This window comes from Pollicipes pollicipes, unplaced genomic scaffold (assembly GCF_011947565.3).
Source record: "Pollicipes pollicipes isolate AB1234 unplaced genomic scaffold, Ppol_2.1 Scaffold_4740;HRSCAF=5597_pilon_pilon_pilon, whole genome shotgun sequence".
In the NCBI taxonomy this organism is placed as follows: domain Eukaryota; kingdom Metazoa; phylum Arthropoda; class Thecostraca; order Pollicipedomorpha; family Pollicipedidae; genus Pollicipes; species Pollicipes pollicipes.
This window is the reverse complement of record NW_023596545.1, coordinates 15,946,906-16,017,505: the sequence shown is the minus strand read 5'-3', so window position 1 is coordinate 16,017,505 and position 70,600 is coordinate 15,946,906. Positions and strand designations below refer to the sequence as shown.

The following is a 70,600-nucleotide window of genomic DNA, read 5'->3' as shown; positions in this document are numbered from 1 at the left end:
CATGTTTTACATCCCAATTAGTAGCAGTGATGATCCAGAAATGTGCAACAAAGCAGCCAAACCGTCAGTCCGCGGTCAGTCATTCGGAGACAGCCGGGCCAGGACAGTGGTGGTCGACGGCGGACGGGAGCAGGACTCAGACAAGGAATATATGACAAAAGGTCTTTCATTCTGTGGCTTGTTTTCCAAAAGAGAATCTCCATGTGGCTTTTGTCACATGGTTTTTGGCAGTTTTAAGCTCCGGAATTTGTTTCCGCCTAAAATGTCGCGACAAGTCTTATCTCTTGAAAAGCAGCCAACAAAATGAAGGTGCATGCAAAATCTGTTGCATTGCGAGCCATGGATTCACTTTAAAAATTCTAACCAGCCTATGCTCGGGCCATATTTTGGCATCTACCCTGTGGAGACAGATACTCCCTCAATGACCCAAAATGCCTACCCGCTCGTGGAATTTCGCCTCCCCAGGAAAGACAACGTTGACATCGACGAATAATCTTGGGAAGCTGGATAGCCCTATTTGCCGAATGACATAGATGAGTCGGGCAGGCAAGAGCGCGCACCAGTGAGAAACAGCTCTAGATGTATATTTAGAATAGCAGTCGTTACATTTCAACAAAGAGCGATAACCTCCACGTTTACCCTCTCCCCTCCGCCAATCGGGCTTGTTTTCCAAAAAATCCTAAACTATGCCCTCAGCTTAGCCCCCCCCACACTTTTGAAACGTTCCTACGCCTATAGCACCACCCATCTTCCTCAAGATGCGTCATTATTCTCGGTTGTTCATTGGCCATCACTTAGCGTTACAGCCGCAGCGCCAACGCCGCGCAGCTTATGGAGAGTGCAACGCCGGGTATCGAGGCTGTTTTTGCTATAACTTGTGAGCGCACGTGTTCAAACCATGTCACATAGCTTTTATCAGAAATCAATCCCGACTGAATCTTGAACATTTTAAGACGTACATGGATAAGCCACGCTAATACAAATTTGGGACCCCATTTCATCTACAATCTACGTTCAAGAGTTCTCAATATCTCTAAAGAACACACACACACACACACACACACACACACACACACACACACACACACACACACACACACACACACACACACACACACACACACACACACACACACACACACACACACACACACACACACACACACACACACACACACACACACACACACACACACACACACACACACACACACACACACACACACACACACACACACACACACACACACACACACACACACACACACACACACACACACACACACACACACACACAAATAGAACCGGAGTCTTCGTGACAATCATTGGACCACCTGCGGCCATCAGGGATGTTGTTGCGTCGGTGAGGGATTCTGTACTATTATTGTTAAAAAGAGCGGGCTGAAATGAGTACAAAAAAAACGGACAAGGCCTTCCCGTGTTTGCCTTCAAAGCTCATTTTTTCAGAATAGATTAGTGAAACAAATTACATCAATATGTTTGAGCATACCCACCCGGAACCTCGACCGCAAGGACAGCGATGACCCGGGTCGCAGCTTCTGTAAAACCGAACGGCGTCGGCCACTGCAAATGTCAGCAGAGGGCGGCCGCCGCGGTAATATGCCTTCTGGACGGAATAATAGTTCCAGAAACAAGGAAAATAGAGATTCTACGTTTACTCCTCCAATTTCTCCACCAGATTCCAATATCACTTTGTGGTGTTTTAAGGGCCAATCCGTTCTTATCACGAGTCTTAAAACCGCGCACCGGAAATATGCGCCCAGACTGCCTTTTACATGTAAGATCTCATGTCCTGGAGCGTTCAAAGATACTTCTTTCAGAGGAGTCATTTTCGGGCACCTGTTGTTCACGGGTTATAATTGGCTGGCCGGGCCTCTGGGCGTAGACCTATTGCTCCCAGATATCTTCTTTCGTGAGGTTGATTATTGGTGAGTACAGCCACTATGCCTGAGAAGGTATTCACACTATGCATTACACAGCGTCATGTGCGAGTACGTAACTTCAAAAGCCATGCAGGAACTTCATCTTAATTGAATCAGTCATGATGTGTGTTGCTTTTAAGCAAGCTGGGCTTTGGAAATCTCGTGATCGCCGTTTGGTGTCGGTGGGAAATCCATCCGGTGAGCATGACAATATCATGACAATGAGGAGCTAGTACTCCTGGTTACGCGGGCGGCAAAAAGTCGAGTTGAAGGAAATACCGCCGAGCTGAAAAATTCCCCGCGTAACACGTCCCTCGTCTGTGCACCTCAGGCATACTCCGGAAACATCGAACCAACCACCACGCTTCACAGCTCGTTCATCACAAGGTATCCGGCCAAGCTCAGCCGGCCGTCCAGATCCGTGATCCGGGACGGTTTAACCTCCAGGCTGGCCTGGCTCGGGGGGCCGTTAGGACCTGCGGGTGGATGATACATCGGCATCGGCACAGGCGCGGGAACAGTAAGCCTGTCCATGACCTGACCTGAACAAGACAACATTTGACGGCAACTTCGGCATCAATGCAAAAACAAATAGTTATTTACTCCAGAGTTTGCATGCAATAGCCGAAGTAGTTCAAACCAACAGACGAGTAATGATTTCGTTCGGGAGATTACAAAACGCGCGCAACAACATGCAGCGCCAGCTGAGAAGACTACAGTGACGTCACGCTATCGTTGAGCGGATAGAGCGCTGAAACCGCCGCATGCTCCCCTCTATAACCTTGAGTTGTTTGCTCGACCTGTTTTTTGCCTCGGGGTGTGCGCGCGGGATGCGGGTGAGGTTCGATTTGTTTTTTGTTTGTGTTGAGTTGCTGGACCGTTTGTTTTAGTGGTTTTGGCAGTAAGTTTTACTGTGTGGCACATGGTGTGGAATGGTGTATATGCCTAGTATGCCACGGCTTTGACGACATTTGTATTCTTCACGCAAGCGTAAGATCGGTGGCTTCCAAATTATGATCATATAGCTGTATTGGTTGTGATTTTTGGTTTATCACAATACCAACATTGTGTATAATGTTTATAGGACAGTGGTGAAAAGGATATGGAGTAACGCAGTCAATACAAAATATTTGTGCCCTCAGCCCTTTCCTCAACAAAACAAAACAACACAACTTTGCATTGAATCATCATTGTAGATCATAATGCCTAATGGCTGATGCTTCAGCTTACAGTACATTCTGGTCTATCTGAGTTTCGTTTTAGAGGACTGAACAGCCTCAAATTAGGGATGTAACCAGTGTGGGGCATCATGCATGAGGTCAGTCTAATGAAAATCAAGCCTAGATTTAACCTGCTCATCTGAGGTTGATAGCAATGCCAATGGAGGACAGCCACTTACATTTGCTACCAGGTTGGCTGAAAAAGTTGCAGCAGATGAGAGCCCTACCTGTATGGAACTGCTCACCAACAGGGCCATGTCTCTGTGAAACAGTTAAAACACTGCTACCATCTTGTCTGTGGCAAAGGTGGCTTAGAAGTGAGGGTTTCTGAAAGAATAACTTGTCAGAAAAATTGTTGAAGGAAAAAATGGCACCATCTGTAAATCATTTTGTGCATTCAGGGCTGTAAATGAGGTTTAACAAATCAAGAGAGGTTTTCACAACCAACAGCAAAATGCTGTGGTTGCAGGTCATCCTAAAAAATTTCAAGATATTTTAAAGTTTCAAGAAGGATTCTGTTGGTCTTCTCTTTGAACATGCAGTAGGTTTTCTTTTGTGCTGCATCTATAGATCATTTATAGGCCAAACAACCAGAATATTTATGGAACATATGGATTAATGCTGCACATGCAGGTAAAAGGGGACCCTGGTGTATCCTGCCTTATGTCTAGCTTTGCCTAGCATATCCTGGCATGCTCACAGGGAGGGCAATTGTCAGGAATGTGTAATGTAAGTTATCAATCCTTGAACTGGACTGCAGCTAATGGGAGCATGCTGGGTGGCAGGGACTGCAATTTTTGGAAGTGTTCAGGCTGCAATAGCTCTCAGCATTATCATAAATGCTTAAGCATTCATTTAATGAAACACTTCACAGGTGTTTTCATTAACAATCTTCCAGACACTTTGTTGTCTTTGGCATGTTGTTGTCCACAGTTGTTGGGTACCACTGCTGAGTTGATTCAGATGAAAATGTTGGCAAAAAGCAGGACTTGATAGCTTTTACATGCCTCAAATATATCTCAAGTTATTTGCTTAACTGTTGCTATTTGTTAGTTGTTACCATGCCAAAAAAACAGAACAGAATTGATTGTAATCAATTAGCAAACTCTGGTTGTGTCAGTTGATCCATTTTGTATTGGGTGGTAGAACTCTTTGGATTTGTGTTGACTGATTTTGTGGGTAAGGTGCAAATGCAGTGTATTATGGGCCCAGCTGTTGTTCTCGGACACCTGCCAATAGAACGTACTTTGAACATCACACATGTGCTGTAAGGTTATCTCTTTCTTCGTGGCACTTCTTGCCAGGTTTGCTCTGCCATGAATGATGCTCCCAGACCCCAGCCATCACATGGCAAGTGGGGCGAGGTGGCATTAAGTGAACTGAGCCACGGTTCTTCTAAACACAACCACCCACACAAATGGTCTGGTCCGGTCTGCCAGATATGTGAAGGCTGGCGCAGCGCGCAAACCGACGACATGAGAGCCTCACTGAGGAGTCAGTCAGTTCCATGTGCTGTGACTCAAAGGGCAAAACCTCCTGCACTGACATGAAATGAAGCACAGTCTAGTTACTAGACATCTGTCTTTGTACTCTCAGCTGTCGCCAGCTTTGTACTGTCAGCGAACATATTGCTCATTGCCGGCGGACGTGGTTTCAGGTGCTGAATCAAGATGGGTCTCCAGGTGAAGAAAAGTTACTGTTTAGGGATTGGTAGCATACTGGTTGTATTTATCATATGGTATCGGAAAAGTGCAAATCCGCTCATTGGTAAGTTAAAATTTGGTTTGTAACCCTTGTGGACGCCTGTTAAGAGGCTATTAATGTTGTGTTATGTGGTCGTGTGAATATTACTAATTGGGCTGGAGTGCACGCATATGCGGGAAGGAGCGTTAAAATGGCATGAAATATACAGAAGACGGTGAAACCTGAGATGGGTCGAGCTATTTGGCTCGATCTATGTCTCTTAACGCCAACAGTTCATTGCAACCATGGAACAAATGCGAACCATATTGTCTTCCAATGTGCCGTTAACATAAGATTGTTGTGTGTCAGTAGTTCAACGCGTCCTTAGCCATTTCCATAGCTTCTTCGCGCCTTCGAGGCGCGCTGACCGGTCGCCCATCACAATGTATTGTCAGATGGCATCGAGGAGCTTATGGTCGGCTCGCCGGTCGCTGTGTGCTTGATGTTTACCGCTGCTGGCTTCCTGCCGTCTCGCGATGTTTGATGGCCTTGACCACACGAAGAACTTGTGACGCCACCGAGGACCTGCACCCCTCCGATGTTCGCATTTCAGTCATGGTGTCGGCAGCGATGATCCGTGGTATTCTTGGAAACGTCTTTGCAAGCTTTTGTGGAAAAGTAATCGGACGCAAGGGCTTAATCTATTCAAATCATTTTCATTTCCAAGCTTGTCGTAGGCACGGAGCCAGTATTTTGCCAAAGTTTGTCAGAGGGTACCGGCATCCCAAGAGCGGAAAGATGTTTTGGAATCATTGCTTGCATTGGTCTCGCAGAGGTCCCGGAAACAAGCGACCAACCCATAGCACGTAGAACAGTGATTAATTTTTCAATTTTTCTGATTTTCTCACAGATTGAAGAATACGCCTCGATAAATGAGACAGCAATAGCCGTTTTAACCGTCCACGTATTCCCGCCGTGGATTCGCACCCCGTTTGGGCCGCATCGCTGGCCTGGCGGTCTCTTGTACCAACGTTGTCGGGAGGGACGCCGAACGTGGAGACGCTCTCAGCCAGGGCTGCGAAGAGCTGTTATCAACATGAAGTCAGCAGAACCGATACGCTCGTCTTGTACTAAAGTGGTGGGGAAGGACGTCAAACGTGGAAATGCGCCCAGCCAGGACGACGAAGACCTGTTATCAACATGGAGTCAGCGGAGCCGATAGGCTCGTCATTAAATCCGTTTGAAATTATTGTGTCGATGTTATTTGCAAGGCGTCACAGCGCCCTGGTACCCTGTAAAAGGAATTTTCCACACCTTAAAATAACATCCTATGTGATGTTTGCTTGACGCAAACATCATATAGGATTTAATAAGCTCATTTATAACTGTTTGTACGCTGTGAAGTGGAAAAGACTGCTCCAGATAATACAATTTCTCGGTTTAGCAAATATGCTCCTAAACACGTCGTTGTTTGATGACGTCATCGCATCTTGCACAGCATTAACTGATGGCCAATTGATCGCCGTTATGTCTGGAAATTGTGCTCACGAACGCCAGATATCAACGGCTCGACAGTTATGTTTTTATGGGCTTGATCGACGCATGACTAATGGAATGACAGAAACTGAATGCCGTTATTACGGCGTCATGGATGCCAGGATGACGTCGAAATAGTCTCCTTGAAATAGTCCTCCTATCTTCGAGGACGTGTAGCTCAGAAACTAGACGGGTTTAGATCTTGCAAAGGACTGGGTTGTGAACTGCACCGAATGGTGTACAAGATGTCTGTTTCAGTTAACAAATGTCAAACACATCCTGTTGTAATTATTTTAAAGTCGCGAGTTTTTGGGGGTGTTTTTTCCCTTTACTATTTGGTTTTGCGCGTAAGCTGCAAGCAAATGGCACCAGCGACTTGGAGCGTTCTGTTCCCAAACAGAGCACCAGACTTAGAGAACACCTTGTGTGCCATCATGGTGGACCAGGCCATATCAGGTCATGTAAAATGAGGCCATAAACACTATCGTGAACACTGAGTTCGGCGCCGTATTGGTTTTTTGGATAGTTAATGGCATATGGTGACTTTTTTTGGTGGGGGAGTGTGGAAATTTCCGAAGTCGGTAGGTATTTAATGATATATGGTGACTTCTGGGGATGGCAGGGCGGGAAGTTCCGAAGTCCACACGTCGATAGAGGTCAAACCAGGCCACTCTGCCATCGCGCCATATGACATGATCACTCTGATGGTCTGTGATCTATAATCATATGACATATGCCGCCATTAGCCATATGACACTCTGAAACAAAGTCACCATGGGTCATTGATATTCTGTGCAATCTTCACAATGTAGCATCGAAATGTGACGACGAGAATGTTCTCGCATACCTTGATGACTCTGAGAATCATGTACGAAGTATTAGAAACGCGCGTTTGCGTGACTTAGTTTGCCTGGTCCACGTAGGCTAACTTTGTCACGCTAGGTGTTCAAGGTGGGATTCTTATTAAACAGGTGCGCTGTGTGTTCTATCGCCAGGTCTTGTGCGCTGTGTATAGTATCGACAGGTATTCTGCGCTATGTGTTCTATCGACAGGTCTCCTGTGCTGTGTATGCTATCGACAGGTCTCCTGCGCTGTGTATGCTATCGACAGGTCTCCTGCGCTGTGTATGCTATCGACAGGTCTTCTGCGCTGTGCATGCTATCGATATGTCTTCTGCGTCACGTCCTGGTTCGGGACGCAAGTGCACCGATGGCTTAGTACTTCAGTCCATGGCCACCGTTATATTCTCTAATACGTACACAATCTGTTAACAAAACATGAGTAACAAGTATTCGGGCGCCGGCGCAGAAAACCGCGATATACTTCTGGCCGAGAAGAACATTTCCGATAGCAATCAGAACGCCACCTGACGGAAATTGTTGTTAATGGCGTGGTGTTTAGAAGCTATGAGTTATGGTCATCGATTCGCGGCAACCGGCCTTGCAAAGCGAAACGAAATTTATCTATCTAGGTTCGCGCATTTGCAGAGATATTCATGCATCGCCGTCGAAGGCATGCATTGTCTCCAAGGATGCGAAGATAATTTTCTCTGGGTAGCACCGTGGCACACTTTTGATACTTGACTGTAACATTGTTATGTTCCCTTCAAGTTTTGTATATCCCACCAACCGCTTGTCTTTGGGTAGCTCGTGCCCCCCCCCCCCCCCTCCTCTGCGTTTGCGCATGTGTTGTATCTATTTCCCTCCACTTCTCAAGTTCTTTCAGTCCGGAATGGTGAAATTTATATGAGGCTTCAGCGCATTAAAGCAGGCTTGTTTCAATAATAGTGCACACCGTAGCTCGTTGGTTTTTGTATTGCGATACCTGACGTCAGGTTATTTCATATATATATATATATATATATATATATATATATATATATATATATATATATATATAATTCATGCCGTCGAGGATCTCAAGACTTTGAAATCCAGTTTAACCTCGAGATCACCCTGTATGACAATGCAAGTTGTTAAACAGATTTGTGCTGTCAGTGTTTTATTTATGCGCACAGGAAGTTGGTTTGTCGTGCTGACTGAAAGATTGTTGTTTTTGACCATTTATGCGTCCAGCAATTGTGTTTGTGCCGCATTCTTTAGCGCATATTGTGGTGCAAATTCGAATTGCTGTGGTTTCTGTCATCTGTGGTTTGTTCTAACATGTTTCTTCTCATTCCCTTTGTCTCTTCAAGGGCTAGATCCTACGAACCCAGAGCTGATCAAAACGGTGCGGGACGAGTTCCTTCGCGCGCCGTCCGGCCTGCCGTATGCTCTGAGCCAGCCGGACGTGGTGGATGTGTCGGTAGGCCAGGCTCAGATGGTGCTGAAGATTCTCCAGAACAAGGTAATGTCCTGTTTGGCTATGTCGACTGCATAGACGGTACGGTTTTGCCCATGCCTGTCAACCTTGCTTATTGCACCATCGAACGGGTGTGGTGTGTCGCACATGTCCTTGTGGGCAAGTCACGTGATTTAAACAGGATGCTTTGCGCTGAAGCTGCTTAAATGTACAGAGCCATGGGATAATGCATGCTTCCTTTTCGTGCGTTTTCAATGTGGCAGGGGTGGCGCTTCGTAACATCAGTTCGGGGGGTTCAGACTGCGGTCGATCAACCCAGGGTAGCCCGAGGTCGGTCTACCAGGGGGAGTCTGAGGACAATGTACCAAGGGAGGCCTGGGGTCAATCTACCCAGGGTAGCCCGAGGTCGGTCTACCAGGGGGAGTCTGAGGACAATGTACCAAGGGAGGCCTGGGGTCGATCTACCCAGGGTAGCCCGAGGTCGGTCTACCAGGGGGAGTCTGAGGACAATGTACCAAGGGAGGCCTGGGGTCGATCTACCCAGGGTAGCCCGAGGTCGATCTACCCAGGGTAGCCCGAGGTCGGTCTACCAGGGGGGGTCTGAGGACAATGTACCAAGGGAGGCCTGGGGTCGATCTACCCAGGGTAGCCCGAGGTCGGTCTACCAGGGGGAGTCTGAGGACAATGTACCAAGGGAGGCCTGGGGTCGATCTACCCAGGGTAGCCCGAGGTCGGTCTACCAGGGGGGGGGGGGTCTGAGGACAATGTACCAAGGGAGGCCTGGGGTCGATCTACCCAGGGTAGCCCGAGGTCGGTCTACCAGGGGGGGGGGGGGGGGTCTGAGGACAATGTACCAAGGGAGGCCTGGGGTCGATCTACCCAGGATTGCCTGAGATCGATCTACCCAGCATAGCCTGAGGTCGATCGACCCAGGGTAGCTTGAGGTCGATCTACCCAGCACAGCCTGTTGTATTGGTTTTTACACAGACAAATTCACGTTTCAGGTACCTGATATTTTGCCGCGTTCAGGAACCTGAAACACTTATATAATATTTTTTCTCTGGCATTTTTTATTGTTTTGTAACTCTTAAGGGGCGGGTAGTTGGAGACAGTCCTTGTACGTGTTATTGCAGGCATCCACATTGGCTTAGTTTCTCGTGGGCTGTCTGGGGAAATGCGTGGTGAGACTCTTGTAAGATGGGAGAGGCTAATGCAGCTTGGGGCCTCACTCCTCTCCCCCTGGACACGACCTCGGGCCCCTGTCGCGTGGTGCGTTGTCGGTTGCTGGCGTCGTTCGGCTTACGCTGCGACCGGTGTCTGCCGGCTGGCGGCGGCTCGGCCCGCCCTAGTGCGCGGCCGCACTGAGCTTGTACGCGCCGTCAGACGGGCGGCACGTTCGTGGAGTGCGGCGCGCTAGACGGCGAGACTCGCTCCAACACGCTGTATATGGAGCGCTGGCTGGGCTGGCGCGGCCTTCTGGTGGAGCCCGACCCGGACAGCTTCCGGATGCTCTTGCAGAAGCACAGACGCGCCTGGGCCATTCAAGCGTGTCTCTCCGGATCGAAAGTGTCGCAGGTATTACCGGCGAAGGCTGTGCCGTGCAAAGGTAGAGCCGTGTAAGTACTTTTTCCCGATTTTTTACTTTTAATAACCGAAGTGATGAAGCATCTGATGGTTCCCGGTTTTGTGCAGCTTAACACTTGTATATGCAGTTATTTTGAAAAAAAGATATTCGGAAAGGCATGCATCACAAATTTGATGGCATGCAAAGGTAAAAGCATGCATGTCTCAAAGTCATGCGTCAACAGCCCGGATAACAAGACATACGTGCTTTTGCCCGTGCATAGCGCGACAGTGCCGACATATGTGTATTTGACGGGGACTACCGGCGCGTGAGTGTTTCAAGACATCGTCGCCTCACCGGAGCATCTGACGGGTCCAGAGACCGTCGCATCACCGGAGCATCTGACGGGTCCAGAGACCGTCGCATCACCAGAACAGCTGACGGGTACAGGGATCGTCGCATCACCGGAGCAGCTGACGGGTACAGAGACCGTCGCATCACCGGAGCATCTGACGGGTCCAGAGACCGTCGCATCACCGGAGCAGCTGACGGCTCCAGAGATCGTCGCGTCACCGGAGCATCTGACGGGTCCAGAGACCGTCGCATCACCAGAACAGCTGACGGGTACGGGGATCGTCGCATCACCGGGGCATCTGACGGGTACAGAGACCGTCGCCTTGTTGGAGCAGCTGACGGGTCCAGAGACCGTCGCATCACCGGAGCAGCTGACGGCTCCAGAGACCGTCGCATCACCAGAACAGCTGACGGGTACGGGGATCGTCGCATCACCGGAGCAGCTGACGGGTACAGAGACCGTCGCATCACCGGAGCAGCTGACGGCTCCAGAGATCGTCGCGTCACCGGAGCATCTGACGGGTCCAGAGACCGTCGCATCACCAGAACAGCTGACGGGTACGGGGATCGTCGCATCACCGGGGCATCTGACGGGTACAGAGACCGTCGCCTTGTTGGAGCAGCTGACGGGTCCAGAGACTCGCATCACCGGAGCACTTGACGGGTACAGAGACCGTCGCATCACCGGAGCAGCTGACGGCTCCAGAGACCGTCGCATCACCGGAGCAGCTGACTGGTCCAGAGATCGTCGCGTCACCGGAGCATCTGACGGGTCCAGAGACCGTCGCACCACCGAAGCGGGAAGGCGGCTACTATCTGGGCAGACAACTGCGCCAGGCACCAGCATGCAGTATGGGTGCTTGCCAGCGCCACGCTGTACCGGGTTCATTCACCTCAGAACGCCATTGAGACAGTCACATTCAAGCTCAGCGAGCCAGGACACACTGTGGCGGAGGCTGATACCGTGCGCCTGGTCATCCCACGGACGTTATAGGCAACCGAGAGACAGGAAGGTTTAGGGGACTGCGTCATCGCAGTGGAAGCACCGGTACGCAGTGCATCCTGATGTCTCCCGGATACGAACTATGCCAAATAGGGAACACGCCAGCGAAGCGGAACTGACAAAACTCAGTCAAGATAGCCAACGGTCATGCTCGGCCCAGCTGCGGGTCATCCAGGTAGGACAGGGTTCTTACTCCGTGTTCACGAAGACCAACATCAAGCATGTCGAAGGCGGGGGTGGGGATATGGCCTAACATTGCAAGCGTGCCCAACCCAACACATCACCCCGAACTGGAACCGGACTTGGGAATGACTCGTGCGCATGAGAGGTTTTCGAATTATCGCGCCACATCGCTTCACCTATGCCTGCGCATACGAAACAGGTGAAGGAAGACGTGGCTGGTGTACATAAGCGCCAGCAGGGAGGAGGCGCCAAACTTAGTCGCCGCACGGTTACAGAAGGCGCGCAGCTCGATGAGGGGAACGCTGAGCTGACCGTGCCGCACATAACCGGCAATATCTGGTAGTCGAAGGCAGTTTGGTCTTTTGATCGTTTAGGTAGGCTGCGACGGCTTGCACTGTAAAGAGTCTGGCTTTGTGATTATTGTCCTGCCAGGTCCGGTGGCGCGCGCCGCGGGCACATAGGTCCCCATGCGATTCTACCTATTGGTGCTAATAGTGTGGTACTTAAGCTACGCGCCTGGGAAGCCGGAGGTATGGGGCCCAGTTCTCGCTGAGCTTGCGCCTCCTGCCAGGGTGAGAGGCCGGCCGCGTCATAAAGCCTTAGGTGCTGAGTGCGTCTGGAGCTCGAATGACAGGACCTATGTCCCCATCGTCATGTTTCTGGCGGCAACGTAAAAGTTTCACGAAATGTTTCGGGTGGATGTTTTTTGTTCCTATTCTTGAAATCTATTTCGAGCAGTATCGGAAGCTTTTAGGCCAAGAAATAACGAATTCAAACTGCCAGAGTAGTTTAGATTGCAGTGTTACGTATACGCGGCGTTGCAACGTTGATGACTAACGTTATGGTCAAACATCGATAGAGATGTTCCCGTTCTTCCAACGGATTCGAAGCGTCTTAACAAGAACACGTGTACTTGGTATAACGAGAAGTATTGGGCTTCTAGTTTTTCGGCATTATGAGTTCATAGCTCTTGGGCTGACAGATATCGACCTTCAGTATGCCAGAAGGCAATGTTTGGACATTTGCAGCCAAACGTTGCTGCTCAGTGCTTGAGTATCAACGATATCACCGATGTTTGCTCGATAAAATCGTTCAACTGGTACATCCAGGTATATTGAAGGAATATGGATAGGCTTGACTCCAAACAGCAAAAGACGAGGTATGCAAGATTGGTGTGAAACGCGCAGTAGGGTCTAAAAATCTGAATACGTGGCTTTGCACTTAAATATGGTCGCAAGAGACATCCGTGTGTGGCAATGCATTTTAAAGCACCAATGCATTAAACGGGTTCCATCAATCTGCAGCAAAAACACGGCAGTAGAAATACTAGGCATTGGCAAAGCTGAGCCGAGGCGCCAGCACAGATAGTATGGGACATTAGCCATCTGATATTTTTCAGATTGTTGCCTTCATAATAATTCCTACGGGGAATTATATTATTTTAAAAAGCTTTAACTGCGGTATTTTTGTTAATACAGAATAGCTATGCTCATGTGTAACGCAAAAAGTAATGAGTTGTCATCCACGGTGGCTCCGTGTTCACGTGTCATAATTGGTTGGGTTGGGATGTTGGCAGACTTTGTTGCCCAGTGACATCTAGATGTATTTTTACGTCACAAAGCGCGTTATGAGATGGTTGTTTGCAGGAAGTTAACCATTAAGTATAAGTTTTGTAAGCGATTTTTGAAGTTTTGGGGCAGCGTACGGAATTAAAAAAACTAGGATACAAAACGTTTTACCTGGAACGTGGCATTTCTCGAAAACATCCTTGTTCGTGGACACGATATTGTACATGAAAACAACTGCGTATTTGGCAATTTGAAGACACTTGAAAAGCATCCTCAAAAACATAAGGATGGATGATAATTGAGTACCACATCTATTTTATGTCCAATAAGACTGCCCTGCAACGGCACACGCTTCATCCGACATTGGGACCCAAAGTTCTCAATAAAATATCGAAGATATGCTTAAACTTTTGCAAGGCATTACTAGGTGTGTGGCTCCAAACCTTTCAAGACCGCCCCGCCTCCTTTGACAGCATTGATATATCTATCTCAGTACTGCCATCGCAAAGGTACAAGCCGAATGGTTGTTTTTAAGGACCTAAAATGCAGTGACGGGCCAGGCAAAGACCTGCGTACAAATGATCAATCAGCGCCTTTCAAAGTCAGAGGATGACAGTCAATCGTAGGGTTTGGCTCGCAACTTTGGAACAAAGGGCGCAATTTGACAAGCAGCGTTCTGCAGGGGCAGATCCAGGATTCCGTCAAGGGGGTACACGCGCACGCACGCACGCACGCACGCACGCACGCGCACACGCACGCACACGCACACGCACACGCACACGCACACGCACACGCACACGCACACGCACACACACACACACACACACACACACACACACACACACACACACACACACACACACACACACACACACACACACACACACACACACACACACACACACACACACACACACACACACACACACACACACACTTTGCACGTGCGCGTGCGCACGTACACACGCGCACATACAAACGCACGCGAGCAAAGGGGAATTACCGAGACCGGTGTGTGTGTGTGTGTGTGTGTGTGTGTGTGAATTAATGTCCCTGTGCGATCAAGGGTGTATGGGCAGGCTAACAAAAGGGGACCCGACAGGAGTATGTGGTCCTCCACAAACGAGATCAAACGGAAATAGCCCTAGATTAATGTAGAGGGCCCCTGAGTATCGAGTGTCTCGGTGCCTTACCATATATATGGGCACCAGCAACGGCACAAGGCCCTCCGAGCAAATGGAAAGAGCTGTAGCTGCCATTCGCGCTTGCCTCCAATTTTGTCCTATTTGGAGCCTTTTTACCTCATGTTTTCAAATAATACATTTCACCAAATTAGTTGTCTTTAGTTTGTATGGTGCTTTTGTCTGCTCATTTGCTTCCTTCAAAGATGCGAGCTTACATGTCGCCGCGCATTTCGTCACTGGTTTAAAAAGAGAACATGCTGTGCCTCTCCCGTTGTGCACCTTGTGAAAGAGTACGCATTCGCTCGTGTTCTCATCCATATCTTCTCGGTTGTATTCACCCGGGACGTGGCCTTGCAGGTGTCCTTTAAGCAGGACTTCAACATGGGTATGATTGACGACGGCTCCCCAGCGAGGAGATCCGGGAAGCCGAGCTATGCCAATGTTCTCTGCATCCCGCTGGAGGCGATGTTGCGGGCACTGGAGTGGAAGACGGTGGACTACTTCAGTCTGGACGTCGAGGGGCACGAGTACTCCGTGCTCTCGCAGCTGCCGTTCGAGCGGCTCGATATTAGGGTACGGAGGGCGCCGCTTGCTGTCAGCCGTGAATTTTAAGTTTTTAGGTGTGGTTCGAGTCTTGATTAGATAAACTGATGAGATCAGAGCCCATGCCAAGCAGCCCTCGTTGCGTCATCCCTGATCCCGTCGTCCGATCCAGAAACGGCCGGCCAACGTCGAAATTTTGCAGAGAAGGCTGACCATAACGCGGTGGTCGACACGATCCGTCCTGCTCTCGGACGTCACCTGATCTTTAGCGTGGCCACTATCACCGGCGGGAGGTCATGCCAGTTTCATATAAATAGCCAGCGCTTGAAGCGACTCGAACTCACCCCGCCACGTGTGGGATAGAAGAATCCAAGGACAGGCGCCCTAACTAACTGCTGCCAGGACGGGTGCAGGCAGTGGTAGAAGATTCCCCGGTTTTGATAAGGCATGTGTTTAGTCACCTGGGTTCGATATCGAACATGGTTTATATGCTTTTGAAAAGTAATATCTTAACTTTTTTCCGCACATTGTGTAGCCGTTGGGAGGCAAAATTGATATAACTTCCTGATGGCCCAATCCCCCATGATTTCCGGATAGTTCCACCTTGAGTGCGGTACAAATATGTTGCCCTCTAAAGGAACGGTGAATCGATCCCGCGCTGTGCGGAATCGAACCATGTGCCTTTGCAGATTCAGATGAAGGGTATTTATGACGCGTCTTTTGTGTTGCATCCAACCGATGTCTTGGCATAGCGGACAGTTTCAGGAAATTGGTGCTGCGTTTTTTCCTCGTAGCCCGAGTTAAGCCAAGTAAAAACTCAACAGAAATGATAGAGTCATTACCGCGTCAGTTCTAGAAGACATCGGCTGGCTCTAGTTCAGGAAAGCCGACTTTGCAACTGACAGACGGTCTTCTGCTCGGGGTGCATCCAGGTGCGACGAAGAGGAAAAGAGCGCGTTGAGACGCACCGGTCTTTGCACATATGTTGTACTTAAAAATATAGTTGAGATAATCCAGAAATGCAACTACCGGAAGGCATTTGCATGTCCTGATATGAATTAATCACTGCTTTATGAAATATCTACCACATCTATCGCGCATTTCTACTTTCGACCATAGTATTGTGTTTACGGTGTACATGGGAAGAGAACAGCACGATGTAGCAGCTGAACTGATGTGTTGGAAACGTGGTGCTGTTAGCTACGCCGTCACCCTTCGCGGAGGCAGACATGTGCCTGAGATCGTGCTGGGTGCTGTAGCGGACGGGGATGTTGAGAAGCAGCCGAGAATGCCGCTGGTGTACCGCCGCGGCAGGCCCTCTGGGCGTCGTGTGTCACCACTCGATGGTGTTAAGTGTTGCCGCGGAGTCCGGCCAGGCTGTCTGCTGCCTCTTGCGAGTGTTCGCTGCCTCGACAGCGTGGTCGGGGCTCCCGTCGGTGACGTCACCCGGGTTTCCACAGACGCTCTCTGTAGAATTTCGCCACGTTCCGGAGGGCAAGGAGGCCATCAGGACACTCATGGAGTCGAAGGGATACGAGGTGAACTCCGAGATCACCCACTTCGACGACCTGGCCAATGACTTCATCTTCCAGAAGAAGGAACTGAAGTAGTAGTCAACTATCCCACCACTAGTCTCCAAGACACATGATGCGTCAACTTCAGGCGTTAAGCGGGTCCCGTGCCGTGATATATGAACCGAAGGGAATGGCCGGCCGAAGGGAGTGGGGTTCCATCCTGATCACGAATCTGCGGGACACGCGACGCGTCAGTTCAAAGTATCACGCGGATTCCGTGCTGTGATATATGATGTGCAGGGATTGATCGGCCGAATTTGTGGGATGAAATCGATTCGTTGTCTAGAAGTGCTAAGCTAGTACGTTGGCATCTAATCTCCGTGCTCGAACGACCCAACTGATTCCGCTTCCATTGCAAAGGGAGAGGGAAGCAGGATAGCAGGATGGGTCGTTTTTAACTTCTTTCGTTTTACTGAGTGCTAGATACGGTGGATGTTCAAGGTTGTTGCCCGGGTGGTGTTTGCTTTGAACTTATGTCAGTCATTCCCATTTGACGCACATCAGTGCGTCATTAACTGTCCTCCTCCAACCTGTATCTCTTACCTAGTCGTCAGTTATCGGGACTAAGCCTGAGACTTGGAAAGGCAGGGCGTCCGCCTGGTGGCGGTCGTCCCGGCCGTGCCGTGTTCAACGGCGGCGTGCGGCTGCCTGCGCGCGCTCGCCGCCGCTCCTGCCATCTGTGCCACTGTGTGCCATCCGGCGCCGCGGGGGCCCCGCGCCGGGCGCCGACAGCTGTGAGCGTGCGGCCACCTCACTGCCAGGCCCGGCAGCGACGCCGCCGCCGCAAGCCTGCCGGTCTGGCCAGACTCCAGACCGTCCGTTTGACTATAGAGGCGTATATAATATAAACGCATCTATATATGTGACAACAGATCTGCGTCCGTGCAATGTAGATGCGTATATTACCTATGTAAAGACTGATGGAATACAGGTGCGTCCCTTTGCAACTTTTTTATTGGGTTGCACGGCTTCAGGTAGCTATGACGGCCAAACCACATAGCGCCCGCGCTGATCCGTAGCGTGGCGAATTGGTCACAGGTCCAGGCCAAAGGTCACAGGTCACAGGCCCTTCACTCTCGCTTGGTCTGCACGTCGACGCGCGCTGACACAACCGGCACCGCATGCATGCGAAACTTAGCTATCGTTCAAGTGCCCTGCATTTAGTCGTTCGTCAGGTACCGCACAACGTCTTGCTGTGCTCTGCATGCACGTTTCTCCAACGAATTCCAGTCTACACGGCATCGCTCTCTGATCAAGGTTTTCGGGGGCAAATCCCTGACAAATGAGCCGGGAGCTGTGAAGCGACGTGACCATAACGCCATCAGGTGAGGTATTCCCGAGCAAAACAATGATACTAACGCGCTCACAAGATTCACTCGCTACTCGCCAGCTGTTCGGGCCTACGGAGCGGCGACTCGGCGCCGGTGTCCGGAGCGGTGACCCGCTTGCCAGTCCTGTCACGAGCGGTCGGCCCCGGCGCAGCTGCGAGGCCCGGCGGGGCCGGCGGGGTCCGGCGCCGGCGGCCCGTCCTCCCGGTACGGCGCGTTGTCCCACATGTAGGTGTCCTTGCTGATCCGCAGCGCTGTTCATGAAAGGCGGACACATTTGGTGACTGGAGACACCGCCAGTCCGTGCGGTCGCCCGCAGCCGGGCGGCGGGATCAGGGCTCGACATCCACACGGCGGGATCAGGGCTCGACATCTACACGGCGGGATCAAGGCTGGACATCCGCGCGGCCCGACTGGGGAGTGAGCTGAAGTGGTGACGACGGCCGCACCCGATAGCACGCCGGCCCCGAGTGACCATCACTGACACTTAACAGGTCAGCCGAGTCTTATTCTGGCGACATATTGTTTATATTGAACGCCCTTCTCCCCACACACGCACTTAGTAATTTCCGAAGCAATTAAAATAGCGATGAGACTGTGAGCAAAGCCAATTGGGCAATTTTATTTCAACCCACTTAATGGCATGTTGCCGCTTTTGAGACCAAACGGAATGCTTCATTCGCAAGCATCACATATGATGAAACAATCTACGTAAGAAGTGTTGTTTTACTTTTCAGTTGAAAAGACTGCTCAAGACAACACTATTCAATGTTCAGTAAATATGCTGCTCAATGCCTCATGGTTTGATTACGCCACCGTACCTTGCTCAACATTGGCTGAGAACCAGATGACGGCCGTTACATCTGGAGATCGCGCTCACGAACGCCACGTATGGACGCATCGACAATGTTATTTTCTTGGCCATGGTCGCCGCATGGCTAATGGCATGGCAGGATTTGAATGACTTTATGACGCCATGAATGCAATGGCGCTTTTGGAATACTCTCCCGGATATACTTTTCCCCATTTTCGCTGGCACATAACTCAGTCTAGAGCGGCTTAGATCTTAAGAAGGGCAGGATTGTGAACGGCACCGAAAGGCTTTCAAGACAGCTATCTCAATTCAAAACCCCCTATAAATGTGGAACGCTCCCTTTAGGAAAACCCAAAACCATCAAGCAAAGTAGGGTGGCAATGGCTCTATTATTTGCCTTTTTCAACAGTGTCGGAAATATAACCAGTTTGCAGATGGACAAGATGCGTCACAGCTCAGCCCATGCCGCCTGCACGTAACACGGGGCGCCATCCACACCGCGCGGCGCGCCAACGCCGGCACTTCCGTGGTGTTCTACCACTGGAATGTCCTGATCAATGACGGGGCGTTAGCGAGGCGGTGCAGCGCTACGACTCCGTGCAGTCCTAGCTAATGGTGTGATCCCTCTTACGGGTCCTAAGCAAGACAAGACCTATGCTAATTGTGTTCAGGTCGGAGAAGAGGCTTGTATGCCCGATGATGATATCACTACAAACGGTGCGAACTTCGGCGCGCCCGTGAATCATCGTAAGATATTTTCGTAACTAGCGTTTGCCAAAGTTTTAACCTATGGTTGTGTTGATTATTTACGTTTATGGAAGGCAGCCTGTCGTCGGCCGCGGGAAGATGAGCAGCAGTGGACTATCGTCGGCCACGGGAAGATGAGCAGCAGTGGACTATCGTCGACCGCGGGAAGATGGGCAGCAGTGGACTTTTATCACGTCTCGGGACATGAAAAATATTTGATGGCTTGTCGCAAGGGTTGGGCCCACCGACAATGTACTTTTGAATGACGCACTTAATACAAGCAATGCTGCCTTTTCTCCCGATTTGGCCCCTTTATCTGTGCCGATGTCCGCCCTTCAACTGTTGCGACGTATTGGCTTCGAGGTGAGCCGAACAGCGGTTAGCGAGACTTAAGGTGTTGCCCACTTGGTGGGTGGCAAAAACCCACCCGCAAATAAGCTACAAAAAAAAAATACTGAATAGGCTCACTGTATCTCCCCGGCTCCGTTTCCGTGGCTTGCATTACCGTCTTCTTTAAGACGTCTTCGCATTCCTTGGAAAACTGAATGAGCTGAGAAAAAAAACGCTAGCATAAGTGCACTGTTCGTTGATTATTCTTTTCCACTCTAAAACGCAGACGCATAAACATTCATACCCCACCGCTCATGCAAAAGCCGACATTGAAGGTACATAGAGGCACGTTTACGGCATTATTCGTGTATTGTCATGCATTTGTCCAATGGAACTTGCTCAAAACGCCGCGTCACGGAGCTGACTGTTTCGGGGCCTGGCTGAAGTCCACTTGACGTGCCCACTGTTACTGCTGGAATCGTTTCATGCTAGCAATAGCAAAATATTGTACAAAGGATATTTTATTTTCACCGGTACCACACAATATGCTGAATTAAAGTAAGACAACCCACCTCTTTAATCGCCGTTTCATTTGTCAAACTCTTGTTCTTCTTGTATTCGCCATTTATTTTGGACCGGGCGGCTGCAAAGCAAGTATGTTTTATCAAGGCATGTGGTCAGTGCCAGAGGTGCCGATATTTGTAAATTATTGGGGGGCCGACCCGAAGGCCCCACAACCCTCCCCCATGTTTTCGCCAGATTTAGCCCACTATGTTGGTGAAAGACAATATGTTTTTAATTTGTGTATTATTTACAAGTCTTCAACTTAAGCAGCATAGTAGTCATGCATGGATAGATCTAGGGAGAAGCCAGCGGACGTACGCGTCTCCTATGGTCGGTAGGTGAAGGCGCCCTTTTAGAGGCCACCTTAGGGCGCCGATGGCGCTCTTCTGTGGCGGTCATGGGACGCGACACGCATTCTGGTTGTGGGAGACGGGGATCTCCGTTCCGTCCCCACAAGCTCCGACACGGGAGTTGTGCGGGTTATGTGTGTGTGTGCCCCCCCCCCCCCCCGATATTTGGCCGGGCCACCACCGTATTTTGCTCGGCCTTCACAGTGTGGAATCCGGCTCCGGCTACCCCATCAGTTCTTGGACGTAAAGATCATTCAACCTTTTGTAGGGAGTCGCAATTTGGTATTAAAGGACAACACTCACATAACGCATTACCCAACAACTGATGCGAAAGAAATCTGCACAAAGTTGAATTCGGTATGTCGCTAACCTAACTGAATGTTTGTGCGTCATTGGGGCTTTACGACACTTCTGAGACTATTTGGCAATGCCTCTCATCCTTACAAAGGGCGGTCACCGTGGGGAATCAAACCCCACAGTGCGCGGTTAAACGCACAAGCAATAACTTGTACACACTGTCTAACTTGTAATGTTACGTGGGTCACATGTGATGACGCAAATATTAAATGCTGGTGGTGATAATAGAAGGCTGGGAGGCTGTTAAAATTTGCAGACTTCTGATGCAATACGCTTTCTTTAAGTGAAACGTACGGCTCATTTTATGGAATATGAGTAACTAAGTAATGATTTGTGTCGTTAACACGGTAACATTCAGACCTTGTGCTACGCGTTTTGAGTGTCTCGAAGGAGCACGCACATTTCTAACATTCTGGTTGAGTGATGTCACACGAACGATACATAGCCAGATGAGTCCTAGATATTAAAAACAAGAATAGTAAACGGGGCAGTGGTAATAGCCTTATTCCCCGTAGAAAAAAACCCAGAAGGATTGAGACATACATGCATTTCTTTCCACGATGAATGAGGATATTACCACTGATATATATGTGCACAATGTTCCTAGCGAATGCGCTTCACAACTTACAAGAATATTGGGTACATTGCGTACCCGGCACGTACAATTGTCTTGCATTCGAACCACAAGATAGTTGTATACCAGAGTAGCAGCTTGCAAAAGAACCCTATCTTGTAATACGTAGTATATACAATACGTTATGTGTAATACGTGCGTATGTCGTACACCATTGCCTATGCATTTTCACATCGTTTTAGCATGCACAAAAACACGGACTCATGACGCGATGACGACGCGATAGCTGCATCCTCACTTCTCATGTCTCCTGTCATTGGCAAGAAGGTTCTGACCAACGCAAGAGGCCTGTCGATGTTCAAGGCACCGCTCCTGTCCCTGTTCGACAAATGTGCCCACAGCCGACTTTGGGCTTATTGCCGACACGGGGCCCTTTGTTGGGCACTGTGAGCCCCTGTTCAGCACAAAGGCCAGACCAATGCACGATCTTTTGAATTAACATTTGCAGGCATCTTTCCCAAGCCCTGCCCCGGCTTGGGAAAGAGGCCCCAGGACCAAAACCGGCGCCAGACGGAGTCTTCGGTGTTGCCGACTGGCGGAAGTCCTTTCATTCTACCAGCCTGCTCTTTGGACCCTTCGATCGGACCCTGGATCGTCGCTCCCTCGGGGCCCAAAGGGCTCCTCGGGACCCTCGGTATCTAAAGACCTAAGGTAAGTAACGTCCCTGTCCCACCGATAGTGGCGTCATTCGTTCCCCGTAAAAATAATAGATGGGGTAATTTGTGTGCCCTGTGGAGTTTGACGCCACTTGAAGCCAAAGCGCTTGGAGGCCTACGAGGTGCCTCCCTAGAGTAGATGTCTTTTCAAAATACGGGTCGTGATTCCCGAAAGGAACGCATCAGGCATCTCCTCGACAAGTAGTCCGATTTTGGATTTCGTCATGGTGGAAGGTACAGAAGTTGTGTAGCCCCTAATTTTTGGCATCTTGAAAATAAAAATGTTGAGGCGATTAAAATCACCCGTTGGGATTTGGTGCAAGCTTAAAAGGCAGGTTGCAATGCCCCAAAATAAAAGTTTTGGTGACCTGTCGCCAAATGGGCCGATCCCTGATGCTCCCCATGGGGAGGTACGAACATTGTGGTGCTCCCAAACTTTGTTGTTTCTTGAAAGCAAACTTGTTACGGAAGGGGTCGATCCAGAATTTGGTCCGCATACAAAGCAAGGAATCGCGGTGTCCATTAAAATGAAGGTTTCGGGATTCTTTCAATGGCTCACCTGGACTTGTTCTCCTAAAGTAAATGCTTTTTTGGTGCTGGGAAATCAAGGTTTTGATGTTCCTCCGCCACCTGGGCCATTCATAATTTTTTTTCTATGAAGCACCACAGTTATCGCGATTCCCCTGAAATCCGTTGTGTTAAAAATAAATGTTTTGGGAACATTTGAAGAGCCTCTGGAATTGGGCTCCCCTGGAAAATAAGCCATGACTACTCAAAATGAAACAAAAATGTTGGCGCCACATTGCCAACCTTCAAAGACCGGACCGATTAGGAGTTTCGTGACGGTGAAACACACATAAATCCGTCTTGAAAAAGGCCATGGTGCTTCAAAATAAAGGTACTGGTGCACCTTGCTTAAAGAACTCTTCAATGATTTCGTTCTGGGGGGGGGGGGGGGGGAAGGGGAAGAGGCCCAACATTGTTGTGCCTATTGAGAATGAAGGTTTGCGCCCCTTCGTGGTGCCCTCTGGCATTGGGCGTTTCTTCAAAGGCTGGGGTGCCGGAAATAATGTTTTCGTGCTTCTTTGCCGAATGGGCTGACCCAGAATTTTATCAAAACGAACAAGGCATCTATATAGTAACGCCCCTGGAATTTGGTGTCTTCCGAAAATGAGAATTTGGGACCCTTGCGGTGTCTCAGAAATTTGGTGCCTCTTGGAAACAAATGCTCTATGGTTTCGAAATTAGGTTTTGGTGTGGCCCAAAGGGATGGCTCATGAGTGGCCCAAGGGGCGAGCGGCACGGCTCCATGCCTTCTCCCAACCACCCTCGGGATACACCCCTGTCTGCTTTGTTCTTTATAAACAGAATGATACCATTCAATTTAGACAATTCTGGATCATTGCTATCATGTTATTCAATGAAGTATCTTCTTTAGACCCAGCTGATGGTACTTTCGGGAGGAACCCAACAGCCAATTAAAATTGCTGCCTTCCTGCGGCCTCCCGGAGCGGTCGCGAGACGGCACAATTTGTGGGCACGTGCAGTGTCCACTATGATGATGACGATGATCGGGGTTTAGGGCGCGCCGACTTCTGGGGTCATTTTGCGTCCCATAACAGCTAAGTGGCTGGTTCTTCTCCCGCAAATGATCCGTCTTTGAACCAACACAGGATGCAAAATCGGTAACCTTAAAACTTCAGAAGCTGTGAGACGTCCATGAAGGAACATTGCTATCATACAAACGTCCACCTGCTGTCCCATGCTCATTCTCGAGAGATGAGCTCTTGGGGATGAGCGCAGCTCGTAATATTGAGTACCGTCAATATGCTCGTTGCTAATAAGCACCGCAACGCCGTATAACCTGTACCTCCTGATATATCAAAGGTCGTTGACTCAGCGCAAGAACCTCAAACGGATAATACCGAAAAACCAGGAGCTGAAGGACTTTCTCATATTACATCCAAGTTATGACCGCAGAAGTTGAAGTACTTCTTTATGTTACATCCAAATTATGACCGCAGAGTTAAGTGGGTACGATTCGTGGAGAACAGTGCCTCGAAAATAGGATGGGCAAGGTTCATGGGTTTGGGCCTCAATAAAAAATGCAAAGTTCCACCCCCGTTCATCGTTACATCAGACGCGTACGACTTGATCAGCAGTACCAACTTTCTTGGAACCGTTCTGAAAAGCTCAGAATTTCCATTTGAGGCAGCCGCCCATGTGAGAGAAGTCTCATTTGATTGCCTGCTCACCACCATGAAAAGAGCACATTGCATTTGCCGTGCTTTTTCCGACGCGTGAATCCTGCAATATTTGCAGCGCCCTAATATTCTAAAACATTTGTGTGATAAATGCTACAAAACCTGGAAACCCTGTTAAGACAAAAAAGGGGGAACAAAAAGCCCGGGAAGCCATTATCCTGCGAACTCAACGAAACGTTACACCATGCCTTTGATTTCTCCCCTTTGACGTTTCTGTAAATGTAAAAAGATAATATTCCAACTAGCGTACAACAGAAGATTTCAGGACAATATCCCTTTTTCAGCCTTGGTCAGACAAAGACACTGTCGAAAACAACTTTAGGCACGCACTAAGAAAAACATAAAAAGCCACATGCAACATACCTATCCAACATACCATAACAACATACCAATCCCTCTGAGGTAACGAAAGAAAAATGACCGTTTTTCCATTATAGCCGCAGATGAACACTGCACAATACTGACAAACAAGAGATGCAATGCATTCACAATTTCGCTTCGATTAAAAAACATTACTTCTGAATGTTGCCGTGCCACATGATAACTAGCTGGCACTGCGCATACATCTTAAACATGCACGTAGTTTTTCCAATCAGAATCGATTTCATAGCTACGCATAAAGCATATCGCAACACTAAGAGCATGATGACGCACACGTGTACAAATGTCCTGATCTGAAGCCCGCTATGGCAACACGTATTATACATTGTCCAAGCCGACCGCTCTTTTCAGTCTTCTCATTTCGAAGTTCGATATCCACTCGCTATTGGAATCCCGGTTTTGTATTCAGAAGTTTGTGACTGCGCACTATGGAACTGAAAATGCCCTCCTTAATCTTTCTTTTTCTTCAGTTTATTTCATGATCTAAAATTCCCCCCTCCTCCCACGCGATGCAACGCCCTTTGTCCAGAAATGTTTCACTAAGCCTGAATAATTTATATCGATTACATCGGTATACCACCGAAAGCGTGGGTCTCAGCACAGCATCTTACAGTGGTCCAATGAAAAGGACCCAAGAGTGTGGAATCCCCGTAATGTATCTGGTTCCAGCATAAATCCTATAGCTGTTGTCGAATAAAAAATGAGACCATCCTTGTGCTTGTAGCGTTCGATTAAAAATAGATAGATTTCAGACTCGGTCCGTGCTCGGCATCAATCTCGACAAAGCCCGTGCTGTCCTAATAAAATGATTTTTGTCGATATTGATACCGAGGAGGGACCATGCAGGAATTGTATAATTCGCCTGTTCTTGTTCTTCAGATGAAAGACAATGAGCATAAGGTTAATTTGATTTTCAATAATACTAACTTGTGCCATGCTCTGAAGCGCGTTTCACACCATGCAATCCATCGTTTCCGGTGACACTCAGCTACTCTTACGAATGTGAACACTGGGGCGCGAGTGCATTCGTCAGTGGGCGTGAATATTCTCGCTGGAATAATGCAAGTAATTTGACACAAGTCCACTTCGTCTAGCGCTCAGGGAAACTCATGCAACAACGTGCTCACCATTCAATGCGGCTTCGTCCCCGGCGAATACCGTAGCCTTTACACGGTGGATCCTTTTAAATGCAGAAATCACCTGCAATGAAAATAAGATTTTTTCGCACATGTTTCGGCTCATCACGAACATTTGGCCACTGATTCGTGCGACCAAAAGGAGAGCACTGCAAACACTCGGGACAAGGCATCACGCGAACTGAGTGAAGAACATGGATCGACGAGATCGTTCGTCGACGTTCACCAAAACATAAAGTCCAAACACATGAGCTGCGATGGAGCGTCGGCGGCTTCGTTCAGGAAAGTGTAGCTGCTGTCACACATTAACGTATGATCGAGGGCCAGCTGTAAAAATTTGGAAAAATACCATCACTATCGCTCCACAACGGCGCATGAAAACCGCGTCTCCCTCCTCCTCCTCCTCACAACCGTTTGAGGTTTTCTGCTAAAATACACACATCATTTCGTCAATGGGTTCGGCTACCGTTTGTCACAGACCGGGAAATGGACTGGTTCTCTCATATATATATAACCGCACCTAGTTGTCCTTACACGCGTACATCACTTCGCCACATGGGCCGCGTAAAACGAATATGAATGGAATTTTCAAAGCAGACGGTTAAAATCGAGCTAGGCTTTTGGCAAACAAATGAGTTCAACAAATTTTTGCAGAGTTCAGCCAGTTCGAGTTTTTACAAACGCTACAAGCGCTATATTTTCTTGTGTATGCACCAGTCACTCCCCGGCCAGCCTGCGCTTGGGACATTAGTTCCAAGGGCGATGGATGCGGGTCGGAGACCTACTTCCGAAGAATCTGCTCCGCATTACAACTACGCTCAGAAAGCCAGAAGACTTACTCCCGGGATAGCCACGCTCGGCAGATCTTCTGCTGTGAAGACCTAACCCCGGAAGAATTACTGCTGCGAATACCTAAGCCACGAAGACCTACTCTTGCTCTTCTTTTAACGAGTGAGGATCTTCGGGCGATCTTCGATACTCCGATTCGACTCGGGACAATTCTGCCTGTTGCGGTGGCAGATAAGTTCAGTTGAGTTCACCCAATGTAATTCGGCCCTGCCGTTGCAGATCGGGTACGGCTTCGAAGTAGCCCGACCGTCAGACCGACCTCTCAGCCCTACCACGCGCTGGCCATCCATTGCACCTCGCCGCCCCTCCTCACTTCAATATTCCGGCTCCCATCACCAGTGGGCATCCGCAGGGTAGAATTTCAGTGGTAGGTCTTCTGAGCGTGTGCATTTACAATGATAAGTCTTCCCGTCGTAAGTCTCCCTCCTCACTTCAATATTCCGGCTCCCATCACCAGTGGGCATCCGCAGGGTAGAATTTCAGTGGTAGGTCTTCTGAGCGTGTGCATTTACAATGATAAGTCTTCCCGTCGTAAGTCTTCCTGGTCTTCCGGGCTTTTGGGCTTATCCTGGGAGAGCATTCCCTCATGATTAGAGACACCAGAAGGGTCACAATGAAAAGAACGCTTTTTGAGCCCATCTTGCCCCTCAACAATATGGGAAGTACGTTTGGTTTTTCATGTAGGGAACAAATACTCTGCCATGATTTAGCATCAGTTCAGCATGGAGCTCGTCGGACTTTTGTCCCAAGTCAGACGATCCTTCCTTTACCAGCGAATGAAGGGACCGTTTCATGACCTCATGTGACCTCCTCATGACCAGTGGTGAGAGGTGATGCCTACGCCAGCGGCCAACACATGCGACCTGACGCTGTCAATACATGAGTTAACGGTTACCGACCGGTGCGCTGGTACCTCACCGCCCCTGTTCATGTGTTAACGGCTACCGGGAAGTGCGCTGGTGCCGCACCGTCCCTGTTCATGTGTTAACGGCCACTGACGGGTGCGATGGTACCGCACCGTCCCTGTTCATGTGTGTACGGCTACGGGGGAGTGCGTTAGTGTCGCACCGTCCCTGCTCATGTGTTTACGGCTACCGGGGAGTGCGCTGGTACCGCACCGTCCCTGTTCATGTGTGTACGGCTATGGGGGAGTGCGTTAGTGTCGCACCGTCCCTGTTCATGCGTTTACGGCTACCGGGGAGTGAGCTGGTACCGCACCGTCCCTGCTCATGCGTTAGCGGCTACTGACGGGTGCGCTGGCACCGCACCGTCCATGTTCATGTGTTCACGGCTACCAGGGAGTGCGCTGATGTCGCACCGTCTCTGCTCATGCGTTAATGGCTCCGACGGATGGGGTCGTGCAGCACCGTCTCCGTTCATGCGTAGGCGGCTGCTGATGGGTGCGCTGGTGCCGCACCGTCCCTGCCCATATGCTAATGGTTACCGAGGGACGCGCTGGTGCCGCACCGTCCCTGTTCAGCTGTTTGAGCGTCCGACACCCGGTCAACATGTGGCAGACATGTGGCAGATGTGGGATAGCGTCCCAGAGACTGCGATGTGTTGGATTCGTCTGCGAAGACCACTTGACCATTTGTTGAGAAAGCCAGGCGGCGAAAAAAGGGTAGCAGCGCCTAGACATTAAATGGCCGCCACAAGATCGCGAGTTATCTTGTAATTGAAATAATACTTGTTTGCTGTCTGAGTCAGGATCTTCGCCACGATTTATACTTGGTTAGAGCTGACCTGACCTGACCTGACCCGCACCCAGTGATCGGCCAGCTGTAAGAGGACTCCATCTTTATTATTTCAACCTCGCGCTTGCAGATGTGTATATCAATAGCTTCAAAACCGTGCAACCATGACTTTGGTCCATTCTATGCAAGTACGGTCTGTACACCGAGGTGTGTGTCATTGGGGCTTTACGACGCACTCAGCTGCTGAGGCTATATGGCGTCGTCTGCCCCTCACCCTGACAGGAAGGGCGGGCACCGCAGGGAATCGAACCCCGTACCTCTGGTTTCCCAGACGCGTAACCACTGCACTACCGGCACCCCCCGTACACTGAGCTCAAAAGTTGAGAACCAAACGGGTTTAAGTGTAAAGTATCACCACACTGGAATCGAGAGCTCTTCACCTGCCACGTGACTTGAAATTGCTGGCAGCAAAATGAACTTAACGGTGTAGTCGTTTGTTCTTGGCTTGTTTTTGTCTGCAACTCTTCACAGACTCTTGGAGGGAGACAAAAAAGGTCCGGACATGCGTAAAGTGCCCCGTTTTCATCAATACATCCGGTAAGTGGGTCACCTAACCTGTTTGAGATTTACAGTTCTTACTACTTGTAATTCCAGGTGAAAAGGTTACTTGGATTGTGTGTTAAATTTGCACGTGTGATAACCTGCACTAATATATATATATATATATATATATATATATATATATATATATATATATATATATATATATGTATGTATGTATATGTATACATACAATATGTTATCCATACAAATTGTAATATATGTACACTTATACATGCAATATATCATATATACTAATTTCAACACATATAAATATATGTATGTATGTATATATACAAGTATTGTTAAAGAACTTGGCAGTAAGAACATTTCATAACCTTTTTTCTGTGCCTGCTCTAGTTTTCTGATTATGGCATACCATACCATACTTCCGAAGACCCTGTGAGCTCTGCTCTGGTTGGACGCAAATACGTAGTGAAGTGCAGCGCATCAAATAAGTCCTTGTAAATAATCGCTACTCAAACAGTGCCATCGACCATGAGACCAGCAGCTTTATGCCACGGTATCAGACGAAAACTGACGTCATGAAACGTCAACCAAATGCAATCAAGCCATTCTATCAGAATCAAATGTCTGATAGTTATAAGACAGACGAGCGTATTCTCAAGAAAATGATATATAAAAACGTCCAGCCAGTCAGCCATGACAAGATAACGCTCACCATCCACCACAAAAAACAAAGGTTACCCAACACATCATGACACGTAGCCACACAGCTAACTCTGACCCCTTGAAACGAACAAACGTTGTTTGCCAATTTCGTTGTGACATGGCGACTGCAGGCTCCTAGAGCAATCAAACTACGTTGGTGTCACTACCACCATACTTTCCAAGGTATTGATGCATTTAGCTGGCGGTGCTCCAAAAGAACACGTGCGAAAAGGAAATGGCCGGAACATCACCCAAGACAACCTCACCAGAAACACCGCCATCATAACACTATCATCAAACAGGAGGAAGCTTTATGTTCTGTAGCCTGCTTTGACCAAAAACATCGTCATCCGGATTTCAACAAGCAAACCAACCCCTCAGTCACCCTTCACCTCGTTTATGGGCGACCTATATCATCCATAGACGGTATAATCCTACCATTCTGCACGTGTTTTACCGCTTGCATTCTTATGCTCCTAAAAACATGTCAGCCACCTAATTAAGACAATACAATTTGACGATCAAACTGAACTTGATGAAACCTAGCTGTTGTACCTTACTGGTTATACCTAACTGCAACTATGTAATCATATATACATCACCAGTATGCTGTAAGTATGTACCTTTGAAAATGGAATATGCAATTCTGAAACATTAGTACAGTCAATAGATGCCAAATATCGGTGAGTTACTTGCTGGTCTCAATGATGAACCGACAGCCATAATCAGAGCACTAGAGCAAGCACAGAAAAAGTTACGAAATAAAGCCTTTTTAAACTTGATCCAAACCCTTTGAAAGGATGGATTTTTGGGATCAGCGCTCACGCTAAGCAGTGTTTGTTGTGTGAGCCCTGACCCTCACCATCCGATCGTGCAATTCCAGGCAACGGCAGAATTTAGTGGCGAAAGCTTAACGTGCCGCAATGCTCCGCAGGGTATGTCCTGTCCTCTGACGTCAACTGACCTTCAACGCGACTGCTGCCACCGGCCGCAGGCCATACCTGCTAAGGGCAAATAGCGAGCGCCCTAAAGCGACTCGAACCCAACCTGCCACGCGTGGGTGGATCGGAAGGCAGGCGCTCTAACCAACTGAGCCACTGGGACGGACATATGTCAATGGCAAGGCTCTTAACAGCACTTGTATAAAAGACAATTTGATGCCTACATATACAACCATATGTATTTCTCCTGAGTTAATAATCAAATGGGTAGTTGCTGGGCCACACTCTCACTAAGGACAATTTTGCCTCAAAGAGGGCTTTCAGCTGTTGAATCCTCTCACCTGGGTGCGCAGAGCATGGTTCATGGCTGAGCTTCCCAAGCACCAGATTCAAAGAGCCACCTGAAACAGCACAAATTGAGTTATTTTGAATTTATTTTGACAGCTATGAGCTGAAACAGCTGTTCAACCAAGAAATGGCATATCATAAAATTTGATGAAAGGTTTTTATCTCCCTGCATAGAGTTTTAAAAGGCAGTTTTCATCCTTTGAGGTGCTCTCATGATGGGTGAATAAAAGGCCAGAGTTCAGAAGGATGCAATGTTATTGAATGATCATGATAAAACATATTTAGCATCCTGATTATGCCTGCAGCTATAAGCACGCAGACCTCATCACAATGACACACAAGCACGCACGCACGCACGCACGCACGCACGCACGCACGCACGCACGCACGCACGCACGCACGCACGCACGCACGCACGCACGCACGCACCACACACACACACACACACACACACACACACACACACACACACACACACACACACACACACACACACACACACCTCAATGTTTCTGCATAACAGGCATGGAGAGGAAGCTAAGGTTCTTGACTTGCAGCCAAATCCAAAGCCAGAACCATTGATCTAAAACTGAAGTCCAAGCAAAGCCAGCAGCTTCACATTTTGAAAATGTGATGCTGAAGCCATGATCAACATCTTAGAAAAACAGAAAGTGTGACACAAACTGAACCCTTCAGTTTCAAATCACAGGGACAATGATGGAGCTAAATCTAGTCAATGTTATCTAGTGAAACCATTTTGTGCCTGCTGAGGCTGTAACAAATCACTATATCATCAGTGTTTTACAGAGTGACTGACAAGGTGTTACCAGCAAAGGAAGTATTTCTCACTATGGGTTTTTACCTCATGTTTCAGCATTTGCACAGCATATGGGGCAGCTAGTTCCTCAGCTGTTGTTTAGTATTAATTGGTCTAGAGAATGACTGCTGGTTTCAAGCCCGCAGCCATGCATGTGTTGCAACCTCATAAATATTTGTTGAAAAGTGGCAGAACAAAGACTGCAGTTGTGAAGTGCAACTAGTGATAAAAACCACTATAACAGTCACACACAAGCAGCAGGATTTAATCAAGGACAAATCCATAATTCAAAAACTTGCAAAGTCAAAATCAGGGCCAGCTTCTGAAGATCATGCAAGGCTACAGCTGAAGCCAAAGCCAAACAATTACAGCACATGCCTGGCACAAATCCCACACCAAAACTAAACCCAGCCATGGCAAATGGCTTGAAGCTGAAGCCCAAACTATTGTCAAAAAGAGTGGCTAAACAATGCCAAAAACAAAGCTGACTTTGTCCAGATACCCACTGCATGCTACTGCACACTTGACAGGCACTCTTCTCCCAAATATAATTGTTTCCCAGGCAAGTAAGATCAAGACATGACAGGTCATCACAGCACTTTATCACATGGGACTATAATCTGCCATCACTATTTAGCTAACACAACTGGGTCCACATGATCAAATAACTGCATCAATCTACTTTTAAACTCAATTAGAACGGTTTTTAAGAGAACGGGTCACGATGTGTGAGCATCAAAGTATCAAATAAAGGCAGCGCGCGCAGACGTAGCTAACGAGAAGCTAGGCAGAAAGCAAATGGCGGATCATCACATCTTATATTCTCTCAGCACACTGCCCACCAAGGCCACCTTCAATTCTTCTGATTTTGCTATTGCCCAGGGTACTTACGTTCAATCTTTCTATTGAAATACATCCCGTAAAAAACAGCGCCCATACTAGCACTATTTTGTCGTACATGCGCCAAATATGCAATGCCTTTTTCCTGCCATATCAGAAATCCGCCGCCATATCAGGAAACATCCATCACTCTAAGTTGGGGGAAATGAGAGGTAGCATAGATAAAGAGGGAATTGAAATGCCACGAGCAGCCATGAAAAGGTGACGGACAATGATTGGTCCCCAGTAAACTAACAGCGTTATAGGTGAGCATTTTAAATGAGAGGGGCGACAATGAAATGAGTTGGAAATGGGAAGAAGCACTCAACATACAGATGAGATATATGCTAGTAATACCGGAACAAAATGCACACTTCCAAACACCACCATGTCTGTAGTGTGTCATGGTAACTAGGAAGCCAGAGATACGACACCGTTTCCATAAGTACGTCACAGCAATGTTCTTGTGGAAACAATGTCGTACATTTACAAATTACGACTCAGTATATAGTTCTCAACCGATCAGTGGTTCAAGTTATTCTGTGCATTGTTGAGACTGAGCGTAATGTGCTCAGAAAATGACACACTCATCACACTCCCACAAGTTGCGGTGTTGAATCGGGAGTAGGTAATTGAGGTATGCAACCATGGGTGTAGGAACAGGGGAGGGGGGGCATGGCCCCCCACTTTTGAAGATGTGGACCAACGGTGTTAACTGTCCCCCCACTTTTCAAATTAAGGTTGCGTTTGAGTTACTTATGCAGAGGTGTCAGTTTTAATAGATTATTGAGGGCCGAACCGAAGGCGCGACAACCTACTCCCACTCATTTTTCTCACCGGATTTAGCCCGCTTTGTTTTTACTAAAGCGCTATGTGTTTTTAATCTTCGTATAATTTATAAAAGTCATAAACATAGGCAATATAGAAGTCATGCGGGGTTGGATCCGGGGAGCAAGCATTGGACGCACGCGTCTCTTCTGATCGGCATGTGAAGGCGCCCTTTTAGGACCACGTTAATGCGCCGGTGCGCTCTTTTTTGGCGGTCATGGGAGGCGGCAGGCATTTTGGTTGTGGGGATAGGGAAGGGACTAGCCGTGAAGGACTTGGGTCATCCCCACATTCCAGAGCCTTTCACTTAACCTCACAAACCATTGCGTGTCTCATGTCTCAATAGGTATGGGAAGTTTATTGCATCTTTTATCTGCTCGGCTGTTGCGATTTGTATCTGGTGGTGAGAGCAACCATGACTTTTTGTTATGAAAGTGGTAGGAGACACCACTACGCAGAACAATCAACGAAGATAGTGTTTGTGTTATGATCCTCTTTTACCCACGCTTTTTTCAGCATTCCAGCCGAAAAGGTTGGGGGAGGGGGTGTTAAGCCAACATTGGGGGCGGGGGCAACTCAACATGGGGAGGAGGGCAGGGCCCTCACAAAAGAATAAAAATCGACACCCGTGTACGTTTGCGCCATATTAAAAAACGTGCTGATTTGCAGTCATCCTCCTCAAGATGCGTCATCTTTTTCGTTTGCTCATTGGCCATCGCTTAGTGCCTCAGCCGCAGGCTGACGCAGCGCGGCCTGTGAAGACTGCAAAGCCGGGCGTTTAGGCTGTTGTTGCTATATAGCAACAACAAATAATGACTGCAAGCGCACATGAACAACACCATACGACATAGTTTTTTTACCAGCAATCAGCTCTGACTAAATCTTGAACATTTTAGGATAAACATGGATTAGCCATATTAATACAAATTTGGGACCCCATTTCATCTACAATTTACGTTCAGGGAGTCCTCAATACCTCTGAAAAACACGGAAAACATAGAACTAGAGCAAATGTGACAATTATTGGTCCACATGCAGCGATCAGGGATGTTGTCGTGGCAATGAGGGTCCCTGAGCTGATCCTGGGCCAACTGCCCAGGCCAGAAGGCCTCCCGTGTGATATGATATACCCTCTAATACCCTCCGGATCGACCAGGATATCCGGCCCAGTGTCACCAGAATGACAGTCAGAAGACATTCCGCGATGGAACGGGGCGCCCTTCAGCCCTTGACCGAAACCGGTCATGTGCCCTTGGTGTTCTACTCAAGTGGCCCCTTGCCCAGAAGGAGGTAAGGGGTCTCATCACTCTTGAGTAGAGCGGGGGTCTCATTAATGTTGACTAGAGTGGGTCGAAATAGATTTAGAAAACGAACAATGCCATCCCAGATTTGCCCGAGAACGTTCATTTTGTAGAATGGATCGGTGAAAAAAATTATCAAAACGTTTGAACATGCCCGCCCGTAAAAAAATGTTAGCACACGATGTTCATCACTCGATCTATAATCAAAATTTTCATCTTCAAATTTAGATCAAACATATCAATATACAATCTACCTTCGCGATGTCCGCAACGTCTGTAGGACTCATATAACACATTCTGACAAAGTTTTGGAATTCTATCGGTTTATAAAGCGTCCACTAAGCCACTGTAACTTAAGGGCACCGGTGATTTATTTCATGCAGTCGTTCACGCCTGATTTCTGCAGTTTATTGACTGCAAAATACAAACAGAATTGATCTCACGGTAGCTACTGGTTTTTGGTCTGGTTACAAGGTAAGAAATGACGATGAAACGAAGAAAACCGCATCCCTTGTTAACAAGTATGTTTATCCAGGGTTTTTTCAGGGGGGGGGGGTGTCGCCATAAGAGGAGCTTTTGTCAACCCTGTGTTCTCTTTTACCAAGGCTCCGGCTACGCCCCTGCCTGCACACAAAAGCAAATGAAGTCGTCTACGTTGAATGATGGACAGTTAAATGTATGTTGGGCCCATTCATGCCTAACGGGCAGGCAGCTTCCTAATGCAGGTAGCTTCCCGGAGGCTTTTTGCTGGGGTGGTGTGGTGTAAGGGAAGATAATTCGGAAAAGATGCTGTAGCAGGTGTCCAACATGTGTTTTGCACACCAATTAGTAGAAATGCTAATGCGGAAATATGCCACAAAGCAGCCATACAATCAGTTTGCAGTCAGTCATGCAGAAGACAGGCGAACCACGGCAGTGGCCGCCGACCGTGGACGGGAGCAGGATCTAGGTAAAGAGTATGTGACAGAACAGAGTATATGGCGTTCTGTGGCTTGGTTTTTTAAAGCAGTTTCCAGTTTTATGGCTTTTGTCACATTGCTTTTGGCAGTTTCAAGCTTCCGAATTGGTTTCCGCCTAGTACGCAGCGACAAGCCTTGCCTCTTGAAAAGCAGCCAGGGAAATGAATGCACATGAAAAATCTGTCGCACCGTGAGCATTCGATTCATTTTCAAATTCTCACCAGCCTATGTCCGGGGCGTATTTGGGCATTTACCATGTGGAGGCAGATGCCTCCTCAACGGCCCAAAACGCCTACCCGCTCATGCAATTTCGCCTCCGCAGGGAAGACAGCGCTGAAATGGACAAATAATCTTGGGAAGCTGGATAGCGTTATTTGCCGAATGACAGATAAGTCGAATAGGCAAGATTGTGCACCAGTGAGAAACAGCTCTAAATGTATATGTCATTGGCTTGGCATTGGACATATATGCCTGCTGTCCTCTAAAGCACAACAGCCATGACATTTGAATAAAGAAAGATAACAACCTCCATCTCTACCTCCCACTCCCCCCCCCCACCCCTGGTCATCGGGCTTGCTTTCCAGAAAAGTTTCTGGAGTACCACTTTTTGAAACGTTCCTACGCCTATGTATGCAACACATCAACAGCGTCAATGAAAGTTATCCCAAGTTCTGGGGGCCGAAAGCTAGTTTGTTTCTTTCTTCATTTGGATCAGTATCTACGGGAGTAATTTAAGTTTCCAAAATATTGGAACACCGCTCACCTGACCCTTCTAGTTCCCACGCCCCTGCGCATTGCACTAATTTGGCAAATTGAATGCTACCAGCGAATCTGAGACGTCGAGTGCCTCTCCTGATATAATATAACAGCCAACAGGTGTTCTCTTTTGAGATGTTGAGAAGCCTCAATCAGAAATTTGGCCCGCTCGCGGGACTTAACGTAGTTTCCAGAAAGTCACTGTCTATATGCTCCAAAGGAAGCCTGCTGAAAGCAAGATCGTCTGAGAAAAGGTACATTGATAAATATGAGGTGAGAGTCGTATCCAGCTGATTATAAGACCCATCAGATGTCAAAAGAGTTCCACTTCTCCCATTTTCAGTACTGTAGTACGTCTCAGCGAGCTGGCAATGCAATGCGGAATAAAGCAGCTCACGTTCCCAGTTTCCGTGCGGAAGTCAGGTGGCTACTTTTGATACGAATGGGTTGTGTGCTGTTTCCAATTTGCGACGATTGTCAGATAACTCGGCCAAGTAGGTAGGCTACTCGGAGGCAGGTCGGCTTAAGATGCTTTGCTGTCGTATGGGTGCATCCACCTAACCGTCGGTGGCCGACTTCCTCCATACTTCTATAAAACTGAAGAGAATAGTGGATGTTAATGTTTCAGAAAGATCGTCGCCACTGCGGGATCGAGCTCGATGAAGACTTTTCGGACATGGTGGCGTCCTACGGCTGCTCTGAAGAGGTCGCTGTACTCAGTTCGATCTTTCTGCAAGGCAGCTTCTAGATCCCCGGAATCCGAGCGGACGGGTGCCAAGAGATTGTGCAAGGAATCTGAGCTGAAGGGGAGATTCTAATCCAGCTTGGTCGCCACTTCCGTCCCAGCAAAGGCGGTCCCTTGGTGTCCGCAGCGACGAGAGCGAGCATCACCTTCCGGCCTGGATAGAACACCTCCAGTGCGGCTACGCCCACCATTGGGACTTTCTCTCGCGTGTAAATCGACAGGGACCGGCTCAGCGGCGGCTCCAAGATTGGTGGGTTGTTCCACATGCTGGTAAACATCGCCCTGCTGATGATGGAGCGACTAGCAGCCGTATCTACTTGCATAGTAACCTGTGCTCCATTGAGCGAAACATCTACGACTGCTGGCGTCGATCTGTCGGCCACCATGTTGATGCCGTAGGCATCTTCCTCCACCACCTGGTGGGCGCAGTCTTGAAGAGCTGGGACCTCTTCTCTAGCGACTTAATTTCTGCGGTCACTTCCCGGCTGGTTTCTGCTTCGGCAGGCGTTCTCGGTATGTCCCGCCCGGTGGCAAGCATAGCGTTCAGCCTGCTTGAACGGACAGTCCCCGCTGGCGTAACGCCTGCTTCAGCACCTGAAGCACACCGGCGCTGTCGGGTCCCGGGAGCCTGACTCAGCCCTCGAAACTGCGTGACCATCGCGGCTTGACCTCACGTTTGACAGGCTGAGGTGGCTCGATGATGTGCGAAAAGTTTAATATCCGTTTCGAACGAGCCAACTGAGAGGGTAATGGAATTAAGATTGTTCACTTGGCACGAACTTGTCCCCTCCTGTTTTGAATTTTCCAAGGCTTTGCTTAGGGCTAACGCCGGTCTTCCAAAAAATTTATTCAGAAGCTCCCTGTCTGCGCAGTGAGTCACCGCACACTCAAGCACAACCGCATCACGCTGCTCGAACGAGTACTGGCAGCGGTCCGCTTGGATTCACAAAAGGAACTCGAAAACCCCAAAACTCTCTCCAACTTTCCTTCCGGGAGCATGGGGCTAGGCTCGCTTGTAAGTGGCATAGACTTTTGCATCAAACTGTGTCGTCAACTTAGCCATCAATCTGCTTTGCTCATCCGCAGCTGCTTCCGTTGCATCTTGGCAGTGTCCTGACGATCTCTTGGACTAGCAGCATGGGGACTATTGCGGCACCCCTTGTAACCAGAACAGGAACCAGAAGCTACAGTGAGAACAATTCTATTTGAATTTTGTAGTTATAAACTGCAGAATCAGACGTTGAACGACCGCATGAATAAACTATCGGTGCTCTTAATTTACAGTGGCTTAGGTGGACGCTTTATAATCCGATAAAATTCAGATGCTTTGCCAGAATGTCTTGTCCGGGTTCTATAGACGTCAATGTACATCGCAAAGGTAGACTGAAGACTGATATGTTTGACTGAAATTTGAAGATAATTTTTTTTGTAAATCGAGTGGTCAACAATGTGTATTAACATGGCCAAGCCATGAAACAGTGGCAGGGCCCGGTGTGAGACACGGGCCAAGACGAACGAGGCCTGAGATCTCTACAGGGCGCGGTATCAGACACGGGCCCAGTAACGAACGTGGCCTCAGACATCTACAGGGCCTGGTTTCAGACGCGGGCCCAGTAACGAACGTGGCCTCAGATCTCTTCAGGGCCCGGTATCAGACACGGCCCAGTAACGAACGTGGCCCCAGATCTCTATCTCGGTCAGTTGCTTAATTAACCGGACTGGAGTCATCCGCCAATTATTGGGTCCCCTGTGTCGGTAAGCGCTCCTTCGGCGTCAACAAGGCCCCCTGCATCAATCCGGAAGCAACCGCTTCCAGTTTGAGGGCCTTCCGCGTCAGGGAGGGGACCGATGTATGATGCATCCCTTTGCGATCCTCCTGATCGACTAGGGGGCCTCGGTCATCGTGTCTCCAGAATAATAGGCGGCTAGTATCCAGGGTGACTAGTTGGAACGAACATCCCTTGAACCCCTGACCGGGAAAGGCAATGGGGCTCTTAGTTTTCTACTAACGGAGCTACTTTTCAGCGAGAGGTAAGGGATCTTCTTAGTGTTTAATCCACTGGTCCCCTCAAAAAGCGCATTTGTCGACATGATGAGGACAAATGAAGACAGCTTGGCCCTCTAAAAAAACAATGGGCAAGATATGGTGATTGTTGAGGGCGCCTTTTCACCGGGAGCCATATATCGAGCTGCATACTTCTTCCATCCTTCCTACCAAAACTTTGGCCTCTCCCCTGGTATAAGATGGAGCTGTGAAATCTGAGATAGGCTGTTCTCGGACTCATGTATTTGGATGGGCCCGTCCCGGACCTGAGATTCAGTCAGATTTAGATTCAGGCCGAGTCAGATTCCCATTGAAGTGTCAAAATTTGCATCCGTCTACATTTACCTCGCTGAAGCGTAGCCCCAACTTACTTTCAACCGACTCAAACCACGCCGCTGGCGAAGTTGCCAAACGTCTTCAGTTTCAATACACTACAAATCGATAAAAGTCCAAAGCCCTTCTGCTAGTCAAATGTGTGGAATGTCTGGGATTCCATGCCAAAGATGCTGCATTGTAAGGCTACGATTGCAGCGCAGCGCAGTACGCGGCATGAGTCGAACGTCTCGAGCCAGCCGCCGAATAAAATACACAACCACTGATGCGGCCAGGCCAGTGTGCCAGAGGCTCTCTTGAGAGGGACCCGGCCTCAAAGCCCGGTCATGCCATGACCAGCTGGGTGCTATTATGGTCGCTGCAATCGCTGGCGTCCCACAAAAGGTAGGGCGAACGACGTGCGTCACGTTTTTTTTTAAAAAGTCAGCTTTTATTGGCGTCATGACATAAGCATGTAGCCCACCGCAGAACCTAGGGTGTCTATCGGGCCACGCGCGTAGGTGGTCTGTTCGCTGCTGCCTTCGTTAAACGGCATCATCTGGGGACTTCCGGCCTTTCTGTGCCAAATTTTAGCCGTATTTACTTTATATATATATGAGCATCGATCGTCATTCATGAAAGTGCCGCCGTCCATCATACCCCATGCCATGCATGGTGCAGCTTTTTCAATGCGTTGTCCATGCTCGCCACTTGATTTGCTGTAACCTTTCATGTTTCTTGCCGTTTCAAATGTAGCGTCGACAGTGTTAACGAGCAAAAGTACCTGCGGTAATTGGCATGTTAATGCAGCTGTGTCTGAGGCTGAACTCGCTCCGTGATGGTTTTTGTCGCCTTGCCGACGAAGTACCCGAGAGCTGAAATAGGTAGGTCAGTGAGCATCGCAGTTGCCACTTAAACACTGTTGTTTTCCACTGTATAAAGGGCAAATCACATTCGCAGTTAAGCGTATAAGCCTAAATGCGAAAATCAGACCAAATACCTGCAGCATGCGCGACCTGTGACCACCTGCAGATGATCTACAACAGGTGAACTGTTAACGTTCCATCAGCGGACTGCCCGTGCATATATTGCCGTGTATATTGCCGTGTATATATTGTTTGTGAGCAGCTGACTGCATCCGTCACTACGGCCCGCCGATGACGCACCATCCCAAAAACAAACGTCTGCACGGCCATTTCGCATTTAATTAATGCATGCCCGCGCTATAGGCTGATAACTATCATCAAGGACGCAATGGCGGCTCTCATCTCTCTACACCCGCTTATTTTTTTCAGTAGTGCCATGGTCCCCAAACAGGCCAGCGGCGCCCGCTGTTCCCACCGATCTTCCGTTCGCGTCTGACGTTGGCCGCGTTCCTTCGTGTTTGTGGCCGAACTGGCCGAGAGGCGTGGGCCGCCCCTCTGTACCTGTGGACCATTAGCGCCCCCGGCAGCGCTGGCCTTGAATGGCCCCAAATGCCGGTCCTTACAAGGGGGAGACTGTAGGGACTCGCCAGCGACCGGCCTTGTCAGAGACTGCACCAGCGTTCCGCACCGCTGTCAGCGACCGTACGGCGCGCGGGTGGCGGCGCGTTTTCAGGTCGGCGGCCGGCCGACAGCGGCGGCGCGACGGCAGTCGGTGGTGGACGTGCGGGGTGCTGCGGCGGGCAGAGCGCGCGAGGAGCGCACAGGTGCCGACCCCGCCGCCGCAACACGGACCTCGAGCACGGCGGCGGCCTCAGTGCGAGCGGTGTTATTCAGAGTGAAGGGCGATCCGGCGGTGGGCGGCAGAGAGGCGCAGACGGCGGGCGCGGGAGGCGGCGTCGGTGACCGTGATTCCGCACAGGCAAGGACCACGGGCCGAAACGGGCTCGCCGCCGCCGCCGCTGCTCCGGTCTAGTGCGAGGTCGGAAGCGGCCGCCGGGAGGCGGTCAGGTAGTGACGAGGCCCATCCAGCTGGCCGGCCGTCTGGCAGGCCGGCACAGCAGCCTTGGCTACCAATCCGCAGCCGCATGTGCTATGACTCAGTGCATTCTTCCCAGTCGAGGCTAGAGGCGCTGCCGGCGGCGGCAGCGGCGCCAATGTCCGGCTGAGACTGCAGCATGTCCGTCATCTGCCGGCATTTCGTGCAGAACGCCTGGCGCAAGGACCTCTGCTCCAACTGCTTCAAGTCGGAGGAGGAGCACGCGCCGCGCGGGGCGCCGCGCGCCGACGCGCTGCGCGGTCTAGACGATCTGACACGGCGCTACAGCCCGCAGGCGCGCCCCTACACCTCCACCGGGCTGAGTGAGACCATCGGCCGCAGCAGCGGCAGCCTGACACTCAAGTCGACGGCACTGCTGCGTGGCCTGCAGCCGCGGTCGGAGGAGCCAGACGTCGGCATGGGGCGGCTGGAGCTAGCGGAGGCGCCGGCCGGCTCCGGCGGCGGCCGACTGACGAGCAGCCGCCTGGTGCAGCTGGCTGCCTCGGGCTCCGCGCCGGAGCGCACCGACGGCATCGTGCACGCGGCGGTGAACAGGGCGCTGCTGGCCGACGCGGCGCCGGCCGGCCGGCGGCGCGGCATCCTGGTGCTGGAGGGGCGCGGCGGCGGCCGGCAGCGGCGCTCGGTCGCCTTCTCAGACGAGCCGGAGGTGATCGGCTTCGGCGGTGAGACAGCCGAGATGGACGAGGAGTCGAGCGAAGACGAGGACGAGCCGGAGTCGGCCGAGCTGGCCGATCCGCTCGGCGCCGAGGAGCGCTCCCTGCTGAGCCTCACGCAGCGCAACACCGACTTTAACTCGATCAACAGCAACCTGTCGGGCACGTCGCGCACGCTGGTGGACTGGCTGGACGAGAACGACAGCACAACAGAGCGCAGCGCGCTCACCGGCCGCCACAAGAAGTTTACGCCGTTGGTGAGCATCGCGCCGTTCTCGTCCGGCCGCAGCCCCGGCGGCGTGAAGGTCAACCTGGTGGCGCCGATGAAGAACGGAGAGATCATCACCGAGAGCCGCGACCGCTTCGAGATGGTGGAGAAACGCGCCTCTGCGGATCCCATTTCGTCGGCCAAGATGGCTGAGAAGATTACCCGACTGGACGACCTCATCGACGAGAAGCCAAAGAAGACGACCAGTGTTGAGATCACGAACAGCGAGAGTCCCGAGCGCGGTCTGGTGGCGGAGACGGTCTCCATCACGGAGTTTGAGCGGTCGGCCGGCGACCGGGTGGCTAGCCCACCGCTGGTGGAGACCAGGTTCAGCTTCGCCATCGGCGGCCGGCGGGGTGCCCCGGCCGTTCCGGAGGGAAAGGCTCCCCCCACCGAAACGTCCCGACCGCCGTCTGTACCCTTGAATGGCGCGAGCACCGCCGCGGCGTCCAACGGGAAGCCTATGTCCAGCAAAAGTGCTCTGGGGACCGCTGAAGAAGCGCCCTCACAGAGTGGGACCTTTCCTGATGAAGCTGGTGACGACCTCGCCGCTCAAAGGCCGTTAAAGGAAACGAAAAATCCTCGCCCTTCTCAAAACAAAGACCTCGTTGAGGAATCGGACAAACCTAACGCGTCCAGCTTTTACGCAGTCAAGACAACCCACGAGGACCATTCGAACGGCTTGGATTCCGCCAAGGCAGAAAACGAAGACTCTTCTTCGACTGAAGTTTCCTTCGAGCCGACTGATGAAAGACATTCGGTGACTAGAAGCTCGTCCGTTGAAGCGAATGGAATGCATAACGGATTCAGTGAAACGGGCTCCATCGGTGCCGGCTTGTCGTCCAGAAGGCCAGAGGCGACAATGTCACATACTACGCAAGGCGACAATGGAAACGGTGATGAAGGTGCCGACGAAAGGAAAAGTGACCACAAGTGGTCTCTGAGTGAGCAGTTGAGGCAGCGCACTGCGGATGAAGCGAGACGATCTGCCCACAGCTCTGCACTTCAGAAGCTCATTGATGAAGATGTTGTCAACCAGAACGTCCGCACTGAAAGCTCATCAACGCGGAATGGTCAGCCTTTGCGGCAGAGGATCGATACTGCATCTGAGGAACAAGTGAATAAAGTTAACCTGATGAAGTCAAGATTCTCGGAGAAGCAGCCCGAGGCATCTGAAGACTTGCCGATGATGCAAAGCCCATCGAGGACAGACCAGTGCGAGCCACCTAAGAAGACGGGCACAGACAGTACTGCGACGGCAGCCACAGACAGTTCTGCGACGGCAGACACAGACAGGACTGCGACGGCAGCCACAGACAGTACTGCGACAGCAGTCACAGATAGCAGTGCGATGGCAGCCACAGACAGTACTGCGATGGCAGTCACGGACAGGACTGCGATGTCAGCCACAGACGCTTCCTTTGGCCGAGTATTCGAGAGCCAGTCAAAAGGCCTTGTGCCCTCAATGCCTCCGATATCGAAACCCTCCCCACGAACCTCGTTTTTGCATTCTCTGACCAACTCCAGAGCAGACGAATCAGATAATACCTTCAGTGATTTTCTGGCCTCCACTTTGTTTGCCCCTATCACTAACAGTGCAGTAAACGGGACTGACACCCCTGCTGAAAATCCCAGGGCGAAGACTGACGGTGAAGAGGAAGCTAAACCGGCAGCGTCTCCTCGCCAAGGAGTTGTTTCTAAAGCGAGCGATACAGCGATACGACCCATCTCAAAACCCGCATCGGGTACCACCAAGCCTCCAATTCTGAGAGAGAAACCCAAGATCGCGGCCAAGCCTGCCAAACTGCACAGGCTAAGTCGAACCACAAGTACGGATAGCGAGAGCAGTGTCCGGCCAACTTCTGAGGCCCGTGAAACTGAGCGTGGAGAGCGTGACCCGCCAAAGTTAGAGCCTTTGGGACAGGAAGCGTCGTGTCCGATCACGGAGACTAGAAAGCAGGAGGACGAAGTGATGGGCGCTGTTTGCGTGGCAGTCAAGAGTCCTGTTCTCGATGCGTCTACACGCTTGACAAAGCTTGTGGAGAGCGCCAAGACAGTGAGGGATGAGCCGATAGAAAAGAGTCGTCTGACGATAAGCGTATCGCCTCCGCGTCCTCCTGCAAGGAAGGAGAGCCTGACGAGGAAAGAGCGTGCAATGAAGCGAGAGAAAGACCTGGAAAAACAGCGTGAGGAGCTCGAAAAACGACACAAAGAGGAACTGGATGAGGAACAAGTCGTGAAAAGGTCTACTGAGGTACGGAAGGAACACAGACCGGCACCTCAGCCGCCACCACACAGGGAGCTAGAGAGGACGACGAGCAGCGATTACGAGGCGAACCGGGCAGCGATCGCTAACCTGCTGTCGCTCGGCCACAGAGGCAGCACCACCAAGCGGCAGGCGCCGCGTGTCCCTACAGATGCGTCCAGCCAGGACAGACCTGCCCAAGATACTCTCGAAACCGAGACCAGAGACACAGGTGGAGTTCAGCTGGCTCCTGATGCAGAGACAAAAGATGCTCAGGAGCAAGACCCGCATGTGGGGTCTGAAGTTATGTCAAAACCTGAGATGACGACGCATTCGTCGGAGACTGAAGAGAGTAAAAGCGAAGCAGGTCATGATAGCGGTGAGGCGGATGGCAAAGGAGATGATAATCTGATATCCCATGCCATAACCGCGACTGGCTTCGAAGAAAAAGATAATCACCATTCAAGTCTCACAAATTCCCCCAAACAACGCCATGACTCCAACGATAATTCGGCAAATGCTAGTGCGGACGGTCAAGAGAAAGATAGCATTACTGATATCCAACTGAAGGAAGATGAAAACCGCCGGATAGGCCACGAAGAAGACGATAATGGGCAGAAAAATGATTTCGAAACGCGTGACGCTTTAACTAACGCAGAACTTCATACCAACGCTTTAAAGGTGCCATTTGAGAATGGACATGTTAGGGATGTGCAAGAAGCCGTTGAATTCGAGCATGAACCGGAACCCTCTTCCGATGAGCAAAAGACGGATGTCGCTGAACCTGAAACGGAAGAGATTCCACGCATCAAACTTAAGGTGGAAAGCCCTCCAGTTCCTGCTCCAGTTCATAATGAACACACAGTCGTGAATGGAGATAGCTTGCAGAATTCTCGGGACCTCACTCAGGGCGAGGCACCATTGAGTCTGCCGGTGCAAACGAACGGTGCCACAAATATGAGCATCAAGGACGACAAAAACCCCTACGCGTCCACTGCGATTTTCGACCGTCGCTCTTCTTTCAAGCCTGACATCGATGACGACGACGACTTGCCTCCATCAGCCTCTATGAGGTCGTCGTCGGTGAGCCCGCGCTCGCGAAAGCGCGCCTCTAACGTGGTTAGCTTTGACCCGGCTGCCGAGTTCTACTCGCGCGAGACGGTGCTGATCAAGCCGCGCTCGCAGTCGATGCCCCGCTCCGGCCAGGTTGAGGGTCTGATGACGGACGACGAAGTGAAGAAAAAGATCTACGGCGTGAGTAGCGTCAGCGTGTTCGCTACAGGCGGCGGCGGCGGCGAGCGCAAGTCGCGCCGCGACGAGCCGAAGCGGCGCGGCAAGTTCTCGCTCAAGAAGTTTCTCAAGTTCGGCAAGGACGACAAGAAGAAGGAGAAGGAGCGTGGCGGCGGCGAGCAGCGCGCCAAGCCGGAGATCATCCACCCGATCGACCTGACACCGGCCGGCAGCGTCCAGGTCATCGTGCGCACCGAGGAGGAGAAGCGACGCGACGAGGCCGAGCGGCAGCGCAAGAAGGCTCTGCTCATTGCGGAGGGCACGCGCGTCTACGACTCCCCGTCCTTCAGCAAGGTGAGCGCGGCTTCGTCGCGGCCGACCGGCCGCCACAGGCGGGCTTCGTAGCGGACCTCACTGTCCTCTGCATGTTTGACGTCGGCGTGCGACCTCTCGGGAGAGTCATCGGGCCGCCACGGGCCTGAACAGCCGCCCCGGGCACCTGCCTCCCCCTTCCCCAGTCATACTACGCCCTCCGCCGTGTCGCGCCAGCCGTGATTCCGTGGCCGCGTCGCTCTGTGAGCCCGAGCGGCCGCATCCGTTGGACTGTGTGCCGACGTCGTGCAGGCGAACAAACCCCGGTATATCGGCTCGCTATCGTCGGCATTGTTTGTTTGATGCTTGGTCGGCGGTCTCTGAAGCCGTGCCCTCGTGCGGCCGTCGCGCGCTGACCTGCCGGTGAGCCGAGCCTGGCGTGGCTCAGCGGCTGCCAGCGGTGGCTACGACCTCGCTGCCGACCGTCGCGCGTTGACCTGCCGGTGAGCCGAGCCTGGCGTGGCTCAGCGGCTGCCAGCGGTGGCTACGACCTCGCTGCCGGCCGCCGCGCGTTGACCTGCCGGTGAGCCGAGCCTGGCGTGGCTCAGCGGCTGCCAGCGGTGGCTGCGACCTCGCTGCCGGCCGCGGCCAGCGCCAGCTGTGTTGGCGTGACGCGCCGCACACCTGGGAACGTCTTCGGCCGGATTGGCGCGCCTCGTCGGCAATGCCCAGATATGCCGTGCCGTGCATGGTGCTAATCGGTGGAATTTGCCACAGCTGGACCATGGCGGCATCCCATGCCTTGAGGTGCTTGTTCTCGCCCTCCATCGCTCCCTTCTGGGAAAGAATCGTGACCGGCGCTGATTCGGCGGCCTGCAGCTAGGTAGTGCTGGCCTCTGAACAAAGTCGCTGTTTTCGCGCAGACGCGTGCGGTTGCATTTACTGGATGCGGTCTAAGAATAGGACAGATGACGACAGACCAGGCCGTTGCGTACCACTGAGGAAGTCTGCTTTGGTATTGGATGAAAAACTAGCCTCACCTGTTATGCACCAGAAATATGTAACCTGTTCCACGTGGACATTTTGATTTTCTGAAGACACTTCGCGTTCCGTCCACAAACCCAACCTCTGATAATGACATTTAGCCGCGCCAAGTCATTAATAATAGACACCAAGTCTTGCATATCTGCATCGCAACACGCAGAGGCGTTTTCCACTCCTCTGTAAGTGTGGCGGCGCGCAGTACATCGCAGCGGTTCGCTGCTACTTGATCTACTGCGGTGCCCGCCGGCGGGATCAGCTGGTGGGCGCGCCGGGCCTGCCGCCCGGTGGCTGACCCCGCCGGAGCCCCGTCACGCTCCGTTGACCCTGCCCGCGGGTCGCTGGCACGCCAGCCCAACACCGGAAAGGCCATCAATTCGCTGCACGTGCACACTGCATTCCGGGTGGCGGTTCGGCTCGGCTCGACTCGGCTCGGCTCGGCTCGGCTCGGCTCGGCTCGGCTCGGCTCGGCTTTGCTTGGCTCGGCTTGGCTCAGCTTGGCTCGGCTTGGCTCGGCTTGTCTCGCTTGCCTCGGCTTGTCTCGGCTCGCCTCGGCTCGGCTCGGCTCGGCTCGGCTCGGCTCGGCTCGGCTCGGCTCGGCTCGGCTCGGCTCGGCTTGGCTCGGCTTGGCTCGGCTCGGCTCGGCTCGGCTCGGCTTGGCTCGGCTCGGCTCGGCTCGGCTCGGCTTGGCTCGGCTCGGCTTGGCTCGGCTTGGCTCGGCTTGGCCCGGTGACGGCGACGACATTCTGAGCACCACTGGACGCTCGCCGAACCTTCACTGAGCCGTCTCCCCTGTTTTCCGAGCAACGGGCACTTATGTTTTTGTCACCATAGTGTATTAGTGGTGCAGGCTCTATGCAGCGCTTTTTTTGCGGACTGGTAGTTAGCTGCACGTGTTTAACCGGAATGTCGTTGGTAAATGTGCTCTGTAGACTGCAAAGCCGCGTCTCTGAAAAAGTTCTGTTATTAACTGATATTGGTCTAGGCTGAGGCGTTTATGGCGACCCAAATTTCAACTGGATTTTGAAAGAAAACTTGCATTCGGCGTAAGGGCCTGTTATTTTCAAGTAAAACATTATCACATTTGCGATGTGTTGTACAGCGCACTTGACACACACACATGTGCAGTGTACACACTGCACGGCACACATGTATACGGTATACGTTTGCGAGGAGGTCCTTTTCTTTGCTCGCTATGTCCTCCATCAATTAAGCGACAGTAAACCCTGCCAACAATCCATCACTTGCACAACCAGCCATTGCTTCGCAATCGCGCCGGAATTGGCTGTCGTCCGTCTCGGTGACCGAGCACCCATGGGAAGGCCGGCGCCATTTTAAGAGCACCGCCTCGCTCCGTCCATTTGCCACGCGCCGCAGTTTCACGCTCTGGGCCGACTATCTACGTATGTAGTAACTGTCGACGCTTGTTCCAAGCCCCCCCCCCCCCACTCCCGTCACACTGCCCGCTCACGGGCCATGGCGGCGATCCGAGCGAGCCCAGGGTCTCCGACCGAGCGAGCCCGGGCCCGGCCGCCCGAGCGAGCCACGGGCGGCCGACCCAGCACCACGGCCGACGAGCGAGCTCCGGCCCGCACCGAGCGAGCCGGCGACCGAGCGGCGGGTCCGGCCCCGGCCGACCGAGCGAGCCCGGCCCCGGCCGACCGAGCGAGCACGGTTTCGCGTCGACACGAACGAGCCGGCCCCGGCCGACCGAGCGAGTCCGGGTCCCGGTCGACCGAGCGAGCCTGGCTCCGGCCGACCGAGCGAGTCCGTGACCCCGGCCGACCGCAGCGAGCCCGGGTCTCGGCCGACCGAGCGAGCCCCGGGCCGCTCTCAGCCTGCGCGGCCGACGCCCCGCCGACGGTCCCGCTGTCGTGATAAGCAGCGGGTGCAGCGCGGCACGGCAGGCGGGCGGCGATGTTTGCATTCTCCGAGCGGTGCGCACGGCAGCAAAACCGCGGCGGTGCACCGGTCATTTTGCACAAGTTTGCACTGGCGGTTGCCTGCTGCGCGTCCACCTGTGTTGTGGCGGCGGCGAGTTGGCAGGTCGACTGACGTGCAGCGGAAGGTAGCGGAGCGAGACCCAGGCAAACACAGGGCAGCGCGGCGGCCTGAGCGCCTCGGCTGACCAGGTCACCTCACCTCGTGACGGCCCGGTGCGCGTCTCTTGGTGCAGCGGGCGTCTCTCCGCCCGGTCAGCGGTCACCACCGCCGCTGTCAGGACTCGACGCCGGGCCCCGGGGGCATTCCAGCTTTGTCCGCTTGCGACCAGCGCCGTTTCGCGCATGACCAGCGTTTTCCAGCTCTGGACGCGGGTAGCTGAACACCGCCGTCTGGGCGCCGCCTGCCGTGCACCGCTGCTGCTGCGCGGCGATGACTCCGTGCAGGCGCATGTTCGGGGATAGCCCAGCACGGCCGTGACGCCTCGCCATCCAGCCACGCCGCCGCGCGCACGCCGGCGCGGTGAACGCCCTGCGGCCAACAGCGGACCTCATCGGCTATTGGCGGCACGTAGTAGGCGTCTGCGGAGGTGGCCGACCGCTACCTGACCGGCACTGCCGCGTTCATGGCTGCCGGCCGCTCTCGGCGCGCACTGCCGGCTCTGCATCAGCTCGCGGCCGCTGGTGGGCTTCTGTTCGGGTTAGGGATTCTGTCGGAGTGCTCGGCTGTCGGGATTTTGTTGATTGTCGTCCGGTGTGCTGCTGGCATTGGCGATTTTGTCGGAGCTCGCGGCCGCTAGCGGGGGTGTCGCTCGGGTTGGTCAGGTCTGTTGAAGCATTGGGTTGCCGGCCGGCATTTTGCTCAGGGTCGAAATGTCTGCGGAGCCGGCGCTGGGACTACACCTGGGTTAGCGATCCAGTGGAAGTGTCCAGTGGAAGTGGATCCAGTCCGGTGGAAGTGGATCCAGTGGAAGGTCGACTGGCATTCTGACCGAGTCACCGATCTACCTATTTGGCTGCCGAATGGGTCGTGTGCGGGCCAGCAGTTCTTTCGGGGCCGCCTGTGGTTCTGCTCGAGTTGGCGATTGTGTTGGAGTCTACGGCTGTGGGCCAAGGCTCCGCTCGTGCCCGTGATGTGGGCCAAATTAGATGGCAGTCTGGCCAGAATAAGGTTAAGTTCCGTTCACGCCACTCTGTTGTGAAGCTGTTGGAGCGAGCCGCTGCGTGCCGCCGCTCTGTTCGAGTTCACTCGTGTCTGGACGAGCCGTGCCGGGCCTCTGTACAGCTGCCGCCGCTGTGCTCGAGTTCACTCGTGTCTGGACGAACCGCGCCGGGCCTCTGTGCGGCTGCCGCCGCTCTGTTCGAGTTCACTCGTGTCTGGACGAGCCGTGCCGGGCCTCTGTACAGCTGCCGCCGCTGTGCTCGAGTTCACTCGTGTCTGGACGAGCCGTGCCGGGCCTCTGTGCGGCTGCCGCCGCTCCTCACGGCAGACGCCGACCGGCCTGACCGGTCAGCCACGTGCGCTGCATGATGACGGCCGCGTTCCCGACCTCCGGCGAAGCGCAGCGTCAGCCCCGGAAACGGCCGAACCGACCGGCCAGCGCCGGCCCGCTCTCAGATGCAGCGGCACACGCAACGCACACAGCTGGCGGAGTCTGGCGGCGTATTCAACATCTGAAGCCGTTTGGCGCCGGCGCTTCTCACGCCCGCTGCCACAGGAGGGAGCTTCTGGCCGGGAGCAGGGCTCAGGCTCCGGGGCTGTTAGCACACGATCGTAACGAGAACGCTCTCCTCAGCTGCGCCGTCTCTGTAACGTGCACAGCGTCGTTGTGGGATGCATTTGATTAGGTACGCGATCTAGTCACAGTACGTTCATGCACGTGACCGCGCTGCGGTGCACAGCGTGCATCGTTGTATAATGATGCTGCGTAATTTAATCGCATTTCTTTGATCTCATTAACTTTCTCAGGTTGTGCCCTACTTCACTTAACTTGCGTTGATCGGACATTTGCATTGCATAGCCTTTGTACGTCGTTGCCACCAAGCGTTCGTCGTTGTCATTGCATTTTCATGCCACACTCAGCAGCTGATGCTATATGGCGTCGGCTGCTTCTCACTCTGGTAGGAAGGGCGGGCACCGCAGGGAATCGAACCCTACACCTCTGGTTTCCCAGACGCGCAGGGGTTAACACAGATGCTCTAACCACTGCGCGTTCACCTTTACACTATCGGCACCCGAACAAAGTTTTGCTTGGCCATCTTGCGCCTTACTTGCTTCGTTTGCATCGGCTTTATGACCTCCAAAGAGCCCACCTGCCTGCACGGAGGTCACCTGGCATACGCGCTGGCCGCGTGCAGCGCCGGCCAATGTAACCGGTCGGCGCACGTGTGCTGCAGGGACCGCTGTCACCTCGGCCGCTGGAGAAGGCGCCGGCGGCCAGCCCGACCACGCCGTCCGGCCCGACCAGCGCACCCTGGCAGCGCGGCTCTCTCGGCTTCAACTCGGAAGGTGAGTGGCCTCGGCTGGCGGCGCCGGCGCCGGCGCCCGCGTCCGCCCGGCGCCCACGCTCGCGCCCGCGCCCGCGCCCGCGCCCTAGAACCGGACGGCCGCTGAATCGACTCATTCTCCGGAGGCGTTTTGGATGAGGAACAGAATGATGTGAGCATTCTTTCGGATGGAGCACGACACAGAGAAGTCGATGCTATGTCTCTAAGGCACGGATGGGGTGGTACTATTTCTATAAGGTAAATTTAGAAGGATGTTCTGCATTGTTTCAATTCCACAGAACTGACAGCTCCTCCTTTCTCGGGTCCAATCAACTTTTTTCGTTCTTAACAGATGTTGACTTTCAAGTCATTTCACACCACACTGGTTAAGTAAAAGCATCGTTATAGGCGCAAAATGACAATTACGGTCGACGCGCCCGAAAACACCAATGAACAACAAATACTACAGAACGCGAGCCTCAAACAAACGCTATTCAACAGATCGCTGCGCAACAGCTGTGATCACTGACTAGCGTGCCCATGGCTCACCGATAAGGTCAACCAACAGGCGGTGGGTTTTGAATTGCAAAATTTGTCATACCACGAGGAAACGTTCCCCGCAGTCCGTGGGAGGGTGCGGGAGGTGGTGCTTGTCGTCGCGGTCCGTGGGGGAAAGGGAAGGGGGGGGGGGGGTGCGGGAGGTGGTGCTGTCGTCGCGGTCCGTGGGGGAAAGGGAAGGGGGGGGGGGTGCCGGCGGTGGTGCCGTCGTCGCGCAGCTCAGTACCGATGGCGACGCTGAGGTCAACACCGGCCAGCTCACCAGCCTGCCGCCGCCGCCGCCCCTGATCGGCTGCGCCCTGGAGTGTCCGGGAGCAGCGGGACGCGTAGCGGGCCGCCCGGTACCCTGACGTCAGGCGCGCTAACAAAACCCAAACGGGTGCCGCGTAGGGGCTGGATTTTTTGTCGTGTTTTTTTGTGGGTCAGCTGGACTAGCTGGCGCATTCTTCTGGTTATTCCATGTCGGACGCTTGATGGCGTATCCTATTGACGCTGCTTTCTCTTACTTGACGAGGTCAACGTGCTCGAGTCAAGGGTTCGAGTTTGTTGTTTCAGATAGTCGACACATGCCTCTTGTAGCAAATTGCCCCCCCCCCCCCCGACCCAACTTCCCCACCTCCACATGCAGTCTGTTCTATGCCTGGTCGGGGTGACCCGCCCAGGTCCAGTACTCCATGGCGCACCGGGAGCACCTGTGCCTTCCTCTCACCATGTTTTCGGGTGCGTCGAGCGCGGCCCCAGCTGGCCGGATGCGCCCGGGTGGGTCAGATCTGGGTCGTGCTGACCTGCTTGTTCCCCGCCCCTCGGCTGCCGGGTCTGCCTCGTCTTCCTGTTGTCGGCTGTCATCCGCGGCTCGGACCGACCGTCCCATCTCTGGTGATCTCGGTTGGCTTTCCATCGCATGCCATGCCGACTGGCATCACCAATCACACCACACACTACTGGCTCCAGACTGGCATCACCATTCACACCACACACCACTAGCTCCAAGACGTATGGCATCACCATTCACACCACACACCACTAGCTCCAAGACGTATGGCATCACCATTCACACCACACACCACTAGCTCCAAGACGTATGGCATCACCATTCACATCACACACCACTAGCTCCAGGACGTATGCTTTATCTTCTCACGACCCACCGACGGCGATCCAGCGTTGAATATCGGAAAGGATAAGTTTCGTATGCCGTTTCAGTTCTCAAAATCAGAATCAAGCTGGGAAAAGGTGTGCTGACGGTTGGGAGGTGCACCTCTGTTGGGCCTTCCTGGACTTGCCCCTGCTACCCATCATGGGTCCCCGCTACCGTCAGTCTGCCAGCCGTAAACAGGCCGTCTACCGTATCACCCGCACAGACCGTGCGCGTGCCTGCCGGGCTCGGCGGTTGTGTCCCAGTTCTGTCTCCTGGGCGATCTAGATTCATGGCGATTACGATGTCACTTTTTCTCTTGTTTCCCCTTCTCTCGTTCTCTCTCTTTCTCTCTCTCTCTCTCTCTCTCTCTCTTCTCTCTCCTTTTCTCTCTCTCTCTCTCTCTCTATCTCTCTTCTCTCTCTCTTCTCTCTCTCTCATTAGCTCTCTCTCTCTCTCTCTCTCTATATCTCTTCTCTCTCCTCTCTCTCTCTTCTCTCTCTTCTCTCTCTCTCTCTCTCTCTCTCTCTCTCTCTCTCTCTCTCTCTCTCTCTCTCTCTCTCTCTCTCTCTCTCTCTCTCTCTTCCCCTCTCTCTCCCTCTCTCTCCCTCTCCTCCTTCTCTCCCTCCCTTCCTACCTTCCTTCCTTTATCCCTTTCTAGTTGCTACTCCCATCGTTCCGCCCCGAGTTTTCACGCGCGTCTTAATATTAAACCTATTACCTCAGTCTATCACGGAGACACACGGCTTATGCTCGTTTGGGTCTAACGAATGCGTGCACTGTTTACAAACAAAAAGGTCTGTAGATGTACGTGGTGAAGACAATGAACCTTCCAACCCTTACGACCAGCGCACGCAGTAGACGGTCGCCCGGCACCGAGTAATAAGGGGCAGACGGGATGACAGCATGGGTTTGTGATGGTTCAAACATCTCGGAGAGAATCCAGAAGATATACACGATCAAATTTTACGATGTTTAAACAGCATTTCCCAATCAAACTTCCCCGGTGGGGCTGTTTTCACATTGTTTGATGTCAAAGTTCTGGTCAAAATCAAAGCCCCCTTGAAAACCATAGGCAAACCGGCCTGATGAGACATAACACTCCCAGTCACAAAACTTACACTTGCTGCGGACTTCTGACCACTAGGCATAGTTAGCAGCGTGCACAGTGGTCGGGTCAGACTCTGTGCGTGTTCTGAAGAGTCAGCGGCCGAGGACGACTGCTGGAACGAGCTCACCCTCCGCCCCTGTGAGGATGGGCCGGTGAGCGGAGGCCGAGAGCGGCTGCCGGAGCGGACTCACCCTCCGCTCCTGTGAAGATGGGCCGGTGAGCGGAGGCCGAGAGCGGCTGCCGGAGCGGACTCACCCTCCGCTCCTGTGGGGATGGGCCGGTGAGCGGAGGCCGAGAGCGGCTGCCGGAACGGGCTCACCCCCCGCCCCTGTGAGGACGGGCCGGTGAACGGGGGCCGAGAGCGGCTGCCGGAGCGGACTCACCCCCCGCCCCTGTGAGGACGGGCCGGTGAACGGGGGCCGAGAGCGGCTGCCGGAGCGGGCCCACCCTCCGCCCCCGTGAGGACGGGCCGGTGAGCGGAGGCCGAGAGCGGCTGCCGGAGCGGCTGCCGGAGCGGGCCCATCCCCCGCCCCTGTGGGGACGGGCCGGTGAACGGAGGCCGAAAGCGGCTGCCGGAGCGGGCCCACCCTCCGCCCCCGTGAGGACGGGTCCGGTGAGCGGAGGCCGAGAGCGGCTGCCGGAGCGGGCCCATCCCCCGCCCCTGTGGGGACGGGCCGGCGAACGGTGTCCCGTCGGGCGCGTTCGGCCTGGCCCGACCCTGCACGTCCGGATTCCGAGGCGGTCGGATCGGGAGCAGAGTGGCGGGGCGGCCCCAGCCGGCCGGCCGCCGCTCCGTTCTGGGTCACAGGCGGCAAGAGCGGCCGCGGCCGGCTGCAGTGTGCGGCGCACCTGCAGGCGGTCGGCGACGGTCGTGGCGCGGCTCACTCGGCCCCTAGCTCTTGATCGCCGCCACTATCGGCCAGTCGCCTAAAGCCTGCCGTGGCCGGCGGCAGGCATTCGCCGACGTCTGCCGGCTGACCGGCCGGCGCGGCCGCCCATCGGACGGCCATTAACCCGAGCGGAGCGCGGCGCCGCCGGCCGGCCGGGGTCTGTTTACGCGCGCCGAGGCTGCACGGCTGCAGGATACCGGCGCGCGGCCGGCGGTGGCGGCAGTGGCCTCCTGCCGGCGGTGGCCGTCTGAGCCGCAGCAGGCAGTGGCGCCCGCACCGCCTCACCTGCTCCGCCGCGGGGCCGTGTGAGTGCGCCAGCGCTGGGTGGTAGAGGGGCCACCCGTGCCACCGCTGGGCCGTGTGAGGTCGACACCTATCCCACTGATGAGTGCTGCGAGGTGTCACCTCTAATATCGCTGTGTGGTGCGCCGCGCGGGCCGCAGACTGTAGGCCTCATAACGGGACCGGTGTCCAGGCGGCGGCCAGGCCTGCGCTGTGCGACCGACTCAGCCGCGGTGTGCACCTGGCGGCGACCCGAACCGCACCGGTACACCGTCGGACGAGGCCGAACCCCCACCCCACCGGTGCGACGCCGGACGAGGCCGAAAGCACCCATGTCCCGCTGCTCCCCGCCTCTGTCGGTCCCGCCCGTCCCCTGACGAAGACAGCGCTGCAGAAGAACCGTCAGTCTACAGTCTTGCCGTGGCGCGCCCCAGCACCGCCTGTTGGCGCTGCTGCCGGTGTGACCGGTACCTCACCAGGTTCAGGAGCTTCCCCGACTGTGGCTTAATCGGAGGGCACCGCCGGTCGGGTCGGACCAGGACAGGACCCTGAGGCCTGATGGGGGGACACCGCCGCTCGGTCGGACCAGCACAGGAGCCTGAGGCCTGATCGGGTGACACCGCCGGTCAGATGGGGCCAGGACAGGGGCATGGGGCGTGATGGGGGGACACCGCCGTTCGGTCGGACCAGCACAGGAGCCTGAGGCCTGACTGGGGGGCACCGCAGCTCGGTCGGACCAGCACAGGAGCCTGAGGCCTGATCGGGGGACACTGCCGCACGGTCGGACCAGCACAGGAGCCTGAGGTCTGATTGGGGGACACCGCCGCTCGGTCGGACCAGCACAGGAGCCGGACACGTCGGTTGTGCCGGGCGCTGAAAACCGGTGTGTCGCTGAATGGGACGGACGGCGATGCGCGACAAAAACGTGCCGCAGCCTCCTGCGAACGGCAAAAAAGGCGGATCAGATACGGGACGAGATGGAGAGTCGATCTACCAGCCGAGACCGCCGGACCTCCGCCAGAGAACAAGATGGAAAGATACGGCCAGGGGAAAGAGTTAGAGGCTGGGCAACCAGGGGATGGGGATCAAGGGCCGAAAGAAGTATGGCTACTAGCTTGGCACCCAAGCTGTCTGAGAACATGTACCGTATATGAAAACTGTCTGACAGAACTCCCTCAGCTGTAGTTTTGTTATGAATTTTCTCATGATATTTCCAGTAATTTGCAGTCTTCAGTTGAGCTGGATCATATGACTCGGTATGACTCACCACACACTCGGCGGCGACCGACGGTGCCGCCGGCGCCCCTCCCCCATCCCACCGGTCCAGTTGACCGGCAACACCCTCGCCTCGCCAGCCCCGCACCCAATGATCCGGTCCCGCCCGCCGAATAGCGGCGTCAGCACTGCTGCGACGGCTGGGACGGGCTACGGCGGCTGGGGCGGGCCGAGGCGGGCCGGACCGGCGGCCTTGTCCCGTCGCCCAGCTGGGCTCGGGAGCGGTCGGCAGAGCGGTCATACGGCAGCAGTCCCCGCCGGCCGGCACGTCTGGGACCAGTGAACGAGCTGGGCTCGGGGGCGGTCGGCAGGGCGCTCATACGGCAGCAGCGCGGAACGTGGCACCGCGGCCCCGGTGCCCGGTACCGGATAAACCCCGCCTCAACCGGGCAGACGACCAGCGGCAGAGGGCGAGCTGGCGCCTGGCACCAGGCGGGAGCCGTCCAAACCGGGTGGGATGACCGGCGGGAGAGAGGATAGAGAGAGCGCAGGAGAGGATCGACATAACTGTATAAGCACAGGAGGGACGGACAGAAACCCGGATATTAGAGACGTCTTGAGCCTTTACGAACCCATAACGAAACCGGATGACCGAGCAGCGACTCGAGCAAGATATAAGCTCCCGGTCTCGCGTTGGTCGCTCTATCTGCGTAATCCCGACAGACCTACCCCGATCCCTGGCCGGCAGAAAACTGGATGAATAAGCTGCTGTCTTGGGAGCACCTGCGCTCCTTCGGGCGACCCAAACCCACGTCATCCCGCCGCCTGTCCGCCTCCTCAATGGCTTCTGACGCTTTTTGACGCTACGTTGATGCTGACGTTACCTTTGGCGTTTGACGCTGCCACCACAAACGTCCGAGGGCTTTCTCTTTCGTCTCGGCGTTGCAGATGCTTGTGCTGACGTCACCTGGTGCCGGCGCTCACGATGTGCGCGCGCGTCACGCCCGCCGCCGCCGCGCCACGCTGAGCACCGTCACAGTCGAGGCGCAGCGGTGGCGGACGGCTCCTCCCGACGGCCAGCAGGCGTTTTTGCCTCCGCGCGCGCCTGGTGCGGTTACGACACGCGGCGGGAGAGGCGCTTCTGTCAGCTTTGTTTCGGCGGTGGCGCCGTCTGTTTCACGTGCCGCTGAAACTGAATGCGCCATCAGGGGAGAAAGACGCCTGTTTGCGCAGGCGCGCTGTGCGAGGAGGCGGGCGGCGAGATGGACGCAGCGGACACATGGGAGCGTCGCTCGCGCACCTGGCCGTGACGACGACACGAGCGGCGACGGAAGGGCGAGAGAGAGAGAGAGAGAGAGAGAGAGAGGGTGAAGAGAAAGAGAGAGAGAGAGGGGAGATAAAGAGAGAGAAAGAGAGAGAGAGGGGAGATAAAGAGAGAGAAAGAGAGAGAGAGGGGAGATAAAGAGAGAGGAAGAGAGAGAGAGAGAGAGGGAGAGAGAGAGAGGGGAGAGGGAGGGAGAGAGAAACTAAAAAAGAGATGGGGAAAAAGGAGAGGAAAGAGAGAGACGGGGAGAGAGCGCGAGAGAGGGGAGCGAGAGGTAGAAATGTGCGTCGTCAGGAATAACAAACAGGCGTCGCCCGGGGAGTGAGGCGTGAAGTCATTTCGTCATCAGTGAACGGAACGCTCGGTTGGCCTCCGGGCCGCCCCCGCCGAGCGACTCATCTGACCCGGCCGACCCCGCCCACCGCAGAGGCGTTCCAGGCGGCGCGTCGCGGCCGGAGCGGGGCAGCGGTCGGTGGCCCCAGCTGACGTCACTGGGCGGGAGGCAGACGCGCCCTCGGTCTCGTTTGCCCTGCAGTTAGACGGCGATGCGCCGGCTGGGTGAGGCAATTGGACTGCGGGTCGCCGCAGGCCGGCGGCGCCTCTCCCCAGCCCCTGAGACTGCACATGTGGAGGAGGAGGATGGGGTGGTGGCGGGCGCGGTCGAGCGGCACCGCCCACCGGATCGTGCTGCCGTAACGGGCTGTCGGCCGCCCGTTCCTGGCTGGCCGCCCGTTCGCGGTGGCGCTGACCCTGGGACGTCGGCCCGGCCCGACGGAGGTCACTCGCGGTCCCGTCAGGCGTCGGCGATGGAGGTCACCCGCGGTCCCGTCAGGCGTCGGTGACGTAGGTCACCAGTGGTCCCGTCAGGCGTCGGCGACGGAGGTCACCCGTGATCCCGTCAGGCGTCGGTGACGGAGGTCACCCGTGGTCCCGTCAGGCGTCGGCGATGGAGGTCACCCGAGGTCCCGTCAGGCGTCGGCGACGGAGGTCACCCGCGATTCCGTCAAGCGTCGGCGACGGAGGTCACCCGTGGTCCCGTCAGGCGTCGGCGATGGAGGTCACCCACGGTCCCGTCAGGCGTCGGCGACGCGGGTCACACGTGGTCCCAGCAGGCATCGGCTGAATTCCTGCCAGACATGCGGGAGCTGGCAGAGGTCGTGTCGGCCGTCAGCCGCCGTCAGTGATCATTCCGTGGACCGCCGCTGATTGACGGAGTCACACCCGGCGGGCAGCTGCGGGCGTAAATCCTCCCAGGTCAACGGAAGCTGGCAGAGCGCACGTCACGCCTCCAGCTGCCGAAGGAAGCCGCTCCAAAGCGACAGTGGCTGGTAGGCTTATGACAAGACCCAGCAGCAGCCAGTGATAGCCAGCAGACCGCAGAGGCCGCGGCGGTCGGCCCTCACCGCGCCATAGTCCGCCCAGACGGCGCAAGAGACCTGCCGCCAGTGTCAGGCCGGACAGCGCGCGCTCGGTCGAGCCGGGTACCGTCCGGCCGACCGGCTGGCGACGTCAGAGGCGCTGTTGTCCTCCGCCGGCCCGGAGGCGGCCATCGATCTCTGCCGCGATGGCGCCCGACAGACCCGCCCGGACTCGCTCTCACGCCGCGCCCATCGCCGCCTCCACCCCTCCCCCCGCCCCGCCAACTGATGCGATTGACCGGAGCGCGCGCGGCGCAGCCCAGTGAAAGGAGCGCCGCGCCATATACGTCGCCGGGCGACACGAAGCGTGGCCGGCCTACAACACTGTGGGCAGCGCCGGCCGGCCTCCAGTCGAGGACGTTAAATGCCGTGCTCTGGCTCGGGCACGGAGCCCAGGCGGCGGCGGACGTCTGCCCGTCCGGCCCGGAGCCCGGACAGCGGCGGGCGTCTGCCCGTCCGGCGGGGTGCCTCTGCCGACCCTCCGGGAGCGGCGCTGTGCTCTTAACAGCGCCGGACCACCACCACCTGCCCGGCACGCCGCGGCCGGCCGGCCGGGGTCACTTGACCCTGTCATTAGACGCCCACTGGGTCAGCCGGCTGCCGCCAGGGGCGCCACGGTCGTGCGGCAGGGTCCACCGACGGCGTTCGGCGCTCCCCAGCGGCGGGGGTGTCCGCCAACATGTCTGGCGGGCCGCACAGTGATAGGTGACAACATGAGCCGGCGCGACGACCACCCAGACCACGCCTCGGGATCGGCGCCCGGGCGCACGGGCATCCGCCGGCTCGCCGACGGCCGCGCCGCTGCCGCCTGTGCCACTTGGCCGGCTGCTTTGTATGCGGCGGAGGCGTCCGCGCGCCGCGGCCGCGCCGACCCCGCGCCGGTCACGTGACCTCGTTCCCGGCAGCGCCGATCAGGCGCCGTCCCATTCATGGCGGGAAAGCGGACGTTTTTCGGTGGGATGCTGGCCGGAATGCCGCCGTTGCGTGCAGGCCCAGGCGCGGCGAGCTGCGCCGCTGGCTGCGAGGCGAGGTGCGCGCCGACCGGCGTGGCACGTGCACCACGTGCGTGATTCGCCGAGGCTTATAGGCGGGCCCGGCTGTGTGGGCTAGAAGCACTGGGTTCGTGCCGGAGCAGGTTTTCAGGAGTGGTCTTGGCAGGGTCAAACAGCAAAAATGTTGCTGATTCCAGCAGCGTCATCGCGCGGTTTTCGGCTCCTGCTGCGGCTGTTTCGGACACCGCACCTGTTGACGGCCGTCGTCGTCCCTGTCTAGGAGTCTCGCGCAGTGTGCTCGCATTGTTTTTGCTGGTCTGAGAGTTTTTGCTGCCGGCAGCTCCTATTGTAGCCACATTTAGTCTCCCCAAAGAGGAGACCCGAGTCCCAAGAGCGACGCCCTTTTTGTAGCTGGTTAAATCTCACCATCAGAGCAGTTTTCCCATGACCTCCACCGAGGCGCTGACGTAGGTTTTTCACATGGCGTGTTTCCCGCGGACCCGGTTCAGCGCGCCGTCTGTGAGCGCGTCTCGTGCTCGGCCCGACCGGCCATCACGCGGCTCCGGCTCGGCGGTGCCGGAGCGGCCGGAGCCGCCGGCGCCGGCCCCTGCTCTGGTCAATCGGCGTGCCTGCCGGCGCCGGCCGCCACAGTCGGCGGCGTCGACAGATGGCCCTCCATTTGTCACTGTTAATCGCGCCGTTGCGGCCGGCGCGGCCCGGCGCCGGCGCTGGGACTTGATTCTGCGGCTGGCGGGCGGGCTCGGCGCGCCGCCGCCACTTCCTGGCCTCTGTGACGTTACCGGCCGGCGCTGAGCCGCCGCCGCCGCCGCCGCCCCAGCCGTTACGGGCTCGGGCGGAGGAGGCGGCACGCGGCAGGTGTGGCAGCGGCCGCATCAGCTCTAATCGAAACGGTTATTATGCCCCTCCCTTTCTCAGCAAAGGGTACCAGCTGTGGGGGCTTGGCCACCCCCAAGCGTCTCAGTAATCTCGGCCCCTGGCTCAGTGGGCCGGTGTTGAGTCGACGGCCACGGCCGTCCCGGGACGGCCGTGGCTGCCGCGCTGCTGGGAGCAACCGACCGGTCCGCCTCGGCGCCGGCCGCCACCCCTTCCAAAACGGTCCGGTCGGATGAGGCTGCCGGTTTGTTAACAGACGCTAGGGAGCTGAGGAGCTGCAGCCGATGACAGCTGCAGTGGGCCCAGATCATGGGCGGCACCTTTCGCAGACCTGTAGAGGAGATTTGAGCGCCCAATATGTCTGGGCTCGAGCATAGATCATTGAGGAGTTAACTGTTGACAACGAGCCTCCCTCCGCAAAGCAAACGGTAGGTGTAAAGAAGTTCTACATCTGGCTCATACGATGTTGGTGTGGCGCACGTGGTGCGGCATGCGTCGGTGTGGAGGATCACATCTGCACTCTGTTTTGCGCTCTGTTGTTGACTGCTTGAATTTTTTTGCGCTCTGTTGACTTATGTTGTAAGTTTGCATTGGGGAATCGAAAACAGGGGCGGATCTAGCCTGGAGTTGGGGGGGGGGGGGGGGAGCAGCCGTTCGTCGCCAGCTGGCTGGTGTGGGATCCGAGGTCCAGTGCATTGTGCCTTTTGCGAGTACTTAGTAGGTTCACCATTCAAATCCGAAAAAAAACACCGAAAGGCTTTTGAATCTTAAACAAAAGTTAGAACAAAACAGTTTAAACAGTTAAAGTTAAAACAGCGGGTGAGTAAACGAAACTTTTATGAAGTTCTGGGAATGTTTTGGGGGGCCAAAGCATACTCTCAGAGGTTTTGGGGGTCATGGCTCCGTGCCCCCCCCCTCCCCCCCCCAGGATCCGCCTATGATCGAAAATGCAGCTTTGACTGACGGACTGTGGTTGAAGCACGCCTGACCAGTAGGACCGATGTGGCAGACATTAACAATGACATCAACTGAGAACCGCATCGCTGCGTACTCACAACGGTACACGTAACAGGAGCTGTAATAGGGCCAGCTGACCATCTGGCGCAGTTTTCACCGCGAATGGCGTGGGTCCGGCGCACGTATTGGCGAAATTGGCCAATTTCCGAACGCAGTTTCCCTGCCTTTGGTGATAGTTGGGCCACCTTTCGTGATATCTTTGTATAGACATATCGCTGAGAAGCAGAGAGAGCTGTCGCTCGGCGGCTGGTACTACTACTCAAGAGACGAAAAGAACAAGGTTGGGCTGCTGTTTGTTTTCCTTCAATGACACGTAAACGTTATGTATCTTGTAACGGTCGCGGCAAGAGTCAGCCGCAACTTTTCAAGGTGTTGTTGATGAAAAACTGGAAAGTGTTGTCCGGAAGCCAGCGGTGAAAGCCATGTGTTTTTGCCTCAGGTCGGCCGAAGCCGCCGCCGCCGCCCCGCCGCACCTCCTCCATTGACCAATCAGAGGTGGCGCTGGGCCAGACCCCGCCCTCGCGGCCGCCGCCGCCCAATCCGGAAGTCTTCAGCAGGTCACGTGACGGCTCCGACAGGTCGACGGGCCAGCGAGAGACTGAGTACGCCAACCTTGGTAAGGACCTGTCATTGCACGTGCGTGATGCAGCCGGATTTGCCCGTCAGGTTGTCCTGAACCCGTTCCGTTAAGGTTCGTTCCGAAGCGTGCTTGGAACATTAATCCGCTTGCTCACAACAATGCGGGTGCCTTAGCTGGGTAACAAATGGCATGGGGCATTTGGAGCCGCCAGCTTCTCCCTGCGAACATCATGCGGCCCCTGATTACTCAGCACGGTCTGGGAAGCCCGAGGTACGGGGTTCGATTCCCCGCGGTGCTCGCCCTTCCTTCCAGGGCGCGAGCCAGACGACGCCATATAGCCTCAGCGCCTGGCTGCGCCGTACAGCTCCAGTGACGACGGCGATGACTTAATAAGCTGCTGGCTCACCCCAGCTTTCTCGCAGAATAGCATGGGAACGTCCAGCTTTGCGGTCCTTCTGTCTGGGAAACATGTGCCGGGCGAAACACACCTGCACGGGACCAGGCCAGCTACTGCGGCTCACGGGAGCCACGGGGGCATGTTGTCAGCGTCCCATGGCCGGCTGCCTTCCGCGCGTCTGGGGTGCTGCGACCCGCCCTGCAGCCCAGTGATGTCCCCGCTGCGCGGCCGCTCTGTGGTGGCCTTGAGGCTCGGCATGGTGAGAGTGTGGGGCGTTGCTTTCGTGTGAAGACTCGCATCACAAACAAGACGCCGCGCCGCCCGTCGGCGCCGCGCCGCGCCGGGAGCTGTCGGTTCCACTGTCGACGCCCAGCCATGAAGGCCATGGGTAGAGTTACCCGTGCTGACGGTGTCAAAGGCACTGCTTATCTATGGTGTCCCGAAAAAGTGGCGTTTCTGCAAGGCGATGCATGGAAAGAATGGAATTAACACGAGCCTTCGCAATATGCGCGTGATGTAACGGCGGACAGGCTGAGGCAGACATAACGGCTGGCTGAGGTAGACGCCACTTCTCCGGGCGGCTGGCTGGGGCAGACGCCACTTCTCCGGGCGGCTGGCTGGGGCAGATGCCACTTCTCCGGACGGCTGGCTGAGGCAGACGCCACTTCTCCGGACGGCTGGCTCGGCCGACGGTCCAGTGCCGCGCAGACCGTTCAGCCGAGCATGGAGCCGTCAGCGAGCAGACCCAGCCCGCTGTCGCCGTTCGCCGCGTCGAGGCGGCCGCCCCTCCGATGCCGTCCCACGCCGCCCGCGTGTGGGCCGCGGCCGGCACGTGGACGGGCGGCGTCCTGCTGACACGCACCCCCACGCCGCCGACAGGCACGAACCGGGCCGGCCTGACGCCGCGGAAGCCGGACCGCGGCGGCTCGGTGCGACAGGAGTCGCCGCAGCCGCGCGCCGCCGTCGTGTTCGACGCCGACACCGGTAGCACGACACAGGTGGGTGACGTCAGGCGTGTCAGTTCGACGCAGCAGGGCTGGAACCGACGCCTGAACCTCAATGGATGGGCTGAAACGGAAACGTAAACCAAACACAGGGCTGAACCGGACACGTGAACCAAACACAGGGCTGAACCGGACACGTGAACCAAACACAGGGACTAAACCAGACACGTGAACCAAACACAGGGCTCAATCGGACACGTGAACCAAACAGGAGCTAAATCATGAACATGAGCATGAACCAGACACAGGGGCTGAACCGGACATGTGAACCAGACGCAGTTGTGTCATACCGGCATATTAGTGTGAGTCACACCGACAGAAGAGTCACGCCGACATTAGCAGTGCGATACCGTGTGCCAGGTCTATAAAGGCATCCGCCCCCGGTCAGTCGAGCCACGCACACAGGGGCAAACCACAGGTGGGGAACTCCAGCACCAGATGCGTCAAAAGCGCTGACCGGCTACCCAGACGACCCCACGGGGCCAGGTGGCAGCGAGGCCAAACTCGGACCGATCCCAGCGCGGCTGGCGCCGGCCTTTGGGCCCGTCAGCGTCAGGACGTGCCGCCGTGGCCGGGTCAGGCTGAGCGGGCGCGTGGACGTGGCCGGGAGCCCCACGTCGGGTGCCGCCGCCCAGGGTGCCAGCGGCGGCCGTTGTTTGCCACTCGCACTGTTTGTCCGGTGACGGGCGGCCCGCCGGCGGCGATCGGCCGCTCCAGCGATACTGGGGCCGGTCTTGGAGCGCGGCACCGATAGGCGCGAGGCGCCGGCGCGCCGCCGCCGTCCGAGTGGCGCAGGTGGGCCGCCCGCGTGCGGTGTAAACGCCACGTCACAGGCGACAGCGCCTCAGGCGATTAGCGCCGAATCATACCGCCCGTTTTGCAGGTATGTGTGCGCTGTGAAAGTGGAGCGCATGTTAGAATTGCATTGCTGTTTGGTCAGTCCACGTTGTTTGTTTGCAGTTTCCTGAGCAGCGCTGATGTGTTCGCTTTGAACGGCCTTTGTTAAGAACTGTGAGGTGCGCCTATTTTTCCGCAATTTTTTATTAGACCGTTGTGCGTTGGTATGTTTTCACGGTCGCTCAGTGATGGGCGCTTGACTCATTTGGTGGCATGCCGTTGTTCGGTATGCGCTTGCGCTTTCTATCCCGCTGTACTGAGCTCAAATATCCTGTTTTGCCATGTTTTCAGTTGTCAGCGGCGACAACTGTGAGCGAGTCGCCCAAAGCTCAGGAAAAGCCGGACGAGGTACGTCAAACACCTGCTGTCTCCAGCGGAGCCGGGCATAGTCCGGTCAGCATAGGCGGCGTGTATGACATTCAACTGTTGAAAAAATGGGTCTAAAAATAGCAGCACACAGGGTCGTCCCATTCACTCCATCACAGCATGAACACATAAACACCACACCACATCATGACCGCCGCATTGGTCACGGTTTTTGCATTTGTCCCAAACGTGCCAAAGCCGCAGCCTCCGACGTAGTGCCAGCCCACGTGACCCGTGCGTGCCGACCAGCAGCGCGCACCTGGTGTGTCCGAGCCGGAGCTGCCGCGGCAGCGCCCGTCCCGCGTCAGTCTGCGAAAGCAGACATCCGTGGTGCACGCCAACCTGGAGGAGAACTACGACGCCGTCACGGCCAGCAACCACGAGGCGCTGCTGCAGCTGCTGGAGCAGGTGAGGGCGGCGGCGGCCGCGCCCGACCCGGCCCGGCCCGGCCTGTTGTGTAGCCGGCCACCTGTGGAGGTGCATAAGTGCTCGCTGCTCGCGGCTGACAGGTGGACGCGAATCACACTCCAATTGAGCGCTGATTCAGCGCAGCTCGCGTGTGAGTCCAACGAGATGAAAGCAATAGGCGTACGCTCGCCTGTTCGTCTGTGCGATCGTCTTTTTGAGGCGTCTTTATCACCGCTGGAACCGACATGACCGTAAGCGCGCCGGGAAACCCAAACAACAACGACACCGGTCCGGAAGGGCCGCGCATTCCGGCGCCCGGCGTGCGTCCGGCGCGCTAGCAGCGTCATCTACCACCGGGGACGGTGCGTCGCCGCACCACTAATTTGCCGCATTGCCGCCAGGTGTCGGAACGGCGGCCCGTGCCGGCTGCGCTCCGCCCGCTGGAGCACAACCCAGCGCTGGCGTTCACACACTTCAAGGTGGCGGCCGAGTCGCACGTGACTTGCGGCCGGCGGGCGTTCCTGCGCGCCGAGCACCGCGAGCAGCCGGTGCTGCTGATGCTGTCGAGCGAGCCGGCCGCCACGCCGGCCGCCTCGCTGCCGCCGCTGGCGCAGTTCCGCGACCTGGTGCAGGGTCACCTGCTGCCCAAGGCCAGCACCGGCTCCTTCACCTCGGCCATGCAAGGTGGGTGCCGCTGTCGGTCGGCTCGACAGGACGCTGCCGCTGCCACTGCCGGCCGCTTGGTGCAGGCGCTGCTGCTAGCGCCCACTGGGAAGCTCACCACCTGTCTCGGCACCCTTGACTATAATAGGTTCGTCTCAGACCTCTTACGTGTGAGGTAGCTTTAAGTCGTTACTTGCAACAAACACATGATTCTCTTGTATTGATGGTAGAGAGAAAGGGGCTGGTTGCATAGTGTTTGCGACGACCAAGAGCGAGCTATGTCTTTCTCCGTTTTTCCCCCTGTGAGGTCTCCAGCATTCACATGACACCTAAACTGTGAGGTCTCCAGCATTCACATGACACCTAAACTGTGAGGTCTCCAGCATTCACATGACACCTAAACTGTGAGGTCTCCAGCATTCACATGACACCTAAACTGTGAGGTCTCTAGCATTCACATGACACCTAAACTGTGAGGTCTAGCATTCACATGACACCTAAACTGTGAGGTCTCTAGCATTCACATGACACCTAAACTGTGAGGTCTCCAGCATTCACATGACACCTAAACTGTGAGGTCTCCAGCATTCACATGACACCTAAACTGTGAGGTCTCCAGCATTCACATGACACCTAAACTGTGAGGTCTCTAGCATTCACATGACACCTAAACTGTGAGGTCTCCAGCATTCACATGACACCTAAACTGTGAGGTCTCCAGCATTCACATGACACCTAAACTGTGAGGTCTCCAGCATTCACATGACACCTAAACTGTGAGGTCTCCAGCATTCACATGACACCTAAACTGTGAGGTCTCCAGCATTCACATGACACCTAAACTGTGAGGTCTCCAGCATTCACATGACACCTAAACTGTGAGGTCTCCAGCATTCACATGACACCTAAACTGTGAGGTCTCCAGCATTCACATGACACCTAAACTGTGAGGTCTCCAGCATTCACATGACACCTTAACTGTGAGGTCTCTAGCATTCACATGACACCTAAACTGTGAGGTCTCCAGCATTCACATGACACCTAAACTGTGAGGTCTCAGCATTCACATGACACCTAAACTGTGAGGTCTCCAGCATTCACATGACACCTAAACTGTGAGGTCTCCAGCATTCACATGACACCTAAACTGTGAGGTCTCCAGCATTCACATGACACCTAAACTGTGAGGTCTCCAGCATTCACATGACACCTAAACTGTGAGGTCTCCAGCATTCACATGACACCTAAACTGTGAGGTCTCTAGCATTCACATGACACCTAAACTGTGAGGTCTCCAGCATTCACATGACACCTAAACTGTGAGGTCTCCAGCATTCACATGACACCTAAACTGTGAGGTCTCTAGCATTCACATGACACCTAAACTGTGAGGTCTCCAGCATTCACATGACACCTAAACTGTGAGGTCTCCAGCATTCACATGACACCTAAACTGTGAGGTCTCACAGCATTCCATTCATGACACCTAAACTGTGAGGTCTCCAGCATTCACATGACACCTAAACTGTGAGGTCTCCAGCATTCACATGACACCTAAACTGTGAGGTCTCCAGCATTCACATGACACCTTAACTGTGAGGTCTCTAGCATTCACATGACACCTAAACTGTGAGGTCTCCAGCATTCACATGACACCTAAACTGTGAGGTCTCCAGCATTCACATGACACCTTAACTGTGAGGTCTCTAGCATTCACATGACACCTAAACTGTGTGTGGTTTGGTTGGACGGAGTACGTGTCGACGTCAGCTGGTGGCTGCTCTGACGGTCGTCCTCCGCCCGGCAGCCACGGTCTGGGTGTTCCCGCCGGTCCAGGTGCAGCCCTTCTGGGATCTCGTGTCGTCTCAGCCGACCATCAGCGGCCAGCAGGAAGAGCAGCAGGTCTGCCTGCTGCTGCTGCAGACCGTGCACCACCTGCTCGAGCTGCAGGCACGCGGCCAGCAGTTCGTCGACCAGTCGCTCTGCGAGCTGGTGGCCACCGAGGCCGACGGCGACGCCCAGTGCCGCCTGGTGGCCGTCTACGGCAACTACGAGAGCCGGCAGAAGCTGACCGGCTGCCAGGCGGCGCTGGCCGTCATGCTGCGCATGCTGGGCGTGCCAGACGCGCTGGAGCGCGTGCGCGATGGCCGCGGCGTCAGCGTGCCAGACGTGCCGTCGCTGAACGCGTTCGAGCTGCTGGCGAGCCTGCTGCTGCGCGAGGACGGCTCAGCGCTGCGGCGCGCGCGCGCCGTGCTGGAGTACCTGTTGTGGGGCCCGGCCGACCTGGAGCTGACCGAGGCCGAGAGTTCGCTGCAGCGCTGGCTGGACCTGGAGCGCGCCACCGTGCTCAACAACCTGATCCGTACGCAGAAGCTGTGGAGCGTCGAGCTCTCCGTGCTGGAGGAGTTCCGGCTCATGTTCCTCGTGCACACCGACGCGGCCACGCTCAAGGACGCGTCCGAGCTGCTGGACATCTGACTCCGGCCATGTGATATTGGTGCGCGGGGCGTGGGGCGCCCGGGGCGAGTGTGGCCGCCGCCCGTTCGGAGCGCTCTGAGGACACTGCCGGCCGCCGCTCCGCTCCTGGGACATGCCGTTCGCACTGCCGACTATACGACTATTCGCGCTTCTGCTGAACAGTGCCTGGTGGTATGTGTAATGATGTAGTGCTGATTTTAACAGCCACTTCTATTTTTACTAATCGTGAAATGAAGCCATAGGATGTTAAACGATGTTTTATTGGGTCCAGAACATCCGGCAAGGCAATTTGTGAAAACATTTGACTATTTGGAGCAAAATGTTCTTGAGGCTTTCAACGTGTTTGGAGTAGTTCGAACTCTTCGTCATATGGTGCCGTTTCCTTAAAAAACTGGGGTGGTATTCGGAGAGAAGCCAGTCTTCGAAACCTCAACCGTATGGCCGAACGAGCCTGGCAAAGATTTGTGCAGGCTCTTGGGTTCGCGGAGCTGCAAAAGCATCGTAATCAGTAATCATCGTGGTCCAGTAGCCCAGGAGCACCCATAAGACCACGTTTGCATTACTAATACCGTAGCAGTGACTCCACGCCGTACCACACTCGCCTGGCAGCATCACAGACTCGGCTCATGATGCAGTACCAGGCAAAAGTGGGTCATTAACAATTTCGAATGCAATTTCAAGGAGAATATCCCAACCTTGCTGCATGTTTAAAAGAAGGCTTCAGTGAAACCCCAAGACTAGTTAGTTTGATGATAGCAGTGCCACTATGATGGACAGTGCCACTTTCCACTAACAGTGCCACTATGATGGACAGTGCCACTTTCCACTAACAGTGCCACTATGATGGAC

The 70,600-nt window shown here is 54.2% G+C and overlaps 3 protein-coding genes across 4 annotated transcripts; 2 read left to right on the top strand and 1 right to left on the bottom strand.

Moving 5' to 3' along the window:
- Positions 1–2,702: 2,702 nt before the first annotated feature.
- Positions 2,703–17,600, top strand: LOC119098518 (uncharacterized). 2 transcript variants are annotated; one of them, XM_037221473.1, is made up of 6 exons: positions 2,703–2,779; positions 4,821–4,930; positions 8,578–8,729; positions 10,068–10,259; positions 14,898–15,113; positions 16,544–17,600. In XM_037221473.1, the coding sequence occupies exons 2-6, from the start codon at positions 4,834–4,836 to the stop codon at positions 16,691–16,693; spliced, it is 807 nt and encodes a 268-aa protein (XP_037077368.1). In that variant the 5' UTR covers positions 2,703–2,779; positions 4,821–4,833; the 3' UTR covers positions 16,694–17,600. The 2 variants fall into 2 exon arrangements, with proteins under 2 accessions (XP_037077368.1, XP_037077369.1); XM_037221474.1 differs by lacking the exon at positions 2,703–2,779 and adding an exon at positions 2,823–2,844.
- Positions 17,594–31,375, bottom strand: LOC119098520 (complex III assembly factor LYRM7). The gene is made up of 5 exons (XM_037221475.1): positions 31,316–31,375; positions 26,210–26,282; positions 20,449–20,519; positions 20,015–20,096; positions 17,594–18,239 (listed from the first exon to the last, which is right to left on the bottom strand). Exons 1-5 carry the CDS (start codon positions 31,337–31,339, stop codon positions 18,115–18,117), a joined length of 375 nt encoding a protein of 124 aa, XP_037077370.1. The 5' UTR covers positions 31,340–31,375; the 3' UTR covers positions 17,594–18,114.
- A 10,689-nt stretch (positions 31,376–42,064) lies between these two features.
- Positions 42,065–70,230, top strand: LOC119097981 (uncharacterized). Its single transcript, XM_037220916.1, has 9 exons — positions 42,065–42,373; positions 42,419–46,696; positions 52,033–52,144; positions 63,398–63,574; positions 64,815–64,933; positions 66,128–66,184; positions 66,452–66,610; positions 67,012–67,294; positions 69,081–70,230. Exons 1-9 carry the CDS (start codon positions 42,065–42,067, stop codon positions 69,749–69,751), a joined length of 6,165 nt encoding a protein of 2,054 aa, XP_037076811.1. The 3' UTR covers positions 69,752–70,230.
- The last annotated feature ends 370 nt before the right edge of the window (positions 70,231–70,600 follow it).

Bases quoted from the DNA above. Each gene is read 5' to 3' on its own strand.
- LOC119098518 (XM_037221473.1), top strand. From the start codon at position 4,834: ATGGGTCTCCAGGTGAAGAAAAGTTACTGTTTAGGGATTGGTAGCATA. The intron at 10,260-14,897 runs GTATTACCGGCG...GTGGCCTTGCAG, and splicing joins CCGGATCGAAAGTGTCGCAG to GTGTCCTTTAAGCAGGACTT. The intron at 15,114-16,543 runs GTACGGAGGGCG...GGGTTTCCACAG, and splicing joins TCGAGCGGCTCGATATTAGG to ACGCTCTCTGTAGAATTTCG.
- LOC119098520 (XM_037221475.1), bottom strand. From the start codon at position 31,339: ATGAACCATGCTCTGCGCACCCAG. The intron at 26,283-31,315 runs GTGAGAGGATTC...TTTTCATTGCAG, and splicing joins ACCATGCTCTGCGCACCCAG to GTGATTTCTGCATTTAAAAG. The intron at 18,240-20,014 runs GTGAGCCTATTC...TTTCATGAACAG, and splicing joins AACGGAGCCGGGGAGATACA to CGCTGCGGATCAGCAAGGAC.
- LOC119097981 (XM_037220916.1), top strand. From the start codon at position 42,065: ATGTCCGTCATCTGCCGGCATTTCGTGCAGAACGCCTGGCGCAAGGAC. The intron at 52,145-63,397 runs GTGAGTGGCCTC...TTTTTGCCTCAG, and splicing joins TCTCGGCTTCAACTCGGAAG to GTCGGCCGAAGCCGCCGCCG. The intron at 67,295-69,080 runs GTGGGTGCCGCT...TCCGCCCGGCAG, and splicing joins CTTCACCTCGGCCATGCAAG to CCACGGTCTGGGTGTTCCCG.